General features: G+C 43.9%; 3 protein-coding genes across 6 annotated transcripts in view; 1 reads left to right on the top strand and 2 right to left on the bottom strand.

The window, feature by feature from the left end:
* The window catches only part of C1GALT1 (core 1 synthase, glycoprotein-N-acetylgalactosamine 3-beta-galactosyltransferase 1), a 17,481-nt gene extending 13,560 nt beyond the window's left edge, over positions 1 to 3,921 (bottom strand). Inside the window, exon 1 of one of the 3 annotated variants that reach the window (XM_063324890.1) lies at positions 3,028 to 3,921. Coding sequence is in view for 1 of the 3 variants with exons in the window: in XM_063324889.1 (XP_063180959.1) it covers position 1,785 (1 nt within the window). In the remaining 2 variants the exon portion in view is untranslated. The other 2 variants (XM_063324891.1, XM_063324889.1) reach the window with 2 other exon arrangements.
* A 10,304-nt stretch (positions 3,922 to 14,225) lies between these two features.
* On the top strand, positions 14,226 to 33,803 carry ASNS (asparagine synthetase (glutamine-hydrolyzing)). The gene is made up of 12 exons (XM_063324888.1): positions 14,226 to 14,465; positions 17,379 to 17,661; positions 20,482 to 20,719; positions 22,186 to 22,371; positions 22,689 to 22,790; positions 24,955 to 25,082; positions 25,865 to 25,991; positions 27,371 to 27,477; positions 27,818 to 27,918; positions 30,434 to 30,515; positions 30,774 to 30,929; positions 32,302 to 33,803. Exons 2-12 carry the CDS (start codon positions 17,413 to 17,415, stop codon positions 32,509 to 32,511), a joined length of 1,686 nt encoding a protein of 561 aa, XP_063180958.1. The 5' UTR covers positions 14,226 to 14,465; positions 17,379 to 17,412; the 3' UTR covers positions 32,512 to 33,803.
* Positions 33,804 to 51,731: 17,928 nt separating this feature from the next.
* On the bottom strand, positions 51,732 to 59,052 carry TAC1 (tachykinin precursor 1). Of its 2 annotated transcripts, XM_063324886.1 has the most exons (6): positions 58,921 to 59,052; positions 57,861 to 57,998; positions 57,618 to 57,714; positions 56,952 to 56,975; positions 55,230 to 55,283; positions 51,732 to 52,660 (listed from the first exon to the last, which is right to left on the bottom strand). In XM_063324886.1, exons 2-6 carry the CDS (start codon positions 57,981 to 57,983, stop codon positions 52,611 to 52,613), a joined length of 348 nt encoding a protein of 115 aa, XP_063180956.1. In that variant the 5' UTR covers positions 57,984 to 57,998; positions 58,921 to 59,052; the 3' UTR covers positions 51,732 to 52,610. The 2 variants fall into 2 exon arrangements, with proteins under 2 accessions (XP_063180956.1, XP_063180957.1); XM_063324887.1 differs by lacking the exon at positions 55,230 to 55,283.
* Between the last annotated feature and the right edge of the window lie 11,928 nt (positions 59,053 to 70,980).

Raw genomic sequence — 70,980 nt, 5'->3', positions numbered from 1 at the left:
GCTGTACAAGCCTCTATGACTCATGGTCTCCACTCCAGTGGCTGGCATTTTAGACCCTCAGTCACTCCAACTTCTCCAGTTGCTGGCACACCAGACACAAAGATCCCTATAACTTATGGTACCACTCCAGTTGCTGGCACTTAAGACCTCAGTATGCACACATGAATATAGCACAGAGTCCCCTCATCCAGGAAAAGTTAGAAATGGAGCTTAATGAGAAAAGAGGACAGACTGTGGTAATCTGGCACAGGTCATGGCCAAACATACCATTTGTTCACAACTGACGAGGCCCCTTTATACCCTTATCCTTCTACTCTCCCATGCTTGCTCTTCCCCAAATCACCTTGTTCCCTCCCTTTGGTCCCTCCCCTGAGCATCCCATAACAGGTTTTGTATGATCACAAGATGCTCTTCTCCTGCATCCCATAATATGTCCCATATTCTGCAGGCAGTTACCCCCCTCAATCTTGTAAACTGTTCTGGAGAACAGCTTTCTGTTGACTTCATGCCTGTCACACCCAGGCAATGGGGCTGATGACTCTCCAGTGACAGAACCGGGGGCAGCTTCATTGAAATTAATGGGGTCCCCCCGCCCCGCGGTGCCTCTGTGTGGTCCTTGTTATGAGCCTTTTAACACATAATCTAAAATACTGTTCTCGCTCTGCTAGCTGATCCCACAAGCGTTAAAGTCATCTTCCTAATCCAAAGCAAACTTAGGGAATCCCCATGCAATAGGAATATATGATACTGGACCTTGCCCCAACCCTAAAAAACAAACAAACAAACAAACAAACAAAAGCACCTTTAAAATTAATACTTTTAAGCAAACTCTGACCATGTAACTTTTTGAACTTATTTCAAGAGGAAAGGCATTAAAAAAAAAAAAACAAACAACAAACCAACCCAAAACCTCAAACGTGGCATTTTGAAATTTTTGAAATTTACAGAATGCAGGACAGAACTCCAGATATTTTTATACATGTTTAATGCTGGTATCATTCCATAATCCCTTTAAGATTTCCTAAATTAGCTATGAGAAATATGGCTAGCCTACACACACAGCTGGTTCTTCCTTGTATCCCTTACTTAAGGAGTAAGGGATTCATGCTCTGAGGCCCCAGCATGAAACAGAATGTAAAAGTCCTTTGAGAGCTCCATAATTAGCAATTAAATTGATCTCTACCACCACGTACTTAACAGTCGAGCAACACATCAGAATAATTAAAAGTCAAAACGTACAAAACTTAGTTAGCTGCGTGATGCCCAAGAAAGGTCTTCTGCTCACTAGGTCCCATTATTTCTAGAAGCTTTACATGTATGTATTCGTATGCTTCTAAAATTAAACTATATTCAAAACAGTTGTACATTCACTGCCTGTATCATTGCCTGCACACACAGGCCACCATTGCTTGTATCAACGATTACTGTGAACTGATGCAGTTTCTTATCAACTAAGCACAGATTATATTTTTCACTTCCAAACATATTTTGGTTTGAGTTTTTTTTTAAGAAAAGAATCTAATAATTTCTAAGCTTTTCTTTGGAAGGGAACTTCTTCCACCAAAACCTCTTGGTTGTTCTATTCAAAAATACAGACAACGGCAGCAAGGTACTTTGGCACAGGTGTCCAGTAACAGCACTGAAACAAGATGTATAACAACCCACAACCCATGCGAGAGGGAAGAAACATCTTGGTAATCTTCCTCATTCCAGGCGCCGACACCCTCTTTCAGCAACAAGTTACCACGTCCAACGCGCGGCTTTCTAGATCTCTAACAACTTACTAAAGAGAACTGCGACGTCAGTCCAGGAAGTCCCCGTTACGAGGCGCAGGCGGCGATGGCCGGGGAGCAGCGAGCGACTCCCCCCTCCAGAAGGCACCTTCCTCCCTCCGCTAGGGCTCTGAGGGACTCGCCGTCTCCCGAGGAGACCCCCCTCCTTCGGAGTCTCTGCCTCCCAGACGGGCAGCCAGGCACCTGCTGTCCCCGCAAACCGCGGCTCCCGCGGGCACCTTTCTCGCCGCCGCCGGGCTGACACGCACCGCCCCGGCCGCCTCCTCCCGCCCCGTCACCGTAAGGGAAGGTGCTACCTTCCGCACCTTCCCTCACGTCGCCTCCCCAGACGGGGCGATGCCCTTCAGGGGCCTGCCTGCCTGTCTGCCTGCCCGCCGGCCTCCCCTCACCGACGGCCCGGCCCGGCCCAGCGCGGGCCCCGCCGCCGCTCCCTTAGCGCCGCTCCCCGCCCTCACCTCCTGGGCCGGCGGGGGCCCGGCGCGCGCTCAGCCGCGCGGCCCACAGACACCCGCTGGCCGCCGCGCGTAGGGGAGGAGGCAGCCACGCGCCGCCGCCACCGGCACCATCCCACCGCCCCGCGCTACGCACCCCCCAGAGCGACGCGGGGGGGGCGGGGAGGAGCGCAGCCTAGTCCCGCCTCCTCCCCGCCCCCGCCGCATGCTCATTGGGCGGCGAGCGCCGGGGGGCGTAGCCGGCCCCGGCAGGCGCATTTTAACCCTTGCCGGTCGAGCGGCCCCCGCCGCGTGGCAGCGCGCGCATCCCCTCACGGTCTCGAGCGCGGCTGTCGCCGGTGGAGGGCGCGGAGGACTGCGGGTTTCCCCCGCCCCCCCCAACCGGGAATCCGTCCTTCCTTCCCCCTGTCCGCCGGGAGTGCGGCCGCGTCGTGGGGCCAGGCCGCGGGGAGAGCCCGTCCGTGCCGTGTGGGGAGGGCGGCGGTGGGTGAAGCCTCGGGCCGGAGCTGCGGCGTGAGGGCGGGGAGCGGGGGGTGCAGTTCGCCTGGCGCACTTGGTGGCGGCTTGGTCAGGGCCTTGAGGTGTGTGTGGGTGGAAAAACGGCACAGGGCGCGAAGGGGTCAGCATGCGAGGGGAAGGGGGAGGCGGGAGAGCGCCGCTGCCCCTGGAGCACCGTGAGGTTTGTAAGCGGCGAGGTGTTCTGGCGGTGGTGTCTCTGCAGGCACGTCTGGGAAAAGAAATACCCCGGGCAGGGCTGTCCCCCCACCCCGTGATGGCGTTACCTGGCTCTTGTCTGCCCGCTGTCGCCTGTGCCGTGTGTTCGGGCCGGGCTGCCGAGCTCCGCTGCTTCCCAGCCCCGCGTTCCCTTCACCTCAGCCGGTCTGGAGCCGCTGCACTTCCAAAATACCATTAGGCAACTGCAAGGGACGTTGCTAGGTAACTGCACCCTCTGAAATCATTCCTTATCTCCCTCTGCTAATGCTGCCTACCTTTTTAACATCCGTGACGTTTCCCTCTCGATATCTTTCCTCGGGAAAAATCTATTAAATATGAAGAGGGTTTATATATTTAAAAGGTGTTTTATGTTACAATGTAACCAAAGGATAGCATTTTGCAAACAGCGGGTAGTTAATGGAGCTCTGCAGTTAATAGGTAGAAGCTTCTTTTTTTCTCTTTCTTCTTTTTTTTTTTTTTTTTTTTTTTTTGTAAAAGAACTGGGGTGCAGGTATGTGCCAACAAGAACTGTTAATGTATTTCTGTAAATGGGGGTCCCTGCACACATTGCTCTTGATGTCTCACCATATCTTCTCCCTCCCCATGGTTCTTAGTCCTTCCTTCAGCCTGCCCATGGGTTCAGTCCAAACCATAGATTTGTTTCTTCATGGCTATAGATTGTGTTTGTTCTCTGTCTCCCCCCCTCTCCAAAACAATTAATCCCTCGGAGTGTGACCTTTTGCCCTCTATTTTTAGTTCTTTTTCTCTGGACGATTGGTTATTCAGGGGATACTAGCTTTGGTACGGGTTGAAGAAGCTCCCATGTCCCACATGGCTGCAGGTCATAGTTTCTCATTCCTGCCCCATCCCATGGTTTGCTGCCCCCTTACAATAAAAATTACAAGCAACTTGGTGAATGGTATCTCCTGGAGCTAGTTTCATTATAGAAGAAAGGGCAGATGTGAAGTGAGCACACTTGTAGGGGGAAGTCTGAGTGTTTGGCATTGAGAAAGTCAACTATAAATAATAAAAAAGACAATGGAAATTGCAAAGGCTGCTGAAAAAAAATAGAGGTGTCTGTCTTCTCATTTCCTGTCCTCCCAAATTTTTATAGGAGTTCTGTCCACCCATGTCCAGGGCATGTCTTAACTTTCTGAAATAGATTAAGTGAAGTTTTCAAAATGTCTCATTACAGATAATGTAGTATTGAGTTGAATATAAGATTTTACTTTGCTTTTGGTGAACGCAGAAGCATCGTGGGAGTTCTACTGTCAAGGACTGTGGCCCATGTATATTACACATGTGTATATATATGCATGAAGTGCTATGATTTTTCATACAGACATGTTTATTGAGCCGTTTCACTCTTTGTTAGGCAAGTTTGAAAATAAAATTTCAAAAAGAGAAGGTGGAATGTACTGTAATTTAACAAAACTCAGTCACGGCTTCCCTATTAACATTAGTGTACACAGAGTTTGCTTTAACAAATGTGACTGGTTTGGCCACATTTTAATGACTGTTTAACACTGTACGGAGACATTTACCTACCATGCATACAAGCAGGTTTGGGTTTGTGTTTTTTTTTTTGTTTTTTTTTTACTCAGGGATAGATGAGCAACCTCTGTCAGTTCAGAGTAAGGGAAGGAGCCCCACCCAGGGGCTGCCCTACGTGTGCAGTGGTAGCAAACACACTTCCACACTTTCTGCTGCGCAGCGCTGCTTTGCATAACAAACTCCCTCTGGGTGGCCATGTAGATGGAAAAGCCACTCTCTTGCTCTGGGTCAGAAAGGGGGAGCAGGCTTGGCGCTCTCTCTCGCTTGCAGAGCCTGCAGATCTGCTTGTCCATTGTCCCTTTCGATATAATGTGCTACTTCTATGGGAGACTCCCCTCTGCTACTGACAAAGCCCAGCAGTGATGGGGGACATGCTGGTATCATGGTAATATGGCAATGAGATTCATATCACCTGGCATGTGTGGCTGGGAACAAATGAGAGGGAAATTAAATTTTTAGTAATTTAAGAGGAAATAAATCACTTTGGTCTTCATGTAGAAAAGAATGAGATCTTTCCCTTCCCAGGAGAGCTAGCTGTATTCAGCATAAAGACTGTTTCCTGCATGCTTCCAAAAATTGCAGGGCAAAAGCAGGGTAGCAGGCCCTTAATCCCTTTACTCATGACTAGGAGGTCTTTGAGAGCTTTGTGGCTGGACATCTTCACCCCTAAGCCCTCTGGAGAGCACCCCAAAGTACGTACCTACTGTAAAAGCCCTCTCGGATCAGCTACTGCTCTCAACTCTTTTCATTTCCATGCGCAGGAGTCTGAGAGTACAGGTTTCTAAATAAGAAGGCTGACACAAAGCTAAGGTGGAAGGTAAAATGCCACAGCTGTCGTGAGGCTGTGCGATTTGGCAAGTCATTGACTACACACATAACATTTGAATATTTAATTGGATATCTAATATCTGTGGTGAAACTGTGTTTTCCTTCTGTGAGCAGCTGTCTATATGCTAATGGCTGACAAGGAACTAGCTTTACCAGATAAAATTCTACATACTTCCACTTGTAAGTATTTTGTTTTCTTAACACTTTGTTCAATTATAAATTGTTTTATCTTGACTCTGTTTATGCCATTACTTTTATGGATCATCAGGAAGATCACGAAAATATATATTAATGGATAATTTCCATATATTTTGACTGAAAGCTACTTTTGTGTTCTCTGTTCACTCCTATTTGCTCAAACAGACAACCAGATTAAATGTAATCCCTTATTTGCTTACTATTATTTATTCAAAAATCCCACTAACTTGACCGTTCAGATTCAGTGAGCCCATTCTTCCGTAAAGAACCTACTACCCATTCTGTGTCGGCTTGTGAAACCACAAATTGAAGCTGCAGGCACACTGGACCAGATCAAGTAGGAGTATTATCCATGCCGACCCCAATTCCAAGTGCAGAACAAAGGCCTTTAGGAAAGTGAATGGAGTTTCAATTTGCCACCACACCTTTGCCCACTTGACTTGGGAGAGGACACACTAATTTGGTGCTGTGGTGTCCTGGAACAGTCAGAACCATACACGGGGCTGTAAAACTAATTTACCTTATTTACTGTAATCTGTTTGATTACTGTGCGAAGTGAAGTGGATTACACTAGAATAAAGAAGAGGGTTCTCTGTGCTGAAGCGTATCACCCCACCTTCCTTTTACCTGTAAGAACAGCAGTTGGCTGGAAGTCTGACATCCTGTTACGATACGGAACTTTACTCCCTGTATTTCTTGCACAAACAATAGTGTAATTGCTATGTAATACTACACATTACTGATCTGTGAAGTTAGACATACTGTCTGCATTTAAACAATGTACAGTCTCTGCACTGTTATTCCTATTAACCAGATCTCTTTGCAACAAAGAATTGACTTAAAACAAGCCATTGTCAACTTGCAGATGAGTATTCAGTGTGTGCCAAAAACTTGACTGATATTTTTGAGTGGCAGAAGAATAAACTAATCACTGGATCTTGCTAAAACTGTAATATTTTAAAGAATAGCTTAAAGCAATTAAAGTAAAGGAGTTTTGTTCATTACCGAAATTAAAGAATATTAAATGTATTTTGATTGGAAACACTTCCCACAATGTATCCTGCTTACAGACCTGCCCCAAAGCCTGCTTCAGAGTGCTCTGGACTACATCCATATTTCTATGGATGAAATGCACCAGGGACCATTCTTTGACGTAATTACTTAACGATTTTTTCAGTTCAAAGTAAGTTGAGGGCTGTGTTGCAGCTCACCAGAATGAGATTTTTCCTATCATGAAGCTGAGATGACGACATTTGTTTTCAGCGCTGTGGGATGTGGTGGGAAGGCATGCAGGCGCACCGACAGGTTAGGAAGTCTGCTGGGATTCCCTTGGAGGGCTGCACTGCAGATGGAGTCAAACCTCAGCCTTCTCCATACTGCTCTTCAGAATTAGCTCTTGGCAAGCGTTACTCTGTAAACCATGCCCAGAGATTTTCTCAAGGAATGCTACTTGGCGTGGACATAAATCACACTGATCAGTGTGTTAATAATTAGCCTCCCTTACTTGAATGTACTTTCTGGCCCTGATTTATTTATAGAAATGGCCTTGCAAAACCTACTTAAGCACTTAAGAAAAATGCATCTCTCTTATTCGCATTACTGATATTTTTCGGTATAGATAAGTATATTTCCGTTTGTTTTACATACCCATGCACCTTAGAAGTCAGACAGGGCAAGTGCAAATATTTTCTCTGTCAAATCCTACAGTAACAGCAAAATAATTCTCAAATAATAAAATCTCGAATAAAATAGGTGCGTTTCAGAACAGCTTGAAGTGTAGCCAACACTTGTGGATAAATTCTTTTGTTTGCCTATCTTGTACCTGTTCCTGGCAAAAGCGAAGAGGTTCAGGGGATTGTTGTCAGCTAAAAAAAAACACCACAAAAAACCCCCAAAAAGCTTAATAAAAATGTTGGAATTCATATTGGAAATTACGCTGTTAAATATGCCCAGGGAAATGGTTGAACCACCATCCCTGGAGGTATTTAAAAGATGGGTAGATGTGGTGCTTCGGGACATGGTTTAGCGATGGCTTTGGCAGTGTTAGGTTGATGGTTGGACTCAATGATCTTAAAGGTCCCTTCCAACCTAGACCATTCTACGGTTATCTTGGATCTGTGATAGGAGATGAGGTATTGTTCAGTAAGAATTAGAATGCAGAACTAACTTCTACTTTGCAATTATTAATTGTTTAATTCTTTTAATCTGTTTGAATTTATACTGCATTTTGAGTTCCTTTAGAATTGTTTTTCTTCTCTTTAGGTTTTCTTCTGGTTTTGGTTTCCTCCTCTTTTTCTAATTAGAATTCTCTTTCTTCTCTTTATACGTAAAGACACAAAGGTATTTTTACGAAGTCGGTTGTTGGAGTTTCTAGCTAGGGAAGGACAGGGAGGAGAGACATTCCATTTTACTGTTTATATGATAGCAGTAACAACAACGGTTTACCTCTGTACAGAATTCAGACTTAATTCCTAGGAAAAAAGCAGAGTAAGTAGACTATGATAATGAAACAAGGTGATCATTTGAAGGGTTCAATACTACTTGATTTAACAGAATTAGAAAGAAGTCAATACATACTGTGAAGTGAGCTGCATTTTAGTGTGTACTTCTGTGAGAAAACGTGAAAAAAATACTTTCACTATTAATTTTTTTCTTTTAAAGAAAATAATTGGCTTAGTGTATGTGATAGTGCAGTTGTTTATTTTCCACACTGCAAAGTGTTGCATTTGCCAGACCAGTTATTTCATTGCAGACCTCTTTTCTATTTGTTCTACACCTCTATTTCTGGTAACAACAATGCCAACAGGGTGACGGTTACTCATTTTGAGGTAATAGCTCGACCTAGTGATGGGAAAGAGCAGATGCAGTCATATGTTTTAGAGTAGTTTCTCAGTCCTTTATAAACCAAAGACCATCAGACCATCTAACTTTTTTTTTTTTAAAAAAAAGATCCTCATGCAGCGTTCCATAATTGTTATTCTTCTTCCTCTTGTTCTTAATTGTATTTAGGAGAGCATATACGTGCATTTAAGCACAATTAACTGGACACTTTTGATGTCTTCCAGACAGAAATCACAAAATTAAATACAGTGCTTTAAAAGACTAAAGCAGCACAACTGGTGTGTGTCAAAATAACTTTACTAGAATTATGGCCAGTTATTCCAGATGAAAAATACATTCCAATGTATTTTAAGTTTCTGTTATATATGTTCAAGCACGGCCTTAGCTGTTACAGCTTTATACCAGCTGACCATGCCTCTTATAGCAGAATTTAGCTGTATTCTAGATGAAAAGGATCTTGTTTGTATTACACAAAACACCTACTGAACTGGGTAAAATCTCACAATGGGCGAATTACAATGAAAAAGTGAAGTGAAGATTGTAATTTGCAGTTAATCCTGCTATATTGACTACAACGGTTAGTTTAAATGCTAATTCAGCTGACACCTAATCTTTCTTACTATATGAAAAAGAACCAGAATTTAAATTAGTTCTACCATTATGGCTCTAAAAACTCTAGAGAATTATTCCGCTTTATGTTACAGAATCAATATCAGACAACTAAATTTTCTTTCTTATTCTGCAAGTGGTTAAAAAAAAGCATATGTAATAGTTCATTGGTTTTGGGGTTTGTTTCCCACCCCCTCTCCCCAGGACGAAGGAATAAATTACACTGGATTCCTTCTCATTAGCCAAGACCACTATTCAGTTAAAGTCAGCAATGTTTCATTCCTCCATGGCCTTGGGCCTAGTGACAATAGAGCCATTGGTATGCCATATGCCATGCCTGCCATGTGCGCTGTGTGGCCAGCAGCTCTTTCAGCAACCCTTTCTCGTCTGTGCTAAGAAACACGGGGAATAATGGAAGGGCTGGGATGTTAAAAAAAAAAAAAAGGATGCAGCAGTCTTTTGTGCAGGCAATAACAAATCACCTTACTTTGTGTTCTCCCTCGCTGCGGCACTAGACATGCCTTCCTAGTACTTTACTGAAGTTCTGAATGCCTGGGCTCTAGAAAAGATTTTCTTTTTAACACTGCAGCGCTGTGACCTCTAACTCTGAGGGCAGAGCAAGTCTTATTTGTTTTGAAGCTTAACATAATTAAGCAGAAAGAAAAGAAAAAGGATTAAATAAGAGAGACTATAGCAACAGGAACTCCCAGTGGGAGAGACAACTTCTTTTCATACCATGAGAGAGAGGATTTTGTCTGGAGGAGAGACTAGTAGTCTGTATGTCCTTTAAATGCCTTCCAAAGGAAAAGAACAGAGAGGGGGGAAAAAAAAGAAAAATAAACATATTCAAAATTATAGGAACAAACAGCTCTGTTAGGTCCATAAGTTCTTTAAAAGCTGCAATCTCAAAGCTCGCTGGCATGTGGTGCAGTCCCAGTGGGTAAAAGGCAGACTAAGAGATACAAATGTGAGCCTACCTCGCTTCAAGCTACAGATCTCTAAACAGCTTCTGAATTTGACAGTTTCTCTTCTCGCTTTTGTTTCCCCACTCAGATATGGGGATTAAAGTATAGTTCTGCCTGAGATCTCAAGTGCAAGCACTCAAACTTTAAGAGCACATTGTCTACTATTCTCCTGGGGAAGGAAAACCAAAATAGGAAGAGGCGTTTGCTCTCTGCATATCCCTGACATATAACCATACGTTTCAGATGTCAGACGTGCTACCAGAACACCTGGCACTGCAGATGTTGCCTGGTAAATGTACATGTATCCAACACGCCTTTATATTTGTAAGGACAGCCAGGGTATGAGACACGTTATTTATTGTCAACCCATGCGACTGGGGAGGAGGAACTGATCTCCACCTTCCCCCGAGTGCTGCCTACCACTGATCTCTTCTCCCGGTGTATAACGGGCTGACAATGCCACCATGGTACAAGGATGTTTCCGTGTGGCTCCATTAGGAGAAATAACCTTCTGCTTTCAAGCTTAGCCCCTGTCCTAGAAAATACACTAGGCTGCTGCCAGAAAGAACATTTGCCAATTGATTTTCTGTTATTGCTACGATGCTGGATCATGGAGCAACGTCTGTCTAAAGTCACTCTTTCCTGGCAGAAATGAAGCTGTATGCTAACTCCCTGCCCCAAGAATGGCATTAGATTATTATTAGTGCACACTCAGGAACAGAAGATGTAAGCACATAAAGGACAGTATACAGAATTCAACACTAAAGTAATTTGTAGATGCTGACAAACACAAACAAATCAATAATAGCATATCCCGTTCAGTTGGGCCTGTGAGGATGTGTGGCAAAGTTTTGTGCAGCAAATACATCAAGGAAAAAATTCAAGCTGAAAAATACAGGATTCTTGTTGACCTGTGCCCAGCTTACATCATGAACATTCAGTCACTGAGAGTTGAGAAAATTACAGTTTGAGGCATCTGGAAACTTGAAGCCGCCTATTCCCAGAACTCCATTACGACACAAGTGAGGACTGGAGAGGGAAAAAAAAAAAAGTAAGTATTGCTGTTGCAATTCAGCATGTTGTCAAGGCCAGATGGAAAGTAGCTGGCTCAAGCTAAAAATGGGTACTGGATGCAAAGGGAGTCATGAGAGTGTAGACAAGACACATCCCTCTCCTTCCCACAGCCCAAATATCTAATTTTTCAAAAACAGAGTGTTTCAGCATTACCCTTATTATCCCTCAAATTGTTGGTGATGAAGCGTCTTTAATGGTCCGTGACTACGTAGATGGTCTGGCGGGGTGCAGAATGCCTGCGTTCTGCTACTCACTAGCAATTGCCGTGCAAAGGGCTGGTGCAAGGCTGAGCCGAGGCACATCAATAGAATTTCTGATGTTTTAATGTCCTGCCCATCATAACGACCTGGACCATGAATCCACTTGTGGCAACTTTCACCATCAACAAAGGGTCTTCAGTTCCTGGCTGAGAAACTGTAGAGTACGTGCGTTTGATGGAGACAGAAAAAGGAAAACCTTTCTCTAATATTTGAGTCTGGCCATTGTTTTCTACTTCAGATCTTGTTTTCTTGCACAGCGCCAGTGAGAGCAAAGGACGGGAACAGAGAGCTGGGAGAGCCACCATCACAAAAACAGCTGAATCGTGTCCTCTCATGCAAAAATCCAGAAATCATGAGGGATACCTTCAGGAGGGTCCTGACTCCCTGTAAACCCCCCAGGTACTATAGGTTGCTAACTTGGTAGTCATTGCTGCGAAAGCAAAACACCTTCACTGTAGGTCTCTCAATCACAGCCTCTGACTTCTCCACTTGTCCCTTACTTCTACCTCCTCTCCAAACAGATTTCACAGAACTCACACATTTCCAGCCTTCCAGGCATGCTGGTGGCACCACATCCAATGGACGCAGCAAAGGTATTCCTCTTTCGTGGGGAAAAAAAAGGAGAAGCACAGACTTCAGTTATGAGCAATGCTCAACTGAGAGCTGAGCTGACAGTGACCAGCTCAGTGTAACAGTCGTGCAGCTGCAACGGTTTGTTCTGCATTGTACTATTTCCCTCTTCACTTTGACCTTTCATTTACTCATTTACCTGCTGCCTTCAAAGAAACCTCTTGGCCTTTCATTTCAGCTGACGAGAAACAAAACTAATCCAAGTACTTCTTAAGTAATTAATCATGAACTTTCTTACAGTGTTGTTCAGCCATTCTTAAATGGTTTTAGCCTGTGGCCAGATGGTTACTCTCAGATACTAAACAGATGATACAATAAAGTAGAAAGTCTCTTAGCTACTCATGGCAGCTGATATTTACATTCAAACCTGTTCTCTCCACCCAGCTAGCATCAACTTCAATTACTCTCAACACAAATGGAGTGAAAAATGATCTTTAAAGAAGTACAGGGGAAAAGAAAATGCTTTACAGAAAATATTACATGTGGTAATGCCTGCAGGAAGGAGAAAACCAAGAGGGAAGATGTGGCTGAGAACAGAGCTGTGAGACTGGAGTGTAATTACATCTAGTGCTGTCTGCAGATATGCTGAAAGAAAAGATTGGATATCGAAGAATGACACTTAATGCGAAGGGATTGTAACAGGCCACTTGGCGATACTAGAGAAAAGGCTAGAAAAGTACAGGAACATATCAGTTATTACCTGTGCTATTGTTAACTACCAAACAGTAACTTTGCCAACGTTTAAAAACAGATTGTGTGAGGTATTTCTGCCATTTATCCCATATATAACACCATTGACTCTGTTTAAATAGGGGATTAAACATGCAAGCCATAGTAAAATGCAGCAGTTATCCACAGTTTTTAAAAGTGGTAGTACAAGGGAGGATAAATACGTGGCTGTTACCCAATGTGCCCTAAGGATGCAGAAATTAATGAGGACTTACGAGGTTTTGCCCTTCCCTGTCTGTGCTCGCCCAGCTGTACCAGGCCACTTTCTGCAAGTTGCTTCTCACCCTCCCCGCTTCAGTTTCTCCATAAAAAGATTCTTATTTTACCAAATGGTTTGTCACTTACTATCGTAAAGCACTGTATGAGATCTAGTTATGAACCAGGAATTGCTCATAAAATGAAAGTGTCCAGACAACAACTTAAGCCTAAGCGGACTTGTCCAAAAATCGTTTCTCTGTGAGGAGAAAAGAAGTAAGGATGTAAAGAAAAGCTGTTTAGAAAAGCCTCTGACAAAAAAACGAAACAAACACAACCACCCTGGTTAATACAACATTTGTCTGTTATTTCTTGTAGTTTTTCAAAATGCAGAGTTTGTGGCATTTAGATCTCTGGGAAAAAAAAAACCAAAACAACCCAAGCCCCAAGATGTAAGGTGTTCCCCAGCACAACCACTACTCCTCTGTGCACAGACTCCACACTTTCCCTCTACCTTTCCAGCCCGTGGGCAGTTCCGAGCACCATACACATGGCACCTGCAGCTGCCCAAACAAAGCCTGGCCTCTACCAAGGCCATGCCTGTGCTCAGGGGAGGCTGTGCTCAACAGAAACCTCCTCCCTCTGTTCCTCATCAGCACTGGCATCTACTCCTCATGCATTGGACACTTCAACGCATTTTTCTTTCTAAAGCCTAAAAATATCCTTTTAGTGGCTTCTTTCTACACACAGACCACACTTACTGCTGACAGTCTGCATAACCTGAAGAACTTTATGCTCAGCACTGCAGTTTTACACTAAGGCCACTAAAGCTGCCTATGAAAGCGCACTGCATGCAAATTACTACTAATGGCTCTCTTGAAGTATGAGTGGAGAATTAAGCTTTATATTTAGCCCTTCACATCTAAGTCTTCACAGTTTAATTTCATTTACTTTAGCACGCTTGAAGGCAAAACTGTCCAATGGTGAAGTTCAGGTAGGCATCAAAATCCCTTTTTCACCCGTAGCATCTATTCAAAACTGAGTTTTGCACAGCAAAATCCTAATTCCTCAATGCACACTTCCAAAAGTGTAAGCTGTGCAAGCGCCCTCTCCCAAACCAAACAGAACAGCTTTAAGGCAACCACAGTGCAGGTGTCTGAGCTCTTTACAAACACCAGGTACAATGCCAGGCGGGCTCGCAGGGACAGGGCTGCTGATGGCTGCAGGTTGCCCTCCCAAGCCCAACAACCCCAGCAACGCCCCATGGCACAGCCTGTTCCTCCCAGCGCCCCAGGGGAGGCGGCAGACCCTGCACTTATCGGCCTACTATCTGGCTCCAGCCTTGCCGCGGGGCTCCCCGAGCCGGGGCCGCAGGGAAAGGCCGCAGGGCGGACCAGGCCTCACCGGCCCGGCGTGCGGGAACTGGCTGCGGCCCGGGACCAACGCCCCGACCGACCCCCGCCGGCACCAGACGGCGTAACAGGGAGGCGCATGATGAAACTTCGCGGCGGGTTTCAACAGCAGCCGGCGGCGGGGGTGGAGCCAGCACCGGCGGGAGCCGCCTTCTTCATCACCGGCCGCGGCGAGGACGGCATCTCTCCCTGCGCCGGCGGCCAGGACGGGGTAAGGCACGCGGGCGGGCGGGCGGCAGCTTCTGGGCCGCGGGGCTGCGCCGGAGCAGGGCCGGCCGGGAGGGTACCACCGGGATGGTGGGCCCGGCCCAGCCGCGCCGGGTGGCCTCTGAGGTGAGCCGCCCGCAGGACCCGGCCTGCTGCCGCTCCTCCCGGCGCCCTGCCGGCGTGCGGTGCCCCGGCTTGTAAGCGGGGGCGCGGCGGGCCCGGGGCGCGCTGCAGCCGCTGGGGGAAGGGGCGGCTGTGTGGAGGGGAGCCCGGCGGGCGGCCGGCGCGGAGGGAACGTGTCGCGGGGTGGCTGCGGTCGCCTGTTAGACGAGCCCCGGAGTAGCGTGGGGCAGCCGCCCTGGCGGGAGGGAGCGGAAGCCCGTCTCCATGTGCTGAGGCTGAGCTGCCCAGCGCCATCGCTGGTACAGATGGGAAAGCTGTGGAGGGAGCGATGTCGGTACGGGGCCGTGCTGCCCTTGGCCTGCCTCTTCCAGCCCCTGTGTCCCAGGCGCTGTGGGCTTTGTGGCTCTCAGAACCCTGACCCCAGTGATGGCTTGGGGCTGAAGCCGAGGTCCCCAGCACCATCGCTTGACCTGTAGGTCCCCAGCTTCAGCCCACTGTTAGCGTTAGGGCTCAGAGAGCTACAAGGGCTACAAAGGTGATTAAGGGAATGTAGCCCCTCTCATGGGGAAAGGCTGAGAGAGCTGGGTCTGTTTAGCCTGGAGAAGACTGAGAGGGGATCTTATCAATGCTTATAAATATCTAAAGGGCGGCTGTCAAGAAGATGGGGCCAAACTCTACTCAGTGGTGCCTGGTGACAGGACAAGGGGCAACAGACACAAGCTAAAACACAGGAAATTCCATCTCAACATGAGGAAAAACTTCGTTACTTTGAGGGTGCCAGAGCACTGGAACAAGCTGCCCTGAGAGGCTGTGGAGTCTCCGTCTCTGCAAATATTCAAAACCTACCTGGACATGATCCTGTGCATCCTGCTCTAGGTGAACCTGATTTGGTGGGGGGGGTTGAACTAGATGATCTGTAGAGGTCCCTTACAACCCCTGCTCTTCTGTGATTCTGTGATCTGGGCCACCCATGGTGCTGGGGAAGTCCAGTCTAAACTTACCTTCTTTCAGTTTGAAACCCTTGCCCCTTGTCCTGTCACTACAGGCCTTGGTAAAAAGCCTCTCTCCATCTTTGGTTTAGGGCCCCTTTATACACTGAAAGGCTGCAAACCAAAAGGACTGTTAATGTTTCTGCTGAAATGATCTAGAATAGTTTGGGTTGGAAGGGACTTTTGAAGGTCAGATAGTCCAGCCCACCTGCAATAAGCAGGGACTTCGTCAACTCCATCAGGTTGCTCACAGCCCTGTCCAGCCTGACCTTGAATGTTTCCAGGGATGGGGCATCTACCACCTCTTTGGGCAACCTGTTCCAGTGTTTCACCACCCCCATTATAAAAAATTTCTTCCTTGTGTTTAGTCTAAATCTACCCTCTCTTAGTTTAAAGCCATTACCCCTTGCCCTGTTGCAACAGACACTGCTAAAAAGTTTGTCCCCATCTTTCCTGTAAGCCCCCTTTAAGTGCTGAAAGACTTCAATAAGGTCTCCCGGGAGCCCTCCCTTCTCCAGGGTGAATAACCCCAACTCTCTCAGCCTGTCCTCATAGCAGAGGTGCTCCAGCCCTCTGATCATTCTTGTGGCCCTCCTCTGGATCTGTGCCAACAGGTCCATGTTGCCCCGACCCAGGTGCAGGACCCTGCACTTGGCCTTGTTGAACCTCATGAGGTTCACGTGGGCCCACTTCATGAGCTTGTCCAGGTCCTTCTGGGTGGCATCCCATCCCTCAGGTGTGTCAACTGCCCCACTCAGCTTGCTGTTGTCTGCAAATTTGCAGAGGGTGCATTTGATCTCATTGTCTGTGTCATTGATGAAGGTATAGAACAGTATTGCTCCAAATACAGACCCCTGAGGGACACCACTTATCACCATCTCCATCTGGACATTGAGCCATTGCCCTCTGGATGTGACCATCCAGCCAATTCCTCATCCACTGAACAATCCACCCATCAAATCCATACCTCTCTAATTTAAAGAGAAGGATGTTGCGGGGGACCATGTCAAAGGCTTTACAGAATTCCAGACAGATGACATCCATAGCTCTTCCCTTGTCCACTGATGTAGTTACTTCATCATAGAAAGCCACGAGGTTGGTCAGGCAGGACTTGCCTTCACTTACCAGTGAAGACTGAGGTAAAAAAGTTGTTGAGTACCTCAGCCTTCTCCTCGTCTGTTGTTACTGGTTTGCTAGTCTTGCTCATCAGTGGGGGTATGCTTTCTTTGACCTTCCTTTTCTGGCTGACGTACCTGTAGAAGCCATTCTTATTATTCTTTGTGCCCCCTTCCAAGTTCGGTTCCAGCTGTGCCTTGGCTTTCCTGTCCCTACATAACTGGGCAGCGTCCCTGTACTCTTCCCAGGATTACCTGTCCCTACTTCCACTGCTTGTGCATTTCCTTCTTGCTCTCTAGTTTGACCAGCAGGTCTCGACTCAGCCATGCTGGTCTCTTGCCTTCTTTTCCTGATTTCTTACACCTGGGGATGGAGAGCTGTTGCACTCTGAGGGCAGTTTCTATGATGTTACTTCAACAGATCATACCCAGTGCTCGGTAACGATTTGTTTTGTTTGTGCTCTATAAAGAAATCATAGACAACTTTGATGTATCGAAAGGTAAACTTAAGCCTAATTTCTTGCTGGCCAAAATTTGCTTGTCATATTCTGGGTTTTACCTCATGTTAGTAAAGTCTGCTATTCTCTTGATCAGTCCTCTTGATAGCTAAGCAATTAATAGTCTGCATTTGTTATCTGTGTTTTCTAGGTGTCTGCTCTTGCTCACAACATTCACGTTTTTATTGAACAGGTTCTCCGCTTTCAGGTAGATCAACAGCCTCACCATGTGTGGTATCTGGGCCCTGTTTGGGAGTGATGAATGCCTTTCTGTCCAGTGTCTAAGTGCCATGAAGATAGCACACAGAGGTCCTGATGCGTTTCGTTTTGAGAACGTCAATGGATTCATCAACTGTTGTTTTGGTTTCCACCGCCTTGCAGTTGTTGATCAGTTATATGGCATGCAGCCTATCCGGGTGAAGAAATTCCCGTATCTGTGGCTGTGTTACAATGGAGAAATCTACAATTTCAAACAGGTAAGTGTTGTATGGATCATACGGTATTTTCCTATTTTCCTTTTTTTTTTTTTTTTTGTTTTTCATTTTGAAACCGGCAAATGTTCATAATTTTTCAAAACATGGTGGATTAGAATATCAGAAAAAAAATCAGAAAGTTATCAAATGACTAGTATTTAAAAGAAAGTAAATTGTCTGGACAGGCTGTGGATCTTTGTAGCATACTTAGTCTTTAATACTGAAAAATCACTTTTCAATTGACAGGAAGGGGAACATTTGTATCTTCAGGTTTGATCAATTTAAAATAAAGATGCATTCTTCATTTTTCTCTTGGGGAGGGGAATTCTGAGCCTCTTTATTTCCCTCCTCTCCCTTCATAATGCAGATGCTTTTAGACTGTCCTACTCTTCAGTAATTTTGGGTTGTTCTGCAGACTGTAAAGTATTGCATTTTTATTTCTGTGTGTCAATCTCGATGGAATATGTCACTTGCAATATATTAATGTATAGCATCCATGCTTATATATTTATGTAGAAGCAACAAGCACTAGCAAGGACTAAAGTGCTTAGGTGTCTGCAGATTAAGGCAGATACTTTGTGGGGTTTTTGAGAGCCACCTAGGCAAGTCTCTTGGGTACAGAACAAGCAGCAACTCTGTACTTCCTTCCTAAAGCATCTGAATGTCCCTGATGGGTGTGATGCTGCTGTTGAACATCGTCTGTGTGCCTCAGTCCCTGTGCTGAGATCACAGAATGGCAGGGGTTGTAAGGGACCTTTGGAGATGATCTAGTCCAACCACCCTGCCAAAGCAGGTTCACCTAGAGCCCGTTGGACAGGAATGCATCCAGGCGGGTTTTGAATATCTGCAGAGAAGGAGACTCTACAACCTTTCTGGGCAGCCTGTTCCAGTGCTCTGCCACGCTCAAAGTAAAGAATTTTTTCCTTAGGTTCAGACGTAATTTCCTGTGTTCCAGTTTGTGCCTGTTGCCTCTTGTCCTGCCACTGGGCACCACTGAAAAGAGTCTGGCCCCATCCTCTTGACACCCACCCTTTAGATATTTATAAGCATTGATGAGATCCCCTCGCAGTCTTCTCCAGGTTAAACAGACTCAGGTCTCTTAGCTCTTCCTTGTATGATAGGTGCTCCAGTCCCTTGACCATCTTTGTAGCTCTCCGCTGGACTCTCTCCAGTAGTTCCTTGTCTTTCTGAGCGTCCCAGAGCTGGACACAGTACTGCCGATGTGGCCTCACTAGGGCAGAGCAGAGGGGGAGGATGACCTCCCTCGACCTGCTGGCCACACTCTTTTTAATGCACCCCAGTGATGTCCATGCCACCTGTGTTGCTTGTAAGGGGAAGTGATTCCTTCATCCAGATTTGGCATATAAAGCAGCTTACAATTCTCACTGTTTCTGAATCATGCTGAAAGCGAATGCTTAAAATGAATCATAAACTGAGCATGGTAATATCAGAAACATATGAATAGTCTGAAATGTCTTAGTACTTCTAATATCCCATTTTTGAAGTCATAATTAGGCTGCTGTTAGTGATGTCAATGATATCAGTAGCGTCATTGGGAAGGTTTTTTTTCCAGCCTTTAAGTGTCTGTTTGAAATGTGAGATACGCTTTTTCCTGCAATCCATGTGAAATGTATTGTACCAACAGTCTGTAATACTTTCTATTTTGCATTGTGTTTTTTCTGCTATTGAAAGCAGTAAGAATTACTCTCGGTTATGCTACACACACAACCCTAAGGGAAATTTAATTATGCAAAACTTGCATTGCCATCAGCAAGACTTTGTTCAGTTCTCACTACATTTTGTACCCTCTCTCTTAAAAAAGAGATTTTTCTTTCAGGCTTGTGGCTGAAACCTACCTAGGAAAGGGTCATTGGTGAAACAGACGTCTTGTTTAGGGCAGTGACTTAGTTATTTTAATATTGACTCAATTTTATGCAAGACTTTGCCCCATAAATAACAATTAAAACCAAATTACTTGTTAAAATACCAAAGCATTGGGTTTGTGGGGTTTCTTGGCTTTTTTAGTGTTTTATTGAAACACCCTCGTTCCCCCTGTCTGGTAGATATTGAAAGAACTTTTAAGAGTAGCACCACAAGAACATGAAGAATATTTGATCTGACTTAAGTCTGACAGCTAATTTCTTCCTCCCCCACTCCATCTGGATAGGCAGAGTGAAAAGGTTAGTTTGAGGAATGGAGGAGGATTAGGCAGGAGGAAATTCTCTGTGCTTAAAAAAAGTGGAATTGCAGTGACTGCTTAAGTAAACGAAAGTTTATTTATGAAGTACTTTACTCTGCAGTGATGTTGCCAGTGTCTGTGTGTTTTGGGGCAGGGGTGTGTGTGTGTTATTTAAATGTCATTATTATGTGATAAGAAAGTTGTATGGAGTGATTTGAGACTACAATTAATGATGTCTCTGTTTCTGGTCCTGTTTTGAGTTGGTTTTTTAGAAGCAGTGGTTGCCTGCTTCTGCCATTTGTCTGTAGGAGATGGGGAGGCTCATGCTTCTGAGGACCAGGGTCATGGGTTTGCAGTTTCACATCCTAAGATAGAAATGTATCCCTGAAAACTTGCCAGAATGTGAATTGCTTAAAACTGCAGAGTCACTCTACATTGTCTGAGAGATGATCCCGGATAATATTTTGAACACAAAAGTATAATTTCCTTCTTTGACGGAAGTGTTTATATAACTTTTGAACCGTGATTTTGCAAAAAATCCCTTAGTTTTCTTATTAAACAATTACATGAATGGCATCGTTTTTTTTCAATTAATAAGCAGTCAATGTTTGCAAATGCTTATTCATGTTCTTATTTTTTCTTAGTTGCAGAAGCAGTTTGGATTTGAATATCAAACGTTAGTGGATGGTGAAGTTATCCTTCATCTTTACAACAGAGGAGGAATCGAACAGACAGCATCCATGCTAGATGGTGTATTTGCTTTCATCCTTCTGGACACTGCAAACAGAAAAGTGTTTCTGGCGAGAGATACCTATGGAGTCAGACCACTGTTTAAGGTGCTGACTGATGATGGATTTCTGGGTGTCTGTTCTGAGGCAAAAGGTAAAACCAGTTGTGTTCTTGTATTGTTTTCAGAGACAAAACTTCTTTTTCAGGCTTTTCCTCTAAGTGTGAAGAGAAAGTTAACTGTAAGTTCAGTAATAAATGAACTGTATTTAGTAGTATAAGAACTACACATCATTAAAACAAAAGCCACAGACAGTAAAGATGTTTAATTGTCCTTAATAGCACTAAAATAACCTCCTTATTTAATTTTTTAATTCGTTGTGTTCTGGAATCATAGCAGTATTGAGCCCAAGATGTTTTGCATTACCCCAAAGTTAAACATAGACTATAAAGTTAGGCTAGATTTATGCTATGATAAATTATATTAGAATTTTTTCCTGGTGTTCTATGGTGAACAGGGAAATAATGCCACAAGAACTGCTAACGTGTAAAAGCCAAGAGTTTTAAAACCCTCCTGAAATTTCCTGCAGTATTGGGTAATTTTCTAGTGACGCTTATTTTATTTGATGATGTTTTTTGTCCTTTGAGGTGACACATTCACTACCCTGTTTGGTTTGTGGTTTTTTTGTTTTTGTTTTTTTTTTTTTAAGTAATTATCTCTAGTCTTGACACTTGGAGAAAAAAATCCAAACAGTGCCAAAAGAGAGTTTGTTGCCTAAAATACACTTTGGCTAAAATTGCCTTTCACCATTACTTGTGTCTCTCCCATTTACTGTATATCAATTTTATTATCAGACTGCAATGTAATTTGACTCCTCTAATAGTAGTACTAAGTACTAGCAGTAGTGGAAGTGAAGGGAATTCACTAAGGGAAGTGAGTATTTTAGGGACTGTGTCCTGTAACCATCACAGTGAATTACTGGTCCCGCTCTACCAGCAATTCAGTATCTCTTTTGTGGAGTTCCTTGATGGGCACCCAGGTGACCAGCGGGTGCAAAACATCCTCTTTCACAAGAGGAATGGAAATGAGGTTTGGCTACAAGTCTGATTCTTGGCGTTCATTGGCAGTGGTGTCGATCCGTTTGAAACGGAGTTATGAAATCACTACATTAATTTCAATTAAGCAATCACTTCAGTGATGTAGTTTTATTACAAACCCCTTGTTAGCTTGACTACACTTAATTTTACATACAGTCAGCTATTAACTGTCACTTGAATTCTTATAAGCGTGTTACACCTGGACATCATGTCAGTTAGAAAAGTGCTGGTCTTAATGCTCACAGGAATAAATTGCTACTTACCAATTAGTAAAACTTGCTGGCTTCCTTTCTCTGTTATCTGCCTCAGCTTGAAATGGCTCAGATCTATATGTGCAACATGCCAGAAGCAGAATCGTGCTCCAGCCAGGGCAGACTCGGACTCAAAATGATATTTTTTTAATACCAGACTTAGGATCTGGAGAAAATATTTGTATATAGTTTTAGGACAGAGGCTGTTGAGTGAGGTATACTTAACTATGCTAGGTTAAAAACTCTGACCTTTTTTTCCCATTTTATCCATAGGACTTATCAACTTAAAGCATTCAACATCCTTATGTTCTAAAGTGGAACCGTTTCTCCCGGGTCATTATGAAGTGTTGGATTTAAAGCCCTCCGGAAAGGTTGCATCAGTGGAACTAGTAAAATTTCATAGCTATAAAGATGAACCACTCCATGCTGCGTGTGATACAGTGGAAACTCTGCCTTCAGGTAGTACAGTGAAGCATTTGCTACTTATTCAATTAATAAGTGCAAAAAATTATATTATTTGAATATAAAATTTGCATTGATTGGTTTAAAAAAGTGCCATTAGAAAAAGAAGTTGAAGAACCTTTATAATGTAGGAACTTGGAAATTGTTCTTGTAGGCAGTCTTATACAAAGATATTTGAACTTGCATGCCCTCCGTATCAAAGGAAATTCAGACAAGTGTCTTTGTTTTCCCAATCGCATAGTCCAGCAAAGTCTAAGTAACGCTTCTTGGATTTTTTGTTTGTTTTTTTTTTTCCCCTCTTCATTCCTGGGTAGGCTTTGATCTTGAAACAGTGAAAAGCAACATCCGTATTCTGTTTGAAAATGCTGTTAGAAAACGTTTGATGGCTCACAGAAGGATTGGTTGTCTTTTGTCGGGTAAGTAGCAAGAATCACAATTCTTGTGTCTTCGCTGTCTTTTGTCCATAATCTACCAGTTAGAGGAAAGTATGCTAGCTGTTCTGCTGTGATGTACCTGAAGTGATCTGAATCTTCATTTGCTTTTCAGTTACAGAGAACTTTCTAGTTTGCGATAAAGTTTTCAAGTTTATAAGTATCTTGAAAGTCTTAGGCTTTTAAAGTTTACTCTGGGATGGTATGTTGGCTTGTTGAGACACTGATCGTTTTTGACTAAGAAGTACAATACTCTTATTGAAAAATCACCCAGTATACTCTTAAACATGTAAGATTTATGCTTAGGTTGGTGTCTAAAAAGAAAATGTGATTATTACATTCACTGTGCACTGAGTGAACATAGAAAAAGGCTTTGACATGTTCAGCTTGCAGGAGGAAATTAAGTTCTTACTTGTCACCTTCTTTGCTTTAGCCTCCATCCTAGTCTGCCCTTGATTTACCAAATTACAGGGAAGCATCTGGACCAAAATTATTTGCTACACTGTCTCTTTTTTCAGGTGAGGTAATAGCTTGTGGTACAGGGAGTTGTGCGCTGAATTGGCTGATCGGTGGTGTGATCTGGTGGTTAGCAGATCACTGTTACAGAGGTGTTTTACAGAAGTAAGGCGTTGTAGTCACGGGACTGACATTTTATTTATTGTGGTTTTGTCGCACTTTGTGCTTGTGGTTAGAGTTCTGATGCGCTGTTCATGCGTGTGCTGTAATTACATTCATTTATCATGAACCCTATTAAATGTGCATTTGAATGAGAGAGAACTGACTAGGAGATACTGTTGGACCATTTCCTTACTGTGGCATCATAAAAAGTAGGAGGGAGGTAAATGAAACAGGGAGATATGCAGAGCTGGAAGATCCCAGCTCCAGTAAAAAGCCTGTTCAAAACCCAAATTTCAGATATCAAATTAGAAGGCAGTCAGCAGCTCCTCAGATGCACGTGCAGAATTTATTACCGGTAAAGCTAAGTGCCCGTGCTGGTATAATACCAGACTATCTCAGTGCTTCACAATTTTGAGTATGCTTGGAGCATCGCTGTTGGAGAAGTGCTTTTCCAATCATGGTGGGAGTTCTGCAACTTCACAGTGGAAACTCAGGTTTTGATTTCCCTGATTTCCGTATCCTAAGCACTCAGTTTGATTTCTATGCTCTGCTTTTCTCGGACTCTGCATGTGATTTCTACAGAAGGAGATTTTTTTTTTTTTTTTTTTTTTTTTTACAAGGTAGCATGCCCACAAAGGGAATCCAGGGTGGGAATGGATGCTAATGCACTCAGCTGAAAAACCACATACAGACTGTAGAAAACAAAAAGAAGAGGATTTTGCCTCATGGTTGTCAAAACTGCAGGCAGGTGTGGGAGAACAGGTGCTGTGTTTTGCTCAGTGCTTCAAAGGGGAGCGGCAAGTGGAATTAGTCAAGGGTTAGCAGAACTACCTCATGAGAATAAGAAGGTGGAGCCTTAGAGTACATCTGGGCACCTTGTGCATCTTTTGGTTTTATTTTTTATTTGTTTTCCAAACTGTTCAAATCCTTCCACTGTCCTCTGAGAAAGAGGAGGGGAAAAAAAGGAATGTCACTAGTGAACCCTTTCACTTTTAAGTGATATTTAAAAAATTAATTCCACTCAAAATGTGTGAAACACGCTTTTGAAAAATTATAGGGGAATAGTGGAATCCTTACACTAAATGTTCTTTTACTTAATTCTTTTTTTATTCAAACGTCAAACCAAAAAAATTTACACAGCTCTGTTGGTAGTGTATCAAATGTGCGGGTAAGGAGAGGATAGAGAGCAGTTTTGAAATGGAGAATAAATCCCATTATAGCAGAGTTGAGAAGGGGCATATTCTGTAGTGGTTCAATGTTTTCAGAATACTTTCTGTGTATCTTAAAGAAGGATTTCCACTGGTGCTTCTGACACCAAAAGTACTACCAACTGTAACTGAAGCTATTCCAGTAAAGTTGTCCGATTCTCTTGTACGAGTGCAGTTTACCTCTGCTTAACAAGAAGTACCTTGGATTCACATGGCTTAACAATGAAGCCCACTCATGAGATTCTGCTCTCTAGATTCAGCGCCCCTAAGGGGAAATAAAAAAGCAGTCAAACACCTAACAAAATGGTTTGTCTTGTTGGTAGGGGGCTTAGATTCCAGCTTGGTTGCAGCTGTTCTTCTGAAATTGATGAAAGAAATCAATGTCAGTTATCCATTACAAACCTTTGCAATTGGAATGGAAAACAGTCCCGACTTGCTGGCTGCCAGAAAGGTATAGTAAGTGTTGCTTTCGGTTTGTTCTGAGCTGCTGAATGCTAAACAGTGTATATTAATGGTGCTAATTAATTAGTGGTGTGGTATTAATAGTGATACTGAATATTCATGTATTGCTATGAAGTAAATCAGTTTGCAGTAAATCATTTAGTACAACATTTGCTGCTTAGTTCAATCTTACCAAAGAAGTAATTGAGCCTTACCTATTTTCACTTGCATTTGGAAGACTTTCGTGACAGGCTGCCATTGCATTGTTAACAAAAGGACAGTGGTGTCTCAATTTTGCCTCTGGGTTTCAGGGTAGATCTGATCTCCATGCTATGGTTCCTCTGTTATGGTGTTTGTATGTATGTTAAATATTGTAAGTTAATCATCAGTTTACTGAATTAAGAGCCTTGTACAAACTGTTAGGCATCTGGCGTACCCTTGAGGTATCCAGGCTGTTGTGGCTTTTGAGCTGCTTTTTCTCTTCAGGGCAAATATCTGGAGTATTTAGAGCCTCCACAGATTTTGTTATGCTTTGGGCAAGCAGCTGGATGGTCCATTGTAATCATGATTGAACACTGTAATTAGGGAGACTATGTTCTCTCCGGTGAATGTACCACTGCAAGTCAGAGGGGCTGCTACAGTATTATCTTTTCTTGGCCTAATGTCACATAATTCTCACTGTGGCAGAAGGGAGCTAGTGCTTTCACTCAATGTGTCTGTTTTAAATACAATGTATGTTTATAAAATGTTTTAATTGAAAAGCAATATATTATTGTGACTTTTTACAAACAGGTGGCAGCACATATAGGCAGTGAACATCATGAAGTAATATTTAATTCTGAAGAGGGAATTCAGGCAATAGAGGAGGTTATCTTCTCCTTGGAAACCTATGATATAACAACAGTAAGAGCTTCAATTGGTAAGATTTTTTTTTAATAGCAATTTTTGCTCTATATTGCCTGAATAAAATTTTAAGTGAAACCATGTAGTTATCTGCTAGATCCTTTAGCTGTCACAGAACCTGGGAACTGTGACTCCCAAGTTCTGCTCACCAGTCTGGTCTGTGATACCACACTGAGGCAAAACCAGTTATTAGTTTCAAAGTCACCGACTGTAGAAAACAATTGTCAAGAGCTGATCCTGAAGCTTTGGGATGAAAAGCAAAAGTTGTATGAAGAAGAAATGTTAGATCTACAGGTCTAGGTTTTCTGCTCTGATAAGTATGAGCGCTGGATGAAGGGGTAAAATTTACAGATTATCCGAGGACTGAATGTTACGATAGCAAAACAATTACAATTACCCTATTCCTTGCGTAATTTTAATACGAAAGTATTTCTTGTCACCCTCTAGTAATACATGTGCCCTCAGGACAGGTGGCTTCTTATAGTGTATGTTTGATTCTGAGAAGCGAAGGAAGTCACCGTCAGCTTCTTACAAAGGGTTGCCAACCTGATAAGAATGAAAAACCCTAATCCAATGTGACCTTCTGTGTAATGCCAGCTACGACGTTTTACCCAGTTAATCTTGTGTCAGCCTAAAGCGTTGTAAAAAAGTAAGCCAAATAGGCCACATCGCTTTGAAAACACAGTTCCCTGAGTGGAATTTGGTATGTGAAGCTAGGACTTTGCAATGGGAAATATTGAAAGTGTTTCTTTACAAAATAAAGTCAGGTTTTCTTCTGGCATCTTTCTTTGCGATTGCTGCTTGGTATGTGAAATAATGAACTAGGTCCTTTTCATTAGATCTCTAATACTTTGTTATAGAAGCATATTGTTTGGAAAGATGTAATGAAGGGAAGGTATAATTCTCATTAATTAATAATTCTTTTTGAAAAAAGGGCTTCATCTGGTTCAACCCACAGTGGCAGAAAGTTGAGCAGAAACTTTTGCTGGTAGTTTTGTTCTCCAAAGCTAGAAGGTTTGTTCAGGACTGTGCTGGAATTAATCATGTGCTTAATTTTGAACTGAGTCAGAACAACTCTTGTATGTGTTCCCACGGGAATTCTCCGGCATTCCCAGGATCACAGACACATGCATCTTTCTGATATTTTGAGGGCTAAGTGTAAGTACAGAGTTTAGATATATTTGCAGCCCTTAGTTTGTGTGGCTGTTGATAGCTTTGAATAACAATGAGACGTTATTTTAGCATATTGCAGTTGTTTGCTACAATAAGCTGTTTGCTAGAAGAAAGTAGTGTAGGAGAGAAACTTCTAAAATGCTAAATTTAAAACATTATGAGCTGTATGTAGCATCATACATGTAGTTGTATTTTAATAACTTTATACTTTTTTTTTTCAAGGTATGTATCTTGTCTCCAAGTATATACGAAAGAAAACAGACAGCGTGGTCATTTTTTCAGGAGAAGGATCAGATGAGCTGACACAAGGATATATATATTTTCATAAGGTAAATACATTCCTTATACAGAAAGCCTTTGGGCTGCTTGTTTGCCCCTTCAACAGAAAATCTCTGAGATTTCAAGGTGTAATGTTTGAGAGTTGTCACAGCTGTTATTTGTTGAGACTTTCTCCTGAGGTGGTGTAAAATGCAAGGGATTTAATTTAATCACCTAAAAAAAAAACATTTTTAAACTTCAGAAATTACTGAGTTTGTTATTTCTTGTATGTCTTTGCTAGTTCTGAGATGACTCAGTGATCACTACAACTCAAACACAGGACAGCAAATAATGGTTCTCTCTGTGCAGCTGTATTATGTCTGTGTGCTACATGCATGTGTCTGGTTACAGGCGCCATCCCCCGAAGAAGCTGCAGAAGAGAGCGAGAGGCTTCTGAAGGAGCTTTACCTGTTTGATGTACTTCGTGCAGACAGGACTACTGCAGCACACGGGTAAAACGTTGTTTCTTGGATGCTGAGGACTCAAGTGATTTAAAAGTCTGAGATCTTAAAAGTTCTGCTGCTGTTGAGGAAATTCCAACAATTAATGGTTGACTTGTTGCTGTTTGAATTACTAAGTGATTCAGAATATTGTGAGGCAGGGTAATTTTATTCCTACTGTCTGGGTCCAAACTACTCTAAGATCGTCATTGGTCTTCAGTGTAATAGTAGCGAATGGGATGCACGCCATGCTCTGGTTGAGCTCTGTATCTTAATATCACTCGAGACACCACCCACTCTGGCAGAAGAGGCATTGCTAATGTTCCAGGTATGCACAGCCGCTTGGGTCCCTGTGCTCTGAATGTGTGGGAAGTGCGGCATGGCGGCTAGCAGTTGACAGGGCAGGCAAATCTGGTCTTCAGAGTATTCGTCTATCACACTTATGTTCCAAACACTACTAGACAAACTTGCTATTGTGGTTGCTATGGACAATGTTTTACCAAAGAAAGTTTTAGTGGATGAGCAAAGACAGTGGATTTAGGTGCTGTTTCTGAACAGTAAGATAGAGGAGGAATGAAACTGTGACTCTTAATTGTGTTTGCTTACAGTACCTCCTGATTTATTGCATCTGCTTAGAGTAGCTCTTGATTCTGAAGGAAAAGACTGCTGGGGATTTGTACGTCAAGATGAAGCTGAAGTTGTAGCCTGAAGGAATTTGAGCAACAGCAAACCACGCTGCAAAATTTAATCCAGGGTTCTGTGACTGTAGGGTCTGCTGCGTTGCTAACTGCTGCAGGGAATCTCTTTTGTCTGGGATTCTACTTGTCTTTATAGAAGCAGTGAATTAGAAATGTAAATATGCAGAGTTCAGGAGGGAAGGCAAAGTTGTAATTGACTTTGGGATTTTTTGAGGTTTGACAAAGAGGAATTCTCGAATCTAATAATTGGCATGCGTATGAAGAATTAAAAAAACATACTGAAAAAGTATGTGCATTGAGTTGGGTTGCTGACCATAATAAAGAGATGTTAGGATACAGTCTGTGTGACTAATACCTCAAAGAATCACCAGATGGTATGCTACAGAAAATAATGTTATTTTACTAAAGAAATACATTAATTAAAATTAATTCATTAAAAGGAGAATATTGTTGAGAAGCTGGCTGTAGAGAAAAAGATGGTACCTTTGGCAAAGCAAACAACTTACCTATCGGGAAACTTGTGCTGTGTATTGATCCTGCCACAAAATGACTTGCCAAGATTTTTATGACCTTCTTGAGTTTCTCTTTCCTACATAAAAGATGGAAATGGTGGAGGAGACCTGCCATTTGCCTCATAACTTGTTTTGTGCTGAAAAGTTTGGCGACGTGTTCAAAGCTGTTCAATATCACACTCTGGCTTCTCTTCTTTGAAAAGTTGCCATTTCCTGAAGAGAAGCTGGGGTCAGCTTCACAGCACTTCTAGGAAGAAAGAACCCTTGTATTAACAAATTAAAACTGAATTTAAGGTGTTCAGATTTATGGAGAAAAGTGAAAGGAATAAAGAGTAGAGAGGAAATCATGAAAGTACCTTTGTTGGTTAGGAAAAAAAAAAAAAGGTAGGGAAAGACTTACAATGCAAATCTTATGCAAATCTTGTCAGTATATGTGGAAACTGAGCGTCAGTACTTGATTGCTGAATGATGATACTGGTTTGTAGGGTTTTTTTGGTAAGGTGGGTATTACTTGAAATAGTTGAAGCTTTTTTATCAGAGGGGAAGTTACAGAGACAATGAAATTACTAGAATGCAGTATAACATCCCCATTTGACTTGAAGCTGGGCAGCATAATGTCTCTTGAGGAAGCACACTGAGAGGGGTTCTTCCTACCAAATACGCAGTTACTGTAATTTTATATGTTGCCTTCGGTGTCCTTAGAAGCCATGGTATGCATAGGAGAATGTACGGAGGACAGCTTGGTACGTGTATATCTGCCACTGGTATAGGAGAGAACTTGTGTGAATGCTGCAGGATTGGTAGCCAATAGCTTAATGGTGTCCATGCGGGCTCCTTCTCATTGTTCCTTGAAAACACAAAGAAATGTGGATTTCAGAAATGACAGCAAAAATCCCTACTTATTTCTGTGACGTCTTTACAAATGCTGATGCAAATCCCAGTGAGCAAGTTGGTAGTTCCCTGGGGGCAACGGGATTTTTTTTTTCAATGTGTTTTTGCTTACATGGAACAACAGTTGTTGCAAATCCTGCCTGACTGTAGTCTTTAAATTCATTGTACTAGAAGCTGTCCAGCAGATGGCATCATAAATCATCGAGATCTTTATTTAATCTGTGCAGACCATATACTTAAACTTTCCAAATTGATGAATTAAATGCAGATAATCATGAGTATGCAACTGAAATTTCTTCTAAGTAAAAGCAGAAAAGCTTGTGTTTATGTGAAAGACAGGGAAAGCTTCACTGTCATGGAATTCATAAGTAGATGGTATTGTCCAGTTGATGCAGTATTTTTTTTATATTTATTTCCTCTGTTTAGTCTTGAACTGAGAGTCCCATTTTTGGATCATCGGTTTACTTCCTATTATTTATCTCTACCAGCAGAACTGCGAATCCCAAAGGTATGTAAAACTAGAGTTGGACTCAAGTGTAAGCTTACGAATACATGTTCTAAGCATGACCAAATTACTGAATTCAATGGTTAAGTCCTCTACCCAAAGTCAAGCATGCTTTTAAATATTGCACTGGGTAGTTGGGCTACTGGGAACTCTTTTTCCAGCAGACCTTCTGAAAGGAACACATTTCTTAAAGTTTTTAAAGCCAGACCTTCGTACTGCAGTTCCTGAGACTCACGACATTGTTTGCTGTTCTCCAAACAGAATGGAATTGAAAAATACCTTTTAAGACAGTCCTTTGAAGATTCCAACTTGCTTCCCAAAGAAATCCTCTGGAGACCCAAAGAAGCTTTCAGTGATGGTATAGCATCAGTAAAGAAATCCTGGTTTTCTATTCTTCAGGACTATATTGATCAACAGGTACAATACCACTTTTTTTTTTGTCTTTCACATTCAGGTGTGTTGGATATGGCTGCCAAGGGGAGGCAGCTCACATGCTTAGTTGGGAGAATAAATTTGGGTATGACAGTAACTTGAGCTTCATGGTGGAGTAGCAAGATAAACTTTAATCAACGGTGTTCTAGCTCTCTGAGTTGGTCAAAGGCATTTGAAATCCTAAACAGAAGGAAATGCTAGGCCCTGACAGAAACGGCTGTGTAAGGAAATGAGCATCATTTAAGTATCTGGATTGCAAATTAGATTGTATGTTGGCAAACACAATTTCTGGGTTACACGCAAAGCAGATGCTTCAGCTGAAGGCACTTGCATGAATTTACTCTGCAGCTGGGTAACAGCACAGTGACTTTATAATGTCCTTTCTTGTTTATGTCATTCCTTTTTCCCAGCCATGCCTAGCTAAGCCCTTTTGCTTTTTAAAGCCTCTGCTTGCATTGCTAACCAATGAAGACTTACAGCATTTTGGATTTGGAGAAAGGATAATCATCTCTGGTGTACACGGGTGGTTTAACAATCAAGAGGAAGGAATAATACCCAATTTACACCAGAGCTCTTTTATACAGAAATATGTGTGGTCAGGCCTGTGGATCAGTGCTTGTCCTACCACCAACTGCTGGTTTCCCATTTTCTTTCTCCATATCCACAGGCAGGAAAGTAGTTGAGCCAGGCAACAGTGTCGTGCTGACTATACTGAGCCTGGATTAGTGTAGTAGGGGCAAATTTATTTCATGGTGGTGAGGAGGTAGACAGCATGTTGGCAGTGGAAACTGGCTGCTTTATAAATTGCCTCAACTGGTGCAACTATTCATCCTCCCTTTCTTAGCCAAATTAGCAACTGCAGGTGTCTGCCAGTGCATCCCAGGTCTGTGCTGCTAAGAGCTTGGCTATACAAGCAGAGTCAACAGCTCTCTGTGAGCTGAAAATAAAAACTAGGAAGCCACTTACATGGCAAAAAGACTGCTTTACATTGTTCTAGTTGATGCACAGCAAAGAGAAGGATAGGAAAGAAGTTTTTGTGAGCTTTACTAACAAAGGTGGTTGTAACCCAAAGAGAAATGGGCTTCACATAACACAGAGAGAAATATTGACAGCACTGGAAATACAGTTATGTATTCATAAAGATCAAGGGACCCTATGAGGAAAATTCACCTGTCACAAACCTCTGCCTCTAGAATAGACTTCTTTTCTTTTTTTTTTCTTTTTTTTTTTTTTTTTTAAAAACCTTTGGGCCTCTTCAGTGGTTGGTGGATCCTTGTATGTCTATAACACGCAGCAAATTGACTTGTAAAAGTTAAATGTATTTGCAGCTTAACTTGAGTTTTGCTTATGTCTATAGGTTGATGACCTTCTGCTGGAAAAGGCAGCGGAGAAATATCCTTTCAATCCTCCTAAAACAAAAGAAAGTTATTACTACCGCCAGATCTTTGAAAAGCACTACCCAGGGCGAAGCAACTGGCTGCCCCACTACTGGATGCCAAGATGGGTTAAAGCCACCGATCCTTCTGCTCGCACATTGAAACATTACAAGTCGGCTACCCAAGAATAGGCTGTGGAATTAATCCCCCAAATAGAAGTGCTGCAAGCAATTTGCATGCACTCTGCTTTAAAAAAACTAAACAAATTATGCAAGCCTAAGGCTTAGATGGTCTTTAAGATGCATTTTGACAATGCTATTGGAAACAAGAGCTTTCTGTGGTTAGTATACTACTAAAAATTCACCCTGCTGTACCAAAACTTTGTAATTAATGGGAAAATACTTTATGGACAGGGAACTACCTTATTTGGCAGCTCTGTTCCTTATGTGACCTCGATTGTATTCGTTTGCCTTGCAGTCATTTAATATATTTTAATGTGAGCTCTGTTTTGAGGACTTGAATTAAGGCTAAGCAATGCAAACTGCTGCAGGCCCTCTGAGCAGAGGGGAGTTTGACGGTAGCTATTTAGTGATGTGTGTTCCTGGCTGTGGGATTTGGATAGTCTGTCTATTTTATTCTGTTCTGAATGTCTTTCTAAGCATTCCTGAGAACCTTGGTCTGATTTACAAAAGGTATTTAGATATTCATAGCTATGCAGAGATGCTTATTACAGTTTATAATAGTGGTGGTGCTGAGTGTTACTTAATTAAATGAATGGGAATCTTACTTGTTCCTGTAAAGCCACCAGTTCGCTGTTTTGAATCTTGTAAATATACAAGCAGTCTAAAGATATTGTGACTCTTAAAGAGCAGAACAGATGAGAGAAGCTGAGTTGTATCTTTGTTTCTAACTCAAGGGCTTCAGTTTTTAAATGTATTTATTATTCTTGGAAATAGAGTGTTCACCGGGTGATTTGTATCAGTCTGATGGAAGTTGCATGACTAAGTATTCTAAGAAATTTTTCACTTGTGAAAGTTTTTCCACCTGTATGATGAAAAGGCAGACCGTGTTGCTGCTCAACTGCATGTGGCCAACTGTGTGGTGAACCAACCCTGTTAACCATAGATTTTAGTTGGACAAAGCATCACTGAAGACAATGGGATCAGACACCTTGCTTGGAAAAAGGGGGAAAAAGCTTCTTCAGAAGCCTCAAGAACTTCTAGTACCCTACTGAGAAACACATGATTTTTTACCTAGGACAACTTTTTATTAACTACTTAGGCATGGGGGCTGCTTTTTTTTAAGGTAACTGAAATATAAGGGTGGTCAAAACATACATGTGTGCTGCAGACTGACTTGATTAGCGTCGTGCTCTTTATGACAACGGAAGTCTAGCTGATTGTCCCTCCTGGCTAGGAAACCAAAGCCAATTGTTATTTAAAAGACAAAATATAAGCAATTCTGGTTTAAAATCTTCATAAAATGACTGGTTGTCTATTTATTACTCTCCCCTGCACCACCCTGCGTTTGAATCTCCATTCCAGAAACCTTACTGAACTTCTTGGTGGTGTCACGGAGCCCATGGGCTGTCTAGCTATGGCCAGTAGTGGCCATATTTTGACATACTTGCACATACTAGTCATTTATGAATATATGATGAGTGAGGTATACGTTCCTATAGCCTCCTTTACTTAAGAGCCATGTGCTTGTCTCTTTGGATTTCCTTGAAGCAGCAAAGCATGTTTTGACTTGGGAGAGGAGTATAGAGTATACTGACTAGGTACTGAGATGTAAAGATAAGATTTACTACTCACTGTAAACTTCCTAAGGCTGAGTTGATAAGAAAATGGCATTTGCCTGAAGTAAAAATAGGCTCAACACATTTTTAGACTGCTGAGGGCTGGAGGAGAACCTGTAGGGTTCTCGCAAAGTGAATAAAATAGTGTGGGGTTTTTTTTTTAAGTGATTTGATTTTTTTGCTTTGGATTGATTAAATTATTGATATTTTCACTGCGATCTCTCCCTCTTTTAAGGAAGGAGAAATAAGCATAAACATAGACATTGTAGTCGATACAAAGGCTGTGATTAGGAAAGTTGTTAGAAAGTTTCGAATGAGCCTGCCTCTGGGTGCAGGTAACGCACAAAATTTTTATTTGTTTTTACTTAAATTTAATGATTTTAATTTAATTAACTTAAAGATAAATTAGTAATTTTTATTTTTTATTTACAAAGCTTGAGGAAGGAGAGAAGGGACTGAGGAGGATGAAGCAGAGGTGGCTTATGCTGCCGTGGTATCTTGCAAGTCGGTCGGGGCAGCAGCTGGGGGAGGTGATACCTGATCAGGGTTTGTGCGTGCTGCTTCCCCAAGATCTGTTCGTGGTATTTCATCCACCCCTCTCTGTAGTGCCACTTTCCGTCTTTTAGTTGCCTGGAAATTCTTCCGGTAAGAGAAGGCTAGCTGGGCGGCAGGTTTTTCCTGCGCTGGATGCTTAGGTTTGGATCTTTCAAGCTATGAGCTACAACAGAAGATGTCGATGGGTGGACTCTACCGTGGGCACCAACAGTCCCATTTCTCCCATGCGAGCGGGTCGGGGCTGTGTCTGAGGAAGGCAGCAGGCAGACACGTTTCCTTCAGCGGGGAAGGAGGAGTATGTCAAAGTTTGAATTTGGATCAAGAAGTTTGAGGGCTGATTTTTTTTAATTTTATTTTTCTCACCAGCAGATGGCAGCCGGTGTTAGGGTGTCCACGGAGATGAGCTCTTCATCGCCTGGGAAGACTGCTCTCCATCCTGCTCTCCTTGTGCTTCTAGCCTGTTTCTTCAGACACGCTTGTCGGTGGGATTTGTGTGTGAGCTTCGTGGAAAGGAGTTTAATAAGTACTAGATTAGAATATGGATAAAACCAAGCAGAAGATAAAAATGTTGTTAAATTGATCTTGCTCACAAGATACTGTGCAGAGCTTCTCATACTGGTGCTGCAGGTGAGCAGGCAGCCATGAGCTAAATGCATTAGTATTGAAGGCATTCAGTATTCAATTTGAAAGTAATTAAAAACCAGTTATGATATTAAAAATTAGAAATTAGAACAGATATAAAATGCCAGTTCTAGGGAAGATGGAAGATAACACCCTGCTGGGGAATGAGGATTGTTAAGTCCTCTGAAGTTGTTAGGGATTGGGTTTTTTTTCCTATCTTTCTCATGATTAACATATGGATCGCAGGATTTCAGATAGTCATACCGGAGAACACCATGAGTCCTAATAGGAGGTTTTACAGATGCACATCAGAAAGACTTGGGGCCATACCTCTGCCTTTTTTCACAAAGGAATGATTTAAAGAAACCCCAACACACACACACACACACACACACACACACACACACACACATATATATATGCATTATAAAATGCAGTACATCATCTAAATTTGGAAAGATTTCTTATTTATGTAAAGGGCCCATCCAGTTGTTTTATGAGCTCCCTGTGGTGAAGAACAGCTGCAGACTGCATGTACCTGGGCATCTAGACTTGAGCCCCGTCAGGAAACAGCATCCTCCAGCGACCACTGGTGGTATAATTGTCTGATTTGACAAACACAACCTTTCACCTGCTCCAGGCTCACTCTGGAGAGGGGTCTTCTGCCTTATTTTCGGGTTGGGTTGGAGGTTTTTTTGTGTGTGTGTTTTCTTTTGGGTTTTGGGGTTTTTTTGTGGGTTTTGGGTTTTTTTTGTAGTACAGGGTGCTTATTTGGGGAATTTTCACTAAGGACAAGATAGAGTAATTGAGTCCAAAATAGTTCTTTAGAGAATTTTAATCTCAGGTACATAAAATTATGGGAACCTACTTCAATTCTTACACCATAATCATCTTGCAGAGGCCAAGAGGAGACTCAGAATGATCTGGTTGCAAAAGCAGCCTCCGTTTCTACTGCTATTGAGGATGGAAGTAGTTGTCTATATTAATAAACTGTATTACTTAACATCTCTCACCACTGCTCTTGAAGACTGCTCTTAACACCTGGGGCAAAATGTATATGAATACAAATTACTTTTGATTAAAACCATTATTATTTTAGCACAAAAAGGAAGGGGGTGGTAGAAAGGAACGTTCTCTTTTTAAATATTTAAATACTCATTATTCCAAACTGATACAAATTACTGGCTGACTGACAACTTGCTAATAATAGCTTAAAAATGCAAATAGAGCTATTATCCCAATTGACACTAATTGGAACTCCTTTGGCAGCCTGGGAGGGCAGGGCAGGAGGGTTTGATTGTTTCCTCCAGCTGAAATGGGGTTGGTAAGGAAGCGTGGGGAAGATGTGCCGTGGATAAACAGGTTGCCATCTGCGGACATCAGAGTTCGTTATGTTGCCTTTCAAGAATATGTTCTGAAGTGCCATCTTCTGCTCACGTAGGATATTGGTGAGTTTGCTGGTGCCTGGGGCTGGTCCTGTTCATACCCACATGGCGCAGGCTTTGCCCGGGCTGAGTTGGCGCTACGGGAATCCAAGCTGCAAATGCAGAGGTCTCACAAAAGCTATGATGTCTGTTGTGAATTATAAAAATTTGTTGCCTTAAAATTCACCAAACTTAAAAAAATTTTCACTGCCTCTAGCCAACATGTCTGCATTGAAGGGTGAGTCTACGTGGAGCAGTGTCTGGGAATTTCCAGTTTTATGGATGCTAAGTCAGTACAAATTTTTCATGCAGAAGCCAGCATAGGAGACAGCAGAGGTGCCCATCAGAGGATTGCTGTCCCTTGGCAGCACTCGTGTTGCGTAGCTGAGAGGTCCGTATGGCGGGTGTCATCCATTACTTTCAAAACACAAGAGACGGCCTCCTAGGTTAAGGTGAGACATCTGTTGTGACACCCCTGCCACGCTCTCCTGGATGACAGGCTGTTATATCTCTGTTAATCACTCACTTGCTGGGATTTTTATTTTCTTAGCAACCGGGAGCTTCTGCTGTCTGTGGTTCCCCACCCTGGAAAATCTGTCCTGCCTCCTTTTCCACAGAAAAAGTGGCAATGATGCCAGGGTTAGGAATTGTACTGAGGTCAAGGATAAGGTATGGGACATCCATGTATATCCTCAAACTCCCTGTCTAGACTCACATGCTTCTCTGCTGTGTCTGTCATCATGTCATACACCCCCTTGCCCATTGCAGCCACCCCGCTCCAGCATGGTGTGCGTGACACCTGGCGTGACAGCCTGCTCTTTGCAGTGGGTAACTTATTCATGGAAAAGATGCTTTAACAACTGAAAGGTCATTAGGAATGGGAATATGCGTACGTGTACTGTAACACCAGCTCTGTTTTCTGAAATAACACATCATTTTGTGAGGCACAGTGAAATGCCACTCTCAGCACAGCTCTTGAGCCATCTTCAATTTTCTAAGAGGACAGAAAACTTGGGGTCAACCCCTCGCTCTAATGAAAGCTTCCTTAATGAGCAGGAGGAAAGCACTTAAGCCTCTCTGCCCTTTCCAGTGCAGCTATTTCCCACTCTCAGAAGGATGATGTGAAGGTAAATTGAGGAATGACCAGGAGAGTTCAGACAGTTTTCATTCTTGGTGGCATGTGCTCTCCTTTGCGCTCTCCTTCACACGCAGTCCCGGAGGGTTGTATCTGCCACTCTCTAGCAAGGCTTCCTACTTGGCTGCTTTTGTGCTGGCCAGTTTTTATGGCAGATCTCCCAACTACTGATGAAATAATCTCATCTTGGAGTTTTAGGTGGGAAGGTGGACTTTCTTCTCCCTGGCAGGAAAAAAACCACAGGGATCTAGGGGTTAAACATGGAGTTTAGGGACAATGCGATGGGCTTCCCATCTCTCTTGAGTGTGACTTTGCGGCTGACCATGTAAATTGAGTGAGCCCGTGCTTTGCTGTCTGTCAGAAGGTGCTGCTCAATATCTGTGTCCCTACTGAATGATGTTTGATGCCTGGTTGCATCTGGGTGTCACCAAATTCATCTGGCAGAGAGCAACGTGCCACTGTGTCACTGACCTGTGGGAACCCAGCCAGGGCTTCCAGCTCAGGATTTGGCTGGACCAGGGAAGTCAAGGGAACAAACACTGCTACAGGGTTTATCAGGTGAGTGAGGGCTTGTAGGTCCCAGTTTGGGAGGAAGAGGAAGATGAAGGCTGGTTTGAGTATATGTTGGGAGCGTGCAGTTATGAGGTGGATATCATGAGGGCAAAAGTCTGGATCCTGTTTGGGTAATGTGAGGTGAGGGAGGGGTTGGAGCCATACCTGTTCTCCCAGAAGCCTACAGCCTCATGCCGTTCATGCCACTACTTGTGGTGGTGTCTAAGACAACTAATTTGGGGTCCCCTCTGGTAGGATATATCATCATCAAATGAATGGGGCTTCTCTAAAACTTGGGGTCAAAGACAATTTGTTAATCCTGCTCCCTGCCCACACCCCCTGCCCCCCAGCTTTTATTTAAACACACGTCCTTTATCTCCAAGGAGGTTTGGAGGCAAATTTGCCTGTTTCTCTGAGCTATAAAAATGCAAACCAAAATCAACTGCTCTACAGGTGGGGTGAATATTAGAAAAGTGTTTTGCAATATCTATCTGTATCAGGCCATCTCCCTTTAAGTGAGGCGTCTCTTAAAAACAAGCTGTGGAGTGGAGGACTGGGAAATGTTGTGTCATTCTTTAGGGGATTGAAAGTCTTGGCTCTGCTGGGTGGGCAACGTATCTAGGAAAGAAACAACTCCTTGGAGGGCTCTGGGTCCAAATGGACCCCATGCCTGGTGTGCCTTCGCTACTCCTGCAATACATCATTGAATCGAGTGGGTTTTTTTTCTTGGGGAATTGAGCAGAGCCAAGGTTTAGAGATGCACCTTGGCAGACTGATGGCACCACTCATCTCTTGGACTACGACACCACGTAATCCAGAGGGACGTCGCTCAGTAGGTGGTGAACCCCTGTGAGCCCGAAGTGCCTTGGGAAGTAACACAGAAAGGACAAGTCATCTTACTCTTACCAGTGATGGGATCTGACCTACCCGTCCCATGCTCTGGTCTGCTGACACATCCCTTAAGAAGATACACTTTGCGTACCCTGAGCTTGCAGTCTCCATTGAGACTGCAACTTGTGCCTAAACTGGACTTCATGTGGTTGATGTTGGTTGTCATATGAGCTGTGGGATCTGTGTTTCAGCTAGTAGCTGATGTGTAGATGTAACTTTTACATGGGACCTTCCTGCTCCTTTCCTCTTCCTTGACAGCACTTTTGCAAAGCCCTTCTGAAGGCAGAGCATGAGCTGATGGAGACAGGACTCCCAGTACAGCATACTGGGAGCTGCTGAAGCCTGCCAGGCCGAAGACCTCACCCTACAGTTGCACCATTTGGTTTTCCTATTGCCCTGACAATTTCACAGAGAGTTTTTACGTTAATAACATCAAGTTTGTGCAGGACAGGCGTGAAAGAAAATAGCTTTCTTTTTTATTAGTGACTTCCTTGGCATCCCCAGGTGCTGGAGTTTGGGTGGGGGAGTTTGGGTTGGGTGGAGTTTGGGTGGGGGGGACAGTGGCAGCTGAGTGTTTAGCTCATGGTGCTCTGTATCTCTGGATCTTGAGCATCTCTGGTGCTGTTGTAACATCTCTGGCGCTCAAGTCTGGAAGGATATTTTCATGTGTCTCCTTATTCTGCAGACACAGAAAATAAGTGTAATACCTAAATTGGAGCAAAGGAACTTCTCTTTCATGTTAAGACAGAGAAGAGGACAAGTCCGCTGGGATGCTCCCTCCTGGGGCATGACCACCAAGATGGGGGCAGCAAGGTAGCTCTGAGACCTTCCAAATTTGAGCCTTTGTGAATGCCAGGTTTGACTAGACTTACTGAATGTTACTTTTTTTATGATTTTTTTTTTTTAATCAAGTCAGACTGGTGTCGTTTAAAGAATGTGTTATGCGTTTATGTTTTTGGCAAATCAAGCTAAAAGTCACCAGACAGCAATAGCTGGATGGACAGTGCACTTGCATGGTATTTTTATGCTTATTTCAGAAGCACACAGGATCAATGTAGAGAAACTTTAACTACACAAGGAGTCTCCCAGAATTTTGTCTGCTAGAGAAATTAATTTATTTTCTCCTTGAGTGCTCAGGGTCTGAGGGCTCAAATTAGCCACATGCTGACGAGATCCAGGCAGATGTTAACGTTGGTCAAGCCGTCCATTCTAGCACAGCATTGCCAGACTTGTTCTGTGTCACGAAATTGTTTTCTAGAAAAATCATTTAATTCAAAAGAAAACTAAAAAATTTAGTTTTGCTGTGAGCTACAGTAAATCATTTCTGTTTTATCTTTGGAAAGGCGTCTGCCTTAAAATTATACCCAAGTCTAACGAAATAAAAACAGAAGTAAGAAGTAGGTCCCTCAAATCCTTCACCGAGATAGCTAAAAATGCTCCTTTCGGACCAGCCTAGTGACTGAAAATCAGTAATTTCTGTTGCTCCACTCCCCGTTCTCAGTGTCTGATCTCAGCAACTTCTGATGGTGCTCAGGACCTTGAAGAAGGGACTCGACAACGTCCGTGGAGCAGAACCCCAGAGAGGCCAGCCACGTACCAGGCAGGGTCTGTGTGGGGAGAAGGGGCCTGATGTAAAAGATTAACTAGTTAATGTTGATGCATAGTTTATTAGGTTGAATGCTGATTTTTGTGGAATGCCTCAGGTTTGGAAGAAGGAAAAAAGCTCAGCTGCCTGCCACGGAGCTAGGCAGAGTTTGGCTGCTGGTGGGTACAGGAGCAAACATACGGTTTTGCTTTTGAAACCTTCCCAAAAGCCAGCTGAAATCACCGCAAGATTCCCATTGCTTTTGTCATGCTTTAGGCGAGGTCCACAGAACAAGGCTTTCTCTTTCCAGGCTTAACTGTGGTGGATTATGGTTAGTGTAGGAGCATCGTCTTTCAGTGGCTTACAATTCTGTGTAAAGACAATAAGATACCCCAAATAAGTTGAATCACATGTAACATTGCTTTATATAGATAGAAACAAGATAAAACATGTATGATGATCTAGAGGTCTCTTGATCTCCCTGTATCTTCTAAATAGTACTTGTGGAAGATGCTAGGTTACAGGAATTTTGTTCAGACATTTCAGCATGATTTATTTATTTTTGAATCACACCTCCTTCGCTGTTAAAGAATTAGCTGGTTTCAATATAGCTCAGGGTGATTAATCTAGAGTTTTGTTCAGATGTTTTTGCTCTGCGCAGAACACAGCTAAAACAGCTGGAGCTGTCAGACAGTTCTCCTGTCGTGTTTAAAATTAAGCATGGCTCCCTGCCCCAGCTTGCAATAGAAAAGATAAATGCAGTAAGTAGCTCTCTGTAGAAACGTAAGTGTCCTCTACGCAAATGTTTTATTGAAACAGTCTATTATGGAAACTATTACCATTGTGTCATCTTCTTAATCATCATGGCCAAAATGGACATTTTATAATTTTGTTCATTTTTTTCCTTCATAAATACTCTTTTAAAAAAAAAAAATCTTTTGCTTCATGAGATTGTTGAAGAGGTATTTGCATTAATTTCCTATGCCTCTTCAGTTTTGCTACCATTCTTTTTCTCTTAGCATGCAAATGACTGATTAGAGGCATTTATGAGATAATGAAGCAGTTTAAATATGCAAATATTTTTCAGTGGTGACCTGGCTCTATCAAAGTTCCTAGGAGAGAATGCGAGATGCCTACGCTATTCCTGTGAATGAAAGTTGCCCTGGCACGGCAGTATTTGCAGCCCTCTGACTCCCTGGTAATTCCTCAGTGCTAATTTTGCGGTGCCACAGAACGGGTCACACACACATCGAGTTCGTAGCGGCTGCGGAATACGACAAATGTCGTGCAGAGTTAATACTTCCCCGTCGCTGCCTGTGCTTTTCGCATATTGGTTTTATTTCTGGGTGCACAGAACGTCAGTGGGGACTGATGGCTGGAAAAGCTGGTACGGGAGCCGTCGCGCTGCCCAGCCAGGTGGTGTGGGAAAGGACAGAGGCGGAGGTGATGCTTTCTGTCAGGGTCTGCTGGAAAGCCCTGTTTCTGCAGCGGGCAACCTGCACAGCAGAAAGCCTGCTCTCAGCCTGGTGCAAAACCTCCAGGCTTCACATCGGGCAGGTGTCAGGAGGATGGGACCAGGCTCTTTTCAGTGGAGCCCGGCAACAGGACAAGAGGTAACAGGCACAAATTTGAACACAGGGAGTTCCATCTAAACATGAGAAGGAACTTCTTTACTTTGAGGGTGGCAGAGCACTGGAAGAGGCTGCCCAGAGATGTGGTGGAGTCTCCATCTCTGGAGACATTCAAAACCTGCCTGGACGCGTTCCTGTGTGACCTGCTGTAGGTGACCCCACTCTGGCAGGGGGTTGGACTAGATGATCTCCAGAGGCGCCTTCCAACCCCTGCCATTCTGTGGTTCTGTGATCTGTTGGCAGACATGTTGCTGTTCATACAGACAACACATAATAAGGCTTCACCTTAGCCAGCTTGACAGAAAGAGCCCAGAGCTGAGGGTGTTACAGATTGGCAGAAAACTGGTGTGATATGGGGACATCAGTTCTTTTTAAGAAATGGATAAGAAACAGGTGGGTGGCAGCCAGCGCAAGTTCAGGATACATGTTTTTATTGTTATGGTGCTGTCAACAGAATATTATTTAACTTATGCCTATAAAGCACTCGCTGATGTCCACTAGATCCTGGGAGCCACCTCAAAGGGGACATCTCCCGCAGAACAGCGAAAGGGCTGTAAATGGAGCAGTTTTGTCCTCAGCAGCTCTGGGAGACAGGGAAGAGGAGTTCTGCTCCCGGTCGTGCTGCATTTCAGCACATAAAGAGGTGCCTTTGCACGCAATGCTAAGCAAAAAGTGGAACAAGGTAAAAGATACTTTTTTTTGTTTCAAACACAAGAAAAGGTGATAGGTAAATAGCAAATTTAATTTTATCTGAAGTGATAATATTACTCAGCAAACAAAAATGGATGGTTCTATCCAGCATACTCTGTAAAATGTGTCCTTTTACTCAAGCTTTATCTCAGGATTTTTTATTGGCTTGTTTAATTATATCTATTTTAGATAAGTCTGAAGGAATCAATATCAGAAAACAAAGTGTAGGAGGTATCAATCATGATTTTCAATTGAGTTACCTTAAAACAATGTCGCAACCACTCAGAGGCCTTTTTTGTTTCCATTATAACTGTCATCTCCTTTGCTCTTTGGAGACAAAAAACCCCAAAGGTTCACCAGCATTTTAGTAGGGCAGGGCTTTAAAGAACTAGTGAGCTTTAGAAACTTGGCCTAATCACCCTTCAGTGCTGCAGCAGCTGCCTCAGCAGGATCAAAAGCTTAAAGCACGTGTTTGGGGGCGTCATGATTATTATATCTTTTGAGGTGTGTTTGAAAGGCGCAATGATAGGAGGGGAGCGGAGTCAGACTGCTGCTCTGAATCACTAAGCATATTGTTTCTCTGCCGTAGCCTGTGTTCCCAACCATGGTTTTCTCAGTGAAATCTGGTTGAGAGAGAGGGGGCTACGGCTGCCGGACGGTGCTGGTCGTCCCCTCCTAACACTTTCCTTTAAGAAAGAACTTGTGTAGATCTTCTCAAGAAAGCAATATCATGATATAATGTAACCAATTATACTTTTTAAAAATTTTCTTTTTTTTTTTTTTTTTTTTATAACAAAAGAGCCTGTGGTCAGTGATCTCAGATCGCTGAAATATCGCATTCAGATCAAGCTGCTCACCTCTGGTATAAACAGAAATAACATCTCTCTCTTACTTCTTTCAGGGTCTATTGCTTAACATCACCATGTGAATTAAAAACAAAAAGCTACTAAAGATGAAAGAAACAATACTCCATCACAGTTCCTGCACCCTCTTTCTCCGTCAGGAAGGGGAAAACTCTGTCTTTACAATTACAATTCCAACAGTTGACCAAACACTTGAAAGTTCAAAGCAAAAGTTCTCCTGAGAAGCATGGAGAAAATCATTAGGAACATCCTTCCTAATGAAGAAAGACTTTTCTTTTAACAATTTTCACGTGAAATGTATGTTGGGACCTCTCTTTGCACACTCGGATCATATGGCTGTGACAAAAGGGAGTTCCTACCTGTCTTTGGCCGTGCTCTTGGGCTTGCTGGACCAAAGCAATATAGCATGCATCCCTTCTGGTTGGGACTGTTGTGACAGCAGTCCCTCATGGCTATGATGATGAAGCCATTAAGAGCACAAAGTGGCAATGAAAATCCCAAAGAAGACATAGTGCCAGCTCTCCCTTGGGGTTCCAGGGTAAGGGCTATCTTCTGCAATGCAGGAATAATTCCACAGAATAAAGTTTCAGTGCCCTGTGAAGTTGCAGAGAAAGATAGTAACTAACAAAGGGTGACACTTTTCTGCCTGGCAACAGTATTTTGATGGTTTTGAGAATCCATGATCGATTTGGAATGTGCAAACATATGGAGTCCTGACAGTGCCAGGCACTTTGGGGGTTTTTTTGTTTTGTTTTGGGTTTTTTTTGTTGTTTGTTTGGTTGGTTTTTTCTAAAGTATATATTAAAACCATAAAATTTTATAAAAGACTGTACCCGGATTTTTCTCTTCTCCTCCTGTCTGAATAATCTCAAAATTTTCCTCTTAACCTGGAAACTTGTTTCTTTTTCAGCATAAAATGTGAGACTCTCATATAATTACATTACTGTATGTGATAATCCAGGCCATGGTGTCTGTGGAAAATATCAGAGAAATGTAGTGCCACTGCCCTGGTTCTGGTCGTCTTTATCAAGGAGTCTCTTGAAAAAGTTTTTGGAAGAGCTAACATTAAGAGTTATAAAACAATTTTTTTGCTTGGCAAAGGAAAAAAAGAATAAGAGGTTCCATTTGGCTATGTAGTTCACTTATAAAATCTAGTAATTTTAAATAAATATATTTGAAAAGTACTAATGATATCGTATCCATACTAAAGAAACCCTGCTTGTGCTGTAACACCTCCCTGATGTGTAATACGTAGTGGGCTCATCGGTTTGTGTTCAGCACAACACAAACACTTCCTCAGGGGAGGCGAAGTAAATTCATCATTTTGGTGTCAGGTATTGTTTTGTTTGGAAGTTTTACCTTTCTGTTCTGCAGCAGAGCTCTTCCCCCCCCGCTAATATCTGTAAGTTGTGTGAGCTGGAAAGTGGCCTATCCCAAATGCATTCTGCCATTGTAATGGTAAGTGCTGGATGAGATTTGTTTTTCATACTCAGAGCAATAAATCATCTCCTCTGCAACGCAGGCAGCTGTATACTTTAGATGCAGCAACACCAACAGTGATAGTAAGACAAATGTTTCTTTAGAAAAGACTTGAAAAGATAAGTGAATAAACTCCTCTCGGACTTTCCGCTCTGGGTAGAGGCAGGTGCTTTAAAACTAAGCTGTTCGTATATTTAATGCAGTTATAGTGGTGACTGACTCCATGGAAAGAAAAGGGGTGTATAAGTTCTGCTGGCACAGCCGGGTGCGTGGGACAGGTGATCTGCTGCTCTGGTGGAAATTCAGCTCCTCTTCCTCCTCCTTGACAGTCAAAGGCTGCAGCCTGGGGAGAGTTTCCCCGAGGGATGGAGAAGGGCTCACTTGAACAGAGCTGGAGAGTGCCTGGACAACCATTCCTGTCTGCTACAGGCGCTGCTGAGCTAGATCCCCTCAGTTTGGGCAGCTGATGCCCTGTGACCCTTCTGGTAACTGTGTGCGTAGAAAAGGGTAAAGAGGAAGATATTTTGTACAGTTCTGCCTTCTTTTCCCGATGATTTTCATAAAACGAGGTGACTCAAACCAGCAGCCAGTGTGGCACCAGAGCCTATGCTCAGAGCAGCAGGTCCTGTGGCCCGGAGCTCCTTGAGCTGTAGGTGGGACCGTGCCGTGGGCGTTAGCGTGGTCCCACGGCACCGCTGCAGAGGGTTGTCCGGCCACCTCCGCTCCCCAGCCCTCCTCCTCGCGGTGGCAGACAGCACGGAGCTGCACTGAAACAGAATCAGTTTTGCGGGGCTGCCCCAGGGCTCTCGTTTCTTAAATAAATGCAGCATCTGCATTTCTGGGTGCAGTCCCAGCACCCCATAATCCACCACAGGGTGGTATCTCAAAAATCAAATATTTTTAGAAAACAAAACAGCATGAAAAATTATTTCTTCAGCTATGGGGTGTACTCCTATTAAAATAAGCTCAAGTTTATGGATACACCATCCAAGCAATAAAAAACCTCAGCTAAATGCATATGCAGAATTTTTCATCCAGAAACAGATAACTGCAGGTATATGCAAAGTATCTCTTAAAATATCTTTTTTCTATCACACTGAAAATGTAATTTCTCAGTTGTACCCATCATATAACTTAACAGACACAAATTTAGCCTATTTTTTTTTTCGCACAGCTATGCAGAAAATCTGTCACCATTGTTCCATTCCCTACCAACAGGAATTTACTTTTAACTTTTGCTTTTAAATGCAGTCTTAATGTAGCTGCACTGTATGTTTATGTTCCTTAAGTAATTAATGTGTATCTTCTTGAAGGAAGATTTGCTCCCAGAGGGTGTTGCTTGAATTTTAATGCTTTGGTACACAGAATTACAATGTGCCTATTGTTTTCTGAGTATCATAACAGTGAAAATAAATGTGCCAAAATTGAATGTCTGTGATGAAAGGTGTCCTTCTGTTGCTCAGTTTGGTGTTTTCTATACAAATTAGTTCATGTCGAAAACTGTGTTAAAGGTATATTGACATATGTTGGTGCAGGGTATGTCTTTTAACTCTCTTACAGCTATGCTTCTGAAATAACCATGTTAAGAAATGGTTTAGATAGGAAAAAAAAAAAAAAAAGCTTTTTTTTATTTGCCAGAGATTTTTTGTAACATCCAACCTTATCCTTTACCATTTCCTAAGTTTCCTAAGTTTCTTTGCACTTAGGTAGCGCCTTGCAGAAGTGGCCGGTCAGGTGGAGGGTGTGCATTGCCTTTCTGGCTCAGCCACCGTCGTTACCCCTGGCCAAGTCGCCTCACGCTGCCAGGCTTCCTCCCTCCAGGCTTCTGGGAGAGCGTGAAGCACCGTGACAGGCCAAGAGTTTGGGGTTTTTTTAACAGCCTGTTCACATGTCATTTCTTCTACATGCAATAAGTGGTGATATTGTTTAACTTGGAGGTGGACGCAGAAAAGAAGAGGTGAGGTTTATTGCACGTGCTCTGCATCTCTTTTAAAAAGGAGTTTCTGAGCTGATGAGTCGCTGTTTTATTCTGAACAGAAACCAGATATCTATCAGGGGTGGAGCGGTGATAATTTTTAATGAACATCATGAATTTTCTACAGCCCAGATGCCGTTCATGTTGACAAACGTTTCAGTGTCTTTCAAAAACGTTAAGAGAATAACGCAAAGAGGGTCTGTTTGTCTTCCCTGAAAGATGTGGATAGGTTTGAGGACATTTGTACACTTGCTAACGACAGCAACAAATTGAATAAACCCCTACTCTTCCAGTAATGACCATTTTCTGTAAAGGGAAGAGAATCATTTTGGAGGTAGCGTGAGGACACGGAGCTGTACCCAGAATGGCAGGTGGCTGCATCCTGACACGGTGCAAGGAGCCGCTGTGTGCTCTCATCCCGGCACTCTGGGAGATGTTCTTTAACGCACGCTGTGATATTATGGCTAAGGGAACTGTTCAAAGCTCATCAGGAAAAAATTCGGTCATTACCAAAGTTAGCACTGGGACTTGTTCGATATTTCTTTATGCTGAAGCGGTTATCTAAGACGTACTTTGAAAAGGTACAGGGACAAAGTCTGCATTTAAATAATGGCTCTTGGTAGCTCTGAAGGAGCTGCTAGTGGCGTGCTCTGAATAAACAGCATTTTTCAGAATTGCTTTAATAATGTAAAAAAACCTCTTGATGAGATTCTGCTCTAGGTAACGATGGCTTGGGGCTGGCTTCCCCGCGAAGATCTCCGTGCCCAGACATTTCCAGATTCTTCCTTTTCTTTTGGTTAGGACCATGCTGAAAAATACCAGCCTCCTGACGTGAACACAGCGAAGGACTTGCTTGTGGCAGCTGAGTGGGCAAACGCCGCAGAGCCCAAGCTCCCCTGGTGAGGAGCATATGGAAGGGGGGCTGGCCCCCTCCCAGCCCCCCGGTTCATGGGGGGCTCCATGAGCGGGGGCTCCATGAGCAGCGGCTCTGGCTCCCCAGGGTACGCTTGGCTGCATCTGCACCATGGAGGACCAGTCTCCATGCAACGGCAGAGAGATGGAGATGATGGATGGAGATGGCGGTCCTCTGGGTCACGCTTGGGCAACGCAGGCTGCTGCCAGGCTCACTTCAGCATCCCCCGCCTGGGGGAAGGGGGGTGCCTGTGTGCGTGGGGGGGAGACGGTGCTCACCAGAAAAGCAGCTGCCTGCCATGAGGCAGATGGATGGTTTATTTCTGAGGGAAAAGAGAAGCAAAAAGGGGGCAGAGCGTGTCGGAGGCGGGCTGTGACGCCAAACTGCCTGTAGCAGCTCCCCAGTGGGGACAATTACCAGCATCACCCCGGCTTTACTCTCTGTGCTGATTTCCTAGAAAGATTTTTATTGCGTTATTTAAAGCTCGCTTGCATTTTGCTGAGAGATGCCCTTGATTAGTTTGCGCAGCCTAAGGGTTGTCAGGCTGTTGCCATCAAAAAAGAGTTAAGTCTGTGTCATGGTCGTGGCTGGCTCTTCCAGAGATGGCAGGGCATTTACTGAAAGCCTCTCCGAAGCCTGCAGTGGAGCTGGAGGGCTGGCATCGCCCAGCAATCCAAGGTGTGAGCGGCCCGGTGCTGCCAGCAATGCTGTCCAACCCATAAAAGTGTTTAAAAGCCAAAGGAGCCTGAAAAGGGAGATTTAAAGACCATAAAAATTATTAAGAAGTCCCTTTGAAGTGCTTAACAATGTGTAGGCTATATCACTTACTACTAATGGCTGAAAAAAGATATAAAAGAATTGAGTCTCCAGGACCCCAAGATGTCTGCGGGGAGAAATGTTTGGGTGAGGAGGACGGTGGGACCGAGCCCGCGGTGGGGACAGGTGGCTGCTGGGCTGGATGCCTGCGGGCGCGTGTGGTTCACGTGGGTCCACGTCTGTCCCGGACCCGCAGCCCCCATGCATCACAGCTCGGCCAAACAGTCCCCAGTGCTAACATGTGACGAGGGGGTTGTGTATTTGTTAATAGAGTTAGTTGGAACATTTCAGCCTGTGCCATTTGGCGCACGTTTGGTTTATTTCTAGCTTGAATATATGTTTGTATAAACATGTAAAACAACGCCAATTTTAATTTTGTTGTTCAAAACCCTAAAATAGCACAAATCTGACATTATTTTGCCGCCAGAAATTAAAATAAGTTGTTACAAATGCCAAATTAAACCCAGTCATTAGACAGCCATGTAACAGGAGACTATTTTGGTGCTGGAGGGTCAGCCTTTCCTTCTAGGGAAAACGGTGGTGGTGCAGTTGGTATGTTTGAGGGAAGGGATGCCATCCAGAGGGACCAACAGGCTTGAGGAGTGGGGCCGTGTGAACTTCACAAGGTTCAACAAGGCCAAATGCGAGGTCCTGCCCCTGGGCTGGGGGATCCCCAGTATCAGTACAGGCTGGGGGATAAGGGGATTGAGAGCAGCCCTGCAGAGAAGGACTTGGGAGCGCTAGTAGATGCAAAGCTGAATATGAACCAACAATGTGTGCTCACGGCCCGGAAAGGCAATTGTATCCTGGGCTACATCAAAAGAAGAGTGGCCAGCAGATCAAGAGAGAGGAGTCTGGACCTCCACTCTGCCCTCATGAGACCCCACCTGGAGTACTGCATCCAGCTCTGGAGCCCTCAGCACAGGAAAGACATGGACCTGTTGGAGGAGGGCCATGAAGATGGTCAGAGGGCTGGAGCACCTATGCTATGCCAAAAAGCTGACAGAGTTGTTGTTCAGCCTGGAGAAGAGAAAGCTCTGGAGAGACCTTATTGCAGCTTTTCGATATATAAAGGGGGCTTAAAAGAAAGATGGAGAGAGACTTTTTAGCAAGGCCCGTAGAGACTGAACTGAAAGAAGGTAGATTTATGATGAGGGTGGTGAGACACCGGAACTGGTTGCCCAGAGAAGCTGTCGATGCCCCAACCCTGGAAGTGTTCAAGGTCAGGTTGGATGGGGCTTTGAGCAACCTGGTTTAGTGAGAGATGTCCCTGCCCATGGCAGGGGGTTGGACTAGATGATCTGCAAAGGTCCCTTCCAACCCAAACCATTCTGTGATTCTATGGTTTTGCCAGAAAATTCAGTCCCAGCCCTTTTGCTGGATGCTGTTAACTGATATCTGTGCTGTTGTCCAAACACTTAAAACCCCCTCTGTCTTGTGTGGCTTTCTCTGGATGCAAATACATTTGCAGTGATTGCTTCTGCGGGGAGGTTAGTGAGATGCGCAGGCTGCAGGGGAGCAAGCAGCGGGGCTTTTTCTTTCTTCTCCGTGGCTCACAATCCAGCACACATGGGCTGGGAGCTCTGGGACCAGCGTGAGCCACCGGGCTCGGGGGAAAGCATTTTAAAGCTTTTCTTTCTTTTTTCCCCGTCGCTGAGCATTGTTCAACACGTACTTCTGCACTCCTTTTGCTGTGCTGTTAGCCTAGCAATCAGCTTTCCTCCCTCGTTGAGCTCAGTGGGAGCTGATACAGAAGTTTATTAGTCTGAAAATTAGCCCTGGCAAGACAAAGAGCTGGCAGAGCGCTTGTAAAACCACGGGTGTCTCACACGAGCTGGTGTCCGTCACAAGCCTGCCTCAGTTTTCCCACCGTGTAGCCCCCCACCTCGCTAGAGCCGGCTCCTACTTAGTTGGAAGTCGGGTCTATCTTAAGCACGGGCAAACTTAATTGCTGCTGCCGACCCTGCAGGAGGGAGGTCCTACGTCCACCCGCTCTTAATGGGTGCGGTTGTGGGGATGCCTCGGGTAAACTGGAAAATGGAGGTTGCCGAGTTCACTTCCAAAACGGAAAAGAGCAACCAGTTAATCACTTGGTATTACTTATCTTGAAATTTGGTTTGTAAACGCTGGCTGTTTTCGCTGCTGATTCATCTGTGATGAAAGATCATATGATAGCGCCAAACAGAGAAGTGTAGCTTTTAGCAGGTGGAAAGACTATAGATCTCCAGATGCTTTGACATCTGGTGAGATATATGTAGCATTTTGGGACTGTCCTGGAAATAGAGTAACCAGACATTTTAATTAAAAAGATAATTACGCTCACATTTTTTTTGTCTCATATTGCACGGATTCAAGCCAGCAGGTGCTTTTATTGTGAATCTGAGGGCTAGCATTTATTAAAAGCTCGGCTTTCAAATAATAAAGCTGCAGTAGTGAATGAATTTCACAGCAAATTATTCCACTTGGAGCTGCGGGATGCATCGGGCCCTTTTCATTCAGTCAACACACTTCTTGATTTCCATTGGGTTTGGGGTGGATGGCACCTTTTGTGACCCGGAGCAATCCCAGGAATGCCTGTCTCCAGTGGCAAATCCCCCAAAGCATTCACCAAAGCCGCACTAGGAGGCTCACAGCCTCCCCACGGAAGGAAAACATCAATTCGATATTTCTTTCCAATCTCAGACCACTGTTGCTTGGATCCGAGTCTCACTCCAGACCGACTTGGGAAATAACGCCATCACTATCACCAAAGAAAGTATGTTGCAAAATCCCCAGAGTAGTTTTTATTTAAAATGTTACTATCATAAAATTCCAGACTATGAAATGAAGACCTGGGATTCACATTCAAACCTTGCCCACCCTCCCTTTTTAAAATATATAGATACATAGTCACAAAACATAAAACATGCTGCAATGATACAAATATATTTTTTGATACGGAAATTACAGTACATTATAAACCATGAAAACAAACTGAGGCACTAGACTGTACATCAGCTCTGTTCTGCACTGGCTGTGAAGCTGATAGACTTGCTGTCAATGAACAAAAGAATATTCTCTTTGTTTAGTGAACGTAACTTTACGGGTCATATCAAACGATGTGCTTTGTTGTGAGACGTCACCAGGGTTGCTGGTCCTTTCAGAACCACAACGCACCTACACAACACGTATCGCTGCCACAATATGAAAAATAATAATTTTATTGAATGTACAACTCAAAAAAAAAACCAAACCAACAAACAAAAAACCCCAACATTGGTTATTATTAAATAAATAATTATTCCGTACAGTGGTTAGTTTATATTACACTGCATTGGCCATTGGAACAAATGAAGTTTAATAAATAATGCACGGGGAATGTCTCATTTACGCCTCCGTTCGTAATTCTGTGCTATGCTCCTTTCGGCGGATCCTGCAAAAAAGACGAAGCAGAATGAAGCACGTGGTGCAGCCTTGCGTAAACCCCGGCAAGCACAAGGGAACGTCAGAGACCTGCAGCCCTCTGGGTCACCGCCAGACCCCGTCACGACGTTTGGACCCGAGATGAGGGATCCTGGCACAGCCCTGAGCTGCTTTGATTTGGTTTTACCCCTCCAGGAGGCTGAGGTGATTTCTACCCCTCCTCTATCCAGCTGCTGGAAGCACCATTAAACCAGAGCCCTTTTACGTTCCCGCAATCCATTTAAGTGATGGGATCTGAGCACTCACATCAGTTTGTGAGTAGAGACTGTCTGCGGCGACATTGCCACCTTCTGTCCTGCAGAGTCAGCTCTTCGCCAGGTTTACACCCTCCCTGTCCCCAGGCCATGTGCACTGTCACATCTCTGACTAAAATCTGCAGCAGGAGCTAAGCAAACCTCAGACTACCCTGTGGACCAACCGCAGCCTGAAATAGTCTTCTGTAACACATTTAGTAGCAGTAGATCTCTCCTCCTTGCTCTTTTAAAATGAGAGGGAAACCCAGAGAGCCCTTCTTGGGCAGACCCTGGCCATGGGGTGATGTAGGTGGTCACCAGCATCATCTTTGCTTCCACCCTGAGGGAAGGACTTCTTTCACGGAGCGTATACATGCCTGAGTATTGTATGCAAACGCACAGCTCATCTGGGGGGATTCGGTGCTGCATCCTGTACGGAGCTGGCATTTTGGACGAGTGGTTTTAAATTAAGATGACTTCAATTTTCACCACGCCAAGTATAAAATGAGCTGAGCTTTCTTAATACAGAGTATTACAATATCTTTACTGTACACGTGACTGTTTTCTGGCTGCTGCCTGGACCATTCGCCCGACAGAGCGCCCAGCTTGGCAGACAGTGTCAGACCCCATTTTACCAAACCAAGGATGGAGACGCCAGCATCCCGGTACCCTGCTCTGTCACACGAGGCTTTAAATCAGCACCGTGCTCCCGCCCAGCAGCAGGGGGGTGTAAACTCCTGCACATTTGCCAGGGAACTCAGGGGTATCCTGCACAAGGAGAAAACCACGGCACCAAGAAAAGGTGCAACTAATTCCTGCTCAGCTAAACACCTTTCAGTAGGGAGGAGTAAGGACAGTCCTAGCACACGCTCCTGATCTTCCTTGGATTACACTGTCCTGAGCACCCATCTTCTCCTCTAGAGGAGCAGAAGCAACTTCTTACCATTTTCCTCTCAGGGAATGGAGCAGAAAAGCAGTGAATTCTAGTTTTACCTGTCAGGCAGGTATTACACAGACCAACAGGGTAAAACTTCATTATTCCCCTGTGTTACAAATACCACAGAACAGTATCCAGACTATACCATCAATTTTGAAATTAGGCCAATCAAATCTTTGCCTTTTTTAAACATTTGCTGTGTTTTACGTTCTAATACTAATGTAAACATAATCCCAATGGAAACCAAACCCAATTTATTCCTTCCAGGCTATTTACTTTTGTGATAGCAGATATATTTACAGGTATTATGCATTTAATAGCTATTGCCACCATAGATAGAATTGTACAAAATTATTCATGATACATAGCAATTTGCAAAATGATGCAGAGAGCAATATTACTAGTCTGAACAGGGTTTAATTGAAAATAAAAGTTACTGACAACCATAATTGCAGAATATAGATCACAGCGTGTATCCACATAATATAAAGGTGTCAGCTAGTAATTTAACTTTTATCATCCATTTAACAAAACTATTTCAGAGCCGTGAAATGCGTTAGGTTTTTTATTTTTTTTAATTCTTATTCTAGGGAATTAACTGACACTTTACGGTTCACAGTGAGGGATTTCCTCATTACAGCCCTGTAGCACAGGGAAGGTAGAGCTACTGGCAGCCTGCAGTTACCCACAGGGGTTCTGCACATGGGGGAGGAGGATTCTGCCCTATAAAGATGCTACGGGAAAATAACCAAAAAATTCACAGTATTGGTTCAAAGCTTAAAATATTTTTTGCCTTTTTTTTTTTTTTTTTTTTTTTTAGGTAAAATGCAAAGTTGGAGGAGGCTGGGAATGTTTAATAGCTTGACCTGCAGAATGAGACGGTGTTAATGGCTGCGCTTTCACCTTCTGCTAAAGTTTGAGGAATAGTGATCTGCAGAGAAAATTAGGGAGATTTGGATTTGGATCACGAGTTTAAATGAGCTTTACATTTTCAGCCTCTGATTTTTTTCCTGATATGTCAGTAAAATGTCATTTTTTCTTGTAATAAATAGCACTTTGGGGATTGGCAGAACATGCTGCTGGAAAGGACGGGGACAGTAAGGAAAGTGCCCTGGGGACTTCTACCTGACTTTGCCTGCGCTACGGCTGCTCAGACCAACCTGATCATCTCAAGCATTAGAGTGACGCGGACCCTAAAATATCTTGGTTAAGAAAGAACACCCTGGTCCTATTTCAGAGAACTCTAGGTCCACGCTGCATAAAGGCTGCTTCTTCCATCCACTGGGAGAGAACAAAGAGGCAACCGAAAGAAGAGGCCGTATATATCACCAATTTAGTCATATACATACCAGAATTTAAAGATCTTTTGCCCATAAGTCCAACAAAGGAGTCTGTTTTATGCCCTGAAAAAATATATTTGGGGTGTTTTAATACATTTTCAATAGGCAGGCTTTTAAGAAAACATGTTCTCACAAGGAAGGAAGACACAGGCTCCAGTCCTGTTCATCTCACATATTAGTTGTTCATACCACTCTCAGACAACGGAGAAGGAGCATCATTCTGTCTAATCACTGCAAGCAGGTTAGATCGAGGCAGAGGACAGTTAGTGGACATCTTCCCATTGACTCAGATAGATTTTTTGTTTTGGTGGAGGGAGTCTGTGGGGTTTTTTTAAGTTTCCTAGGAGAACAATGGCAGATAACCAATTCTTATTCCTCTCCCAGGACAATTCCTATTGATTCAAGCAAATGCACAGGAAGGCAGTATCTTGGCATGGCCTGCCTCTGTGTGATGCATCTCTTCTACTTATTGGTGTTTTTTTCTGGAATGGGGAAGAAAAATTTTCCTCGCAGGTCAGGCAGAGCCCTTACTGGAGAGGAAGCCAATGGGACTCTACGTCTGGACACGTCTGAGCTAGACAGTCTGGCTCTATTTTTGGAATATTTATGAGTTCAGATATTGCCTTCCTGTCCAATTAGTACTCCTCGAGGCACTGGATGCGTAGAGGATAAATTACTCCAAGTTTTGGCCTACAGCATGTATCAGATGTAGTGGTAGCTACAGTTTCAGATAAGAACCCAAAAGGAGCCATTCTTCTTTCTCTAAGCTGACTTTTGAGGCAAAGTTAGAAATTTCTCTTTGGAAAGAATTTTGCTTGGCTAATTCATCTACAAAGCAAGATGAATGGTCCTCAGACCTCACAGGTATTTATTCAAGCTGAAGCAGTTTCAGAAAGCTATAATTTTTTACTTTAATCAGCCAGTTACCTGGCATGAGCTTTGTATCGGGCTCTTTAATTGGTCTTCCAAGACATAATCCTAGTGATAAAATCTCGTGGCTAACAGAACACCGGGACAGTTATTGACCTCTGCGAACAGAGGAGGACTCACAGAATACAAGATCTTTTTTACTTATTATAAGGTTTCCAGCTCCTGTCTGAGCATCTTCAGATAAATTCAGAGAATAAAACTATCACTGTGCAGAACAAGGTGCTGATACCATCTCCCGCTCGGTGTTACACCGAAGGAGAGCGATGCAAGCTTATTAATGGGGCGAGATATGCTTGTTTGTATGGCAGCAGATCATCAATCAGCCCCTGCTGGGAGTGGGGGTCTGTTTCCCACCCAGACGACGCTGAGAGCACAGATACAGTATCTCGCATGCGATGACGTGGGCTCTCCCGTGGAATCGTTCTTGGGGATTTGGGAATTCACTATTCTAATTTTCCAGATTTTGCTGTCTTAATTGCTCCTCTCCGAGTCTGGCAGTAAGCCCGCCTTGCCTATGAGAAAGGCGTACAGAATCCCCCCCATGGGAAATAAGAGAGAGCTGCAACATCCACACATTAATGTGGATTGAAATCTCAAAGTTCGTGGTGGCTCAGATGAGGTACAGGCTCACGGCTGCCCTTGGGGGGTTTTCAATCCTTTAACACAGCATTCCTCCACCACCCATGGTGCCAGTCCTTAGCTGAACCCAGACACCTTCTAACTAATCCCCTCAAATACACCATTTCCCATCTGAGTATCTTCTAATAATTACTTGAAATATTTGCTTTTTTTTAAACTTACTTTTGTGAGAGATCTGGCCATATCCTGATTGGAAGAGGGAAGGAAAGAGAAAAAAAAGGAAAAAGAGTTGCTGAAAAAGGATTGGTATGTACATATGATGCTACTGCAATGCTTTGAAGAATCCAATACAGAAACTACCCTACACATGTTCCACTTAAAGAGAAATTAAGGTGATTGTTTACAACTGTATTGCTCTTTGAAGAGACTGCAAAAATTTGTTTTAGCTAAACCCGTGCAATTTAAATCTGTTCAGCTCTGATTTCCTAGATCAATTCTGCGATCAGTAAACATGTAGAAAACACGGCAATAATTGTAAGACACAACCAATTTCCACACTAGGGCAATTCAGTGGCACATATGCTGACCGTGAATTATGGTGGTATTCCTTACGGGTATTTACATGCTGTAATTAGTGTGCATTTAGCATTTTAATGTGGAGCCCACTTTTTTTTCAGAGTTTATCTGATATGAAAATTTGGGGAAAGAAACCCGAAACAAACAAACAAAAAAAAAACCCAAACCAAAACCCAAACAAGCCACGTCGGAACTTTTGAGAAAGGTTTTAACGCATTAAACCCGAGTGCCGACCGCTGTGAAGTTTGGAGCGGCAGTGGAAAAGGCATGCAGAGGGGTGAGAGGGACCGAGCCGCCCCCCGCCCCGCTCACCGGCATCCCGCTTGCCCATGAGGCCGAAGAACTGCTGGGGCCGGGGTCTCCGGGCCATCCTCTGCAGGAAATGCTCCAGGGGCAGCGGCAGCTCCTCCTGCGGGGCGACAGCGCCGGAGCTCAGCCCGGACACCCCCCATGGAGAGGGGCAGCGCCTGGCACCACCCCCCCACACCCCCCCCTCCACCTCCGCTCCCACAACCCCGCGGGTCGGCGGGCGGAGCAGCTGCCGCCGGGGCTCACCTTCACCTGGTCGCCGTCGGACCAGTCGGACCAGTAGCTGAGGTCGTCAGTGGCGCCCATCTCCTCGGCCAGCGCCTGGGCCGAAGCCAGGAGGAGCACGGCGAAAGCCAACGGGAGTCTCATCGCCGCCTCGACGTCCTGCGGAGGGCAGAGGGTGAAATACCGGCACCGGCACGCCCGGAGCCCCGGCGGGGCGAGCGGCCGCGGACACCGGCGACCGGGGGCGGACACACACACAGAGCCCTGCACACACACACACACCCCGGTGCACACCTGGATGCACACTCCCTCGCACATACAGATACACATGCACCCAGTTACACCCCACACACACCCCCCGACAGCTACTTACACGGCTGGATATACACTCACCCCACACATATAGACTCGTATGCAGCTAGATGTACACACCAGCGCACAGACACGCACACACAAGTAGAGGTACCCCTCCACACACACACATACACACACAGAGTTATACATACACACCCTCTCACACGTAGATGTACATCTAGGTATGTAGGCATGGCAGGGGGGTTGGAGCTAGATGATCTTTAAGGTCCCTTCCAACCCGAACCATTCTATGATTCTATATTCACCCCTTTCCACATATGCACACCCAAGAAGATACACCCCCCCTCACGCACATCTCCAGGTACGTACACATCAAGTTATAAACTCACACAAACAGCTACACACCTTCGATGCACACAGCTAGAGATACAGATGTCCACACACACAGGGACACACATGTCTATAGGTACATACACGTGTCTATAGGTACACACAGGTCCCTTCGCACATCCACATACGCACATCGGGACAGGAACAGGAGCGCCCTTGCACATACGGAGACCCACATGCGGACACACAAGCATGCATAGTCACCCCCTCTATAGATGCACACACATAGCGACACCCCACCCCCTCCCCCCCCCCCCCCCGCATATAGACAGACACACAGGAGTACACACGCACACACCCTCACAAACATATAGGTACACACGGACGGACAGACGGACGGACAGACGGACGGACGGGCTCCCGGAGGCGCACGCACCGTCTGCAGCGGGGAGGGCTGGCGCTGCTCTCCGTGCGCATTGGCCGTCGGCGGGAGCGCTCCCCACTTTATATACCTGGAGACGGGGAGGGCCGAGGCAGCCTCATTTGCCTAAATGCAATTACCCCCCCGGTTTTATCGTCCCAGCCCCGTGACAGCCCCCGCCCCGGCGAGCAGCCTCCGCCCCCCGCTCCCGCCGCGCCTCCCGGAGACGCGGGGACCGCGGGGTCGCCGGGCAGCATCCCCCCGCCGCCACCCTCCCCCCCCCGCGCGGCTCCCAGTCCCCGGGGACGCCCCGTCCCGGCCGGGACCAAGTCACTCCCCGGCGGCGGGTGCGGATGTGGATGCGAGATGCGGGGTGCGGGGTGCAGGTACAGGGTGCGGATGCGGATTTAGGGGTGTGTCCCCCCCAGCCCCGCTCCCCGCTCCCGCTGCTTTCCGCAGCGAGCGGCACGGCGGGGAGGGCCAGCAGCGGGCAGGGGACGGGGGGGACACCGGGGGACAGCGCGGAGCGGGGAGCGAGCGGCGGCGGGCACCGTCCTGGGCACCTTCCCCAGCTCTGCCCTCCCCGGGGAGGGCACCCCGGGACGTGCAGAGGGGCTGCCGGCGCAGGGCAGCAAGCGGGCACGGCTGGGCTGTCCGCTCTGGAGGGGCGAATGCCTTCACTGGAAACGAGCCAGTCTCTCCAGCAGCGCATCTTTCACCCTCCCCCTTTGCCGTTGCTGCTGGCATTCGGCTCAGACAACCGTTTAGGTTATCTTCCATTTCACAGTTGTTCGCATCTTATTTCTCCGAGGTCAGTTGTGTCCGAGGCTTCTCAATTAACCTCGGTGGTCCCTCAGCACCTGTGCTGTCATGGCGCGGGGTACCGCAGCCTAAATGAGGCACTCTGCGCGGAGTTTGGCAGGAGCTAATAGTGTTTCTTTTGAGAAAGAAGGGAGTGCTCAGGAGCTGGAATGAGCTCCCTGGTACCACCCCTCTGCTTGCTCCAGGATGCTGCCATGAAGGTGACCTTGCTGACAGTGGTAAAACTCTCCAAGGACAATTCATTGGCATATAGCTGTGGATCCAAAGGAGACCTGGCACCTTGTTTGCTAAATAAAGGCACAATTAATACCAGGCCTCCCTGTTCACCAAAAATGTTCCTCAAGCCCCAAAGTATTCCCCAAAGCACAGCCAGGCAGGAGCCTCTTCCTGACTTGGGGACATCTACACTTTGTCTGTCAGACTCTGCACATAAATAAGAAAGATTGTGGTCCAGTGATCTGAGGGTCCCTGTGAAGTCAACGGGGGCTGCCTGGGAGGGCGCTTGAGGAAAAGAGTGGTTTGGAGGAGCCCACCTAGAGACTTCTTGCAGCCCAAGCACCTGCTGTGGGCACCTCTGTTGAGAGCACGAGCGTGGGTGGTGTAAATGTTCCTCCTTCTGCCTATCAACAAGCTGGCAGAAATGACATTGTTTAGCAACCCTGGGAACCCAAACCATCAGATTTTCACGCTGCAGCTTTGCAGCATTCCCTTTGATGTGTGAACTTCGAAGACCCTTGAAGGAAAATTGTTTTCCTGTGGGTTTTTTTTTTTTTCATTATGCTGTTTCTGTTTACTGTAACAACAACAGTGTAAAAGTTCAGAGATATCAAACCAGGCTTGCCAATCCTACGAGTGTCAACAAAACTCATGTTCTACAGAAATCCTGAGAACTCCCAGCTTCCTCTGAAGTCAATTCTATCATCCAAGAGTCCATGATAAGTATGATAACTACGATAAATTTGAACCAAAAAGTCCTATCTCTTCTGTAATTCAGCATGTTATCAAAATGGATGTAATCACAGCTTGACCTATGAAATTACGGGGATTTTCATTTTTGAGAGAGCAAGAGATGGAAAATCAAAAAGCGGCCTTTTCTATTCTTCAGAAATTTTAATGAATTCAAGTACTTTATCTCAGACTTACCTAATAGTTTGGGTGGGAGTGAAAAAATGACTAATAGGTCAAGCTCACTTTCCTCTTTCTCAGTTTCTAAAATAAGTTGACTGCTTAATCTTTGACCTGCAACACCCTGACATTACACTATGGACTTTTCAGGAAGTGTACAGGTTTCATGGCTAATGAGTAAACCTGATTCCTGGGAAGAGTTTCTGAGTATGTTTTTTTTGTGGGGAGAAGAGATAGAAGGCTTAAATAAGGGACCAAGACTTCATCTTGACGTGGAATCAGCTGAAGCTCCTGCCTTTGTGCTGCCCAGGCCCTGCCCTAAGGATGCATTAGAGTGTGGTAAAACATCCTTTGGGAGCAAACAAACAAACAAAAAACCCTAAATTTTTCCAAAAACTGCCTCTGCCTCAGACATAAAAGAAAATGTCTTTGAAAGATATTGGTGGTTTTATATCTATGAGCTAGGTCTTCACTAATGTGAAGATTTTTGTTCATGAATCAAGAGATCATTAGACCCAAGGTAACACAAACAGGGGTCAATTTTTCCTGTGGAAGTGACAGAGAAAGGCGTTTTTGGAGTTCTTACCCAGACCTTTCCCTAATCAAGCTTAGGGACTGGATTAAAGGCACTTGTTGTGGCTAGAATCTCAACAGTAATGGAAAACTATTTGGGAAGCAATTGCCTATGAAACATACCTCAGAGAATTGCTTTTTCAATGGGTTTAATACAATACATCCTGTGTGATGATCCTTGTAAAATGTTTATTTGAATTTTATGACGATGTTCTGGTTTCCAGTAAAAAGTCCAATAGTTTAACGGTAAGACACGTTGTCTGCTACATGGTTATCAAGTAGTGATTCTTATACCATCAACAAACAGCTAATGTGCTGTGGGAAAATAGCAAATTATATGTGACTGTGCAAGACTTTGTGCAGAATGCAAATCTGAATTGTTTGAGTATACACAGTTTCAGAACACTTGCCATTAAATTAATGCATCTGGCATTGTTCTTCAATGGCCTTATGCTATATAATTATATGTCATATGCTTAAACCTAGAGCCTAATTCTCATAGATATTGTGTATATATATAATATATTTATATAACTTAATTTAGGGATGACATACAGTCTACCTAAGCACAGTGATGCTGCCTGTAAATATACTGGACCTCAGCTCTGATTTCTATCATGACAAGAACACTGGAAATGTTCTTATTTGAGGATACAAATTTATAAATATTGGAAAGAGAGACCATGACTGATAACCTCTTAAATTTTTCATAGGTATGTTCCTCCTGGAGAAATAGAATGATTTCAATCACAGATGAGAAGCCTTTGTAACACAGTGATTGATTTTAACACTGTAAGATTATTTATTGGCAAAGCATCCAAGTGGCATTGGAAAAATTAGCAGAACTCACAACAGCGTCCTGATTTTCTAATTAAGTATGGCCAGCGAATTACTCTTTCACCTGCATTTTAAATTTTACATTACAAGTTTGTCATCTTACTTTTGCTTTAATGAAGGTTTACATTTTCAGAGCATATGCTTGTACATATTAATGCATGTGAAGCATATGTGATAATTATGCATATCTCTCCCTCTTCCCCCTCCCCTCCATCCATAAACAGTGAGAGATTATTCTTCTACTTGTGAAACCAGACATTATAGGTTCAATTATATTGTGTTCGCTGTCAGGCAAGAAGGGGAGCAGTGAGATCTGCACGCCACAGGAATGCCCTTTCCTTGGCAGGTTCAGGCAGAAGCTGATCTCGCACTTACTCAATCATCTGGTAAGAGCTGGAAACGCAAACAATGTTGGGTCTTTGGTTCTCCTTTTGAAAAGAAAAGCTAATGGGTTTCCCTACTCTTCTGATCCCTGCCTTTCACACTCCCATCGCTGTTCTCCATCCCGCCAAGCCACTAGGATCACTAACATCTTACCTGGAGTGAGCTCCTTTAACCCTGATTAGAGGCCCATTTTTGTACACAATTAGTTAGGCATACAGGTGGGATCAACTGAAATGAAAATAATTGGCAGGCTATTAAGATATTAAGATACCGAATGTAAACATATAATGTAAATCCTGCAGTCAAGGCTACCCTCCCAACCTGGTAGCTCTAAAGGCAATCAGCTGCAAGAGGAATAAATGTGGTTCTGTCAAGCTCCTCGAGCTGCTCGAGAAAGCATGTCCTTGGAGGAGAAAAAGCATCTCCTCTCAGCTGTTCAGGGGTCTCAGAGAGAGAGAAGCAAAGACCTGCAGAACCCCCTCTACATTTGCAAAAGCTGTGGGGAAGCTGGGAGGGAGAAGGAGGGAAGGTGGCCGCCTGACTGCCCAGAGACGCCCGCTCTTCTGCTGATCGCACCGGCTGAGCATCTGCCGAAGCCTTCGTGACATTTCCAGTTCTGTATTCATTCAAAATGCAAGTGAGAAGATCTGGACTTGCAGCTACTTGGAGATGCCTTACCATAACTCTCCAGTTTTCACAGGAAACATGGAAGATGCAATATTTTCTCATTTCTGTTCAAGAAAACCCAACAGTGAATGACATTCTCACAACACATTTTAATAGCAAATCCCGAATGGTATTTGCCTCACAGGCACAAAGGTGTCTGCCTTTTTTAACAAAGAACCCAGTTTTTTCCACATTTGCCATCACCAACAGAAGGGTCAGGGGCAACCACAAAACATGGGACAAAGTATTTCCAGAAGCTGATGCAGATCGTGAACATCACTGGTCTGAGCTTGACCAGAAAAAACCTGCAATGTGAAGTCTCATCGCAATGCACAGGACTCAGAGCAGCCAAGGAGCAGACGCTTCATATTAACCAAGTTCATCACTCTTGGAAGAAAACTGCTGACATCGCTTTGTTCTGATGCAAACAGAGACCCTGTTTGTCTCCTGAATACTTATTAGATTACAAATTTATTTATAAATCAGTTGATTCGATTCAAACTGAACCTTCCGAGTCTGGATCTCTCTTTCTCTAAGGCTTTTTGCTTCAGTTATCCAAGCTTATTTGAAAGTGATCTGTGAGGGTAAAGGGAGGGTTTAAACTTACTTAATCAACAGGTGAAAGGAAAAAGCTGACTTTTCATCTAGCCCTAGCTCACCTTCTGTAAAGCTTTTCTGTAGGAAGGACAATCTTTTCTCAAAGACCCCTCAAAGACTGGCCTTGGTCTTATTAGATTTTGTAGATGGATCATGAAAGCCAGGCCCTTGGCTTGTTTTCAACATGCGAGTATCTATCTGGTCCTGCCACCAGAACCTGTCCTCGTTGCACTGAGCGCCGGCTGGCTCCCGTTGCAGATGGCGACGGTGGAGGAGGACAGTCGTGCTGGAGTGAGTGCCCAGGAGGAGGAACAGCCCTGGTCCCACACTATGCGAATACACAACAGCCCTTCTTGGTTATCTGTCAAAGCGATGGACACACAGAGCATTCCACTCACTCTTTTTTCTCCTATTTTCGTCCCTGTGGCACGTGCAACAGCAGCCCTCAGTTCCTGGGCATGGGGCTGGGTAGCCTTGCCTCCCACCCCTACTTCCAGACCTTCTTCTACAGGGACGATGATGTCCTTCTGCCGATCCCCCACAGCTTCCCGGTGTCCATCGCAACAGCGGAAAGAGATTAATGGTGCTCAGGGCTGATACGATCTGCATTTAATTGAAACAGTTCCTTAACTTGGGATCAAACACTGGTGAATCATCCTCTTTTTTACCCTGTTTTAGAAGCTAGATAATTTATATGGCTATATCTTCATTGAATATTAATATTTTTCTCAGTAACACAGCACACTTGAAAAACAGATTCAGAAATCAGCAGGATAAAAGGGTATATTTTCAGCAAAATTTAAATGAATTCTAATATTACTACAACTACCATTTTTTTAGTAGTTTTGTTAAACAGTTTTTACAAATTCATAGTAACACTGTCGTCTTCGTTATTTGCAGTTGTTGCATCTCAGTGTATCTCTCTCCTTCCTCCCCTATCTTCAACAGAAGTTCACAACAGCTCCAGAAGTCTTCTAAGTCCTCAAAAATTTTGCTTATGACTTTTCTGCTTTTTGTTTACTCCACAATTTTTAGGACGCTTGATTCTAAATCCTTAAAGCATAAATGAAACCAAGAGCAACAACTTGTAAAAACAAGTTGGCATTTTTGGAACAAACATCCACGAATTTAGTCTTGGATGTAGCATTGTGTATGGTGAGATAAAAGTGAAGTAAAGAAAAAGAAAATGCCCGAGGACAAAATCAGTGGGAGATCTAAGGAGTTCAGATGCTCAAATAAAGCAGAAAAAAAGTAGAGAAAGGTAGAAAATAGCAAGGACAGTCTTTCGTGCTGCTTTGATAATCACTTGAAGTAAAATGTCTTTCTACGGCTTGTCTGTCTTCTCTTCCAGTTTTGAATCTTATCATATACGGATTTTTTTTTTTAAACTCTCAAGTTCTAAACGTATTTCTGTGACAAGTTCATTTTTAAGTAGGTGACTTCCTGCTAAATCATTCGGCTGGCAAGATAAAAAAAAGTGTGAAATGAATTTATGGAGATCATTTCTTACAAAGAAGTTTTACAAAAGTAGCTGCCTAATCAAAGAAGGGCTATTTGTGCTAGAATTCGAACGTGTGACCTAAAGAGGAAGGCGACAGAGTTGCTGGTGGATGCCATGGAAACCTGAGACTTTTTCATCAGATTGCACGTGAGGCTCTTTTATCTGTTTGGTTTCGTTGTCTCGCTGTCATCCTTTCCCACTCACTCCATGCTGACTTCTGAGCAATTTTAAAACCTTGCCACATCTGACGCAAACGCTTTAATAAGCCGAGAGCCCAGCCTTCATCAGCAGAAAGAGGGGGGGACACCTTCTCACAGCAAGCCCTGGGGGGCCACCTCCATGCCCAAGGAAATCAAAGGAGCCTTCTGTCCCCCCGTACCCCCCACTGCTTGATGCGAAGTCCCTGATACTGTGGGATTTATGTTTAGATTATTTGCATCTGTTTCTTCTAGAATTCCTTTTGATGTGCACGATGAAAGACTAGAGAGCGTTTGTGAAGGGCTGGAGGACAGAGCGGGAGCATCACACAGCCTTGGGTCGGGCCAAGGAGAAGGGACTACCTGTTGAGCATTTGGGCCCTGGCTGCTGTGCCCTGTGGTGCCCAGAAAGTCAGAGTTCTATAATCCTCACCCTCCCTTTCCATACATTCACATCTCACCCGCTATAATGACTTTGCTTCCAGATTCTCCCTCTGGTCAACGGAGACCAATGAACAGAGGTAAATGGGGTGTTAACCTGGAAGCACCCATGCCTTTGGGAGACTCCTCACATCTGCTGGGCTTGTGTTCACCTGAAATGAGATCACTGGGCTGGCCTGAGACACTTGCCAATCATAGCCCAATTAGCAATTTAGGCAGTCTTAAAGGGGGAATTAGTTCTTTGTAAGTTTGAGATATAAAAATAAGAAATACTGAAATTAAGAAGGTGGCAAAATTGAGTCTTTTAGGTATACCTATGAGAAAACATCACTGGGTCGCCACCTGGCTAGAAACGAAAGCTTTCATCACTTCGAGGCTTCACACAGCAGAGGACTCTGTGATTCCCAGGTTCAAGACCTGCTTCTGCTCACCACCCAGCCGCGCTCACAAAGGGGTGCAGAGCCATGAGCAGGCATCTCCCTTTCTGATTAATTCCTCCCTTTTCTGCTCACTTGCAGCAATAAGAGGTGGCTCTCATCTAGGTTCACAGCACTCTCCAGTTGAGGCAAAATTGTCATATTTTAGCTAATCAAGAGATGCATGAGGTCTCCTCTCAGACTGATCATTAAGGGCTGAGACCATTAAGGCCCGTGCTCTGCCTCGGTGCCAATGCCCTCACAGGCACATTGCAGTATTGTGTAGGGAGATATTTTTGGTAGTTTGTATTGATTATGAAAGAGCACCCAGAGCTGATTTTCTCAGGACATCCAGGATAATGAATTCAGAGAGAAATGACGAGCAAATTTGCAGCTGTGCTAACTCCCCCATCACCTGCGAGTCCGCCTGGCTCTCTGCCCCCGCAGCTGCACAGGGAGCTGGGTGCATGGGCTGTGCAGCACGCCAGCAAGGCTGCTTGTCCACAGCCAGGAACGTGAGGAAGGCATGGCTGTTTAGTAAAACACAGTTCAGGTGGCGTGGTGTTTAATTCCAAATAATGGAACCATATCACATGCATTGCAGGTATTCCAAATTATGGAAGAGAAGTCTTCCCGTATTTTCATAGGCAATTACTAAATTTTTTTCGATTTCTTTAGAGGATTTAGGTACATAAAAAACTAAGGATTGCAATGTTTAAGTTTTAGCTGCTTATCAGAGCACCTGAAGGACTGAAATTCAGGTTCCTACTTCTCACGACCAACAGCAGGAGGAATTAGATGCTTGAAAATGGAGTTCAAACATCCAGTGCACAAACAGTGAGACCACCTGGGGTTAGTCAGTAGAAAGTGTGGAGCTCTTTTATCCTGCCCATCTTCAAGTTACGCATCTCATCAGCTGTTTGCTCGTCCCTGAAAGTAAAGATCCACAACTGCCCTGCCAAAGGGCTGAGTTGCTGTCGTCTTTTAAAATGATGCCACTCATTTTAACTAATCTGCGAAGCAGATTACATGTGGATCTGCCATAATTGGTGTGCATTCACTGGGCAACACATAAAAGGCAATGCATATTGCTGAGTCATTTATTCTTAGGTTGAAAAAAGAAGGATGAAGGCTCCAATCTTCAGGTAAAGCTCTGGTTGGTGAAACTAGAATGAAAGGTGACGTTGTTTTCAGAAGTGCTGGTAAGCTTCCTAGACACATCAGTACCTCCATTGCAGTATTTCTAATCCATATTTAAGCAAAATTCTTCATTAGTAATACTACGATAAGATTTACCCCAGACTAAAGATGTCTACGGTAAGGAAGTATGTTGAATAAAGACGCTCCAGATGAAAGCTAGAGTGGTGGGCAGTTTCCTCTTCATCTTAGAATGAAGATAGTTTGTGCTCATAAAATGTTCACGTCTTTCCACATGAATGGGCTGATATATAATTCATAAAAATACTAGTTATGATATTTCTAAGTTTGAGTAGCTTACCCCAAGTTTTGTGCAGCCAATGAAGAGAAACATGTTAAATATATTTAGACACATCAAAGATAAAAGTATTACTCATAGATCTGAGGCCTGTTACCTCAGGACACATTAAGTATTCTGTTTTTCGTATGTTCTCAAGTGTTTCATTAAACATTAGTAGTTTTCTCCACTTTTTATACTTTTCCATTTATATTTTGCTTAAGAAAGATGGAACATGACAGTATTTGCTTTCTGAGTCAAACTCTGTACTGTATTTTTTTATACTAACTTTGAAAGCAAAGGTTTGTCTCCAGCAGACTGTGATTTGATTACAATTCCTTTATTAACGTACAGCCAAGCTCTACACACATAGTCAAGTGTATAACATGGAAAACAAACATCAGGTGAACAAAAGTCCTTTCTCTTAAAAATGTCATTAAACGTTTTAGCTGAGGGCTAGGCTAATTTTGCCATCACTATCATTATTACTTCTACTTTAAAGGCATTTTATCTCTTCTATATTTTTTTTAGAAAATAAATAATTTTGGTGTGACTTTTCACAGAAGTAAAGCGATGATCCAGAGCACGCATAAGCACCGCTTTAATCCTCTTGAAGTCAAAACGTGCATAAAACTATCTGGTGCCTTCTCTTAAACAGAGATGAGTCTGTAGTTTTTTCTGCAGGCTGTAGCTGCACATGGAGGACAGAGGCTGTGATGCTGCAAGGAATTCTGGGTCTTTTGTGCTCCAAGGACCTTCACCAAATGCCATACTCCCCATGTGCCCCTAAGACCTGTGGAAAAAGAGGTGACATCTGTGCCTGAGGAGCAGCAGGTGCCAACAGAATTAAAGCATGAAGATCCTCATGAAGCAGCCACATGCAGCCCCGTGTGCAGACAATATCTTGTCTGTCCTGGAAAAAGACTCTGAAAGAAGTTTTTTCAACTTCCTGAGGGAGGAAGATGCTGGTAAAGGCTCACCAAAATGTTGAAAAACTCTTATGGATGAAAACACTTCTTCAAGTCACCCTTGGTTGCATGGACAGTCCTGAGGATCAGGACTTGTATTAGATTGGTTTCATAATGAGAGACAGGATCCCACCCTTCAAAAATGTGAAAGGCATTGGAGAAGAGGAGGAAACAAGTAGAGCAAGACAGATTGAAAGCTAAAGGCAGAACTGCAGGACGCAAGAGGTGAAAATTGCTTGGAGGAAACAGGAGAGTGTGGGACGGAGAGAATTTTTGAGAGGTGTTTCAACTTAGACTGATTCCACAATCAGAAATTACAGTATCCCAGTCAGTCTGTTGTGTGGCATCTCTGCTGTAGAAGATAATTCCCTTCCTTGTAATGATAGGCAGATAACTGCTTGGGAAGCACAAGAATGTGTACTCTCAGTCTATCCATGGCTAAGAAGTGCAGGGCATGCTTGCTTTCCCCTCAGCTAACTTTGAAGTTATCCTGGCACAGAGAAGGGCTGGACTGGGTGACCTCCAGAGGTACCTCCCAACCTAAGTTCTTCTGTGGTGGAGAGGAATGTGCTTGGTGATGAACAGCAGAATCAGTGACACAGGCGGAGTTGGTTTGGGAAACGCATTTCTAACTCCCTCTTTTCTTGCTACTCACCTGCAACTGCTGTCCCATGTGTCCCAGTTAGCGTGGTGACCACCAAGTGAAGAACGTGCTGTTTTCAACATGGACGCTCTCCTGTGGTCAGTGTATAATGCAAGGCCAGGGAAGAATTGATGCTGTGGTCTGAGGTGGTAAAGGTCTGCTGCTTGATTTTAGCTTAACACCCTAGCACATCAACAGATAATCAGTGCTTTTAACATTTCCCAATACAAGAAACTCCTCTTAAATGGAGTTATTTTTTGTTTGGGATAAATCAAAAGACGATTTATGAAGAGTAGACATGTGAAGACCTGAGAAAAGATAGTGCTGTGCTTCCTGAGCAGAGGGACAGGTGGGGGGCAGTGAGAGTATTTTTGCATTTTGGGTTCGTGACTTGGGCCACATAAATGTGCCTCTAGTGATCGGGGCTGCTGTGGTAGATTTACTCAAAAGGAAAGAACTATTGCTTGTCCAGGGCTGCTAGTACAATCAAGAGAGAGCAACGCTCATGGTGACTATTCCTTTGTACTCACTAGGGGAAAACAGACGATTTGGATAGTTCATCCCTGTCTAGTACATAGCAATTCCATTCAAGTTGTAGATGGCCTGAATATAATACAATATAATATAATATAGCAGTAGGGTAATATAAAAATAACAGATATATGATTTTTTTCTTCCTTTCCAAAAAGGAGCTATTACATTTGTAATTGCATAGAGCAATAGTACTTTTCTGGCTTCTTCAAGATCCATTATACAAATTTCCTGCTCTGTTCTCATCCTCTTCTTCTGAGTGGCTGTATTTCGCAGCTGAGCATTTAGAACGATTTTTGCTTAGCGGGCACTCTAGGGTGGGATTTGTCGTATGACGGGAGGGATGAGCTGCCTTCCCCAGGAGCCCAGAGTCCGTGTCTTGAGTCACCTTGTGATGCAGACTGTGACGTGCCACAGGACTGCCACCAGTTACCCGCAACAGGAACCTATTTGCATCACTCTGTGATTCCTCTCCCACATCCTGGTGGCGGGCACCGAAGTTTTGCTGTCAGACAGGGTTGGTATGTGGCTAAGTTATATACCTGAACTCGGGACTCTGTCTGCATCCCAGGCCCAGTAATATAGATACTGCATACTGGAAGGTATTTTACCATAATTAAGTGTTATATGAACACAGTTACACAACATTAATCCTGTCCCAAGGATGCTTTAGGAATCATATAGGGTTCTTAATCAAGATCGTGTTATCTATGGCATTAAAACACTGGAGAGTGACTGCATCTTCGGTTTTGAAAAGAAGAGACTTACGAATTCCCATTTCCAGTGACTCCTCCAGTGCCTGGCCAATTTGCCCATAGAGCTGTAAAATAGGATTTTCAGGTTTCTGGAAGGAGAAGCAAGCTCAGAATTATATTTAAATCAGAGTAAGCAGGAATTATG

This window comes from Chroicocephalus ridibundus, chromosome 2 (assembly GCF_963924245.1).
Source record: "Chroicocephalus ridibundus chromosome 2, bChrRid1.1, whole genome shotgun sequence".
NCBI lineage: Eukaryota > Metazoa > Chordata > Aves > Charadriiformes > Laridae > Chroicocephalus > Chroicocephalus ridibundus.
This window is presented reverse-complemented; position numbering and strand designations above follow the sequence as displayed.

Bases quoted from the DNA above. Each gene is read 5' to 3' on its own strand.
- ASNS (XM_063324888.1), top strand. From the start codon at position 17,413: ATGTGTGGTATCTGGGCCCTGTTTGGGAGTGATGAATGCCTTTCTGTC. The intron at 27,919-30,433 runs GTAAAACGTTGT...TCCTCTGTTTAG, and splicing joins AGGACTACTGCAGCACACGG to TCTTGAACTGAGAGTCCCAT. The intron at 30,516-30,773 runs GTATGTAAAACT...TTCTCCAAACAG, and splicing joins CAGAACTGCGAATCCCAAAG to AATGGAATTGAAAAATACCT.
- TAC1 (XM_063324886.1), bottom strand. From the start codon at position 57,983: ATGAGACTCCCGTTGGCTTTCGCCGTGCTCCTCCTGGCTTCGGCCCAG. The intron at 56,976-57,617 runs GTGAGCGGGGCG...TCTTCCAATCAG, and splicing joins CATGGGCAAGCGGGATGCCG to GATATGGCCAGATCTCTCAC. The intron at 52,661-55,229 runs GTATGTATATGA...TCTTTTTTGCAG, and splicing joins CAAAAGATCTTTAAATTCTG to GATCCGCCGAAAGGAGCATA.